At 33.2% G+C, this 69480-nt stretch overlaps 9 protein-coding genes across 12 annotated transcripts; 5 read left to right on the top strand and 4 right to left on the bottom strand.

The window, feature by feature from the left end:
- Window positions 1–6253: 6253 nt before the first annotated feature.
- On the top strand, window positions 6254–8289 carry LOC25490320 (HMG1/2-like protein). Its single transcript, XM_013606842.3, has 8 exons — window positions 6254–6402; window positions 6490–6544; window positions 6739–6858; window positions 7321–7378; window positions 7460–7504; window positions 7597–7677; window positions 7758–7856; window positions 7951–8289. The coding sequence occupies exons 2-8, from the start codon at window positions 6498–6500 to the stop codon at window positions 7966–7968; spliced, it is 468 nt and encodes a 155-aa protein (XP_013462296.1). The 5' UTR covers window positions 6254–6402; window positions 6490–6497; the 3' UTR covers window positions 7969–8289.
- Window positions 8290–11860: 3571 nt separating this feature from the next.
- LOC25490321 (putative 12-oxophytodienoate reductase 11) lies at window positions 11861–15483 on the bottom strand. The gene is made up of 5 exons (XM_013606843.3): window positions 15259–15483; window positions 15036–15176; window positions 14163–14293; window positions 13115–13279; window positions 11861–12599 (listed from the first exon to the last, which is right to left on the bottom strand). The coding sequence occupies exons 1-5, from the start codon at window positions 15327–15329 to the stop codon at window positions 12007–12009; spliced, it is 1101 nt and encodes a 366-aa protein (XP_013462297.1). The 5' UTR covers window positions 15330–15483; the 3' UTR covers window positions 11861–12006.
- A 7837-nt stretch (window positions 15484–23320) lies between these two features.
- On the top strand, window positions 23321–25878 carry LOC25490322 (WUSCHEL-related homeobox 8). Its single transcript, XM_013606844.3, has 3 exons — window positions 23321–23609; window positions 24744–25160; window positions 25540–25878. The coding sequence occupies exons 1-3, from the start codon at window positions 23441–23443 to the stop codon at window positions 25599–25601; spliced, it is 648 nt and encodes a 215-aa protein (XP_013462298.1). The 5' UTR covers window positions 23321–23440; the 3' UTR covers window positions 25602–25878.
- A 2819-nt stretch (window positions 25879–28697) lies between these two features.
- On the bottom strand, window positions 28698–29352 carry LOC25490323 (uncharacterized). Its single transcript, XM_024778299.2, has 2 exons — window positions 29229–29352; window positions 28698–29016 (listed from the first exon to the last, which is right to left on the bottom strand). Exons 1-2 carry the CDS (start codon window positions 29268–29270, stop codon window positions 28702–28704), a joined length of 357 nt encoding a protein of 118 aa, XP_024634067.1. The 5' UTR covers window positions 29271–29352; the 3' UTR covers window positions 28698–28701.
- Window positions 29353–32645: 3293 nt separating this feature from the next.
- On the top strand, window positions 32646–44037 carry LOC25490324 (epidermal growth factor receptor substrate 15). The gene is made up of 13 exons (XM_013606846.3): window positions 32646–33049; window positions 33261–34698; window positions 37267–37485; window positions 37570–37772; window positions 38573–38647; window positions 39447–39518; window positions 39597–39695; window positions 41019–41090; window positions 41176–41290; window positions 42087–42155; window positions 42238–42550; window positions 42698–42773; window positions 43106–44037. Exons 1-13 carry the CDS (start codon window positions 32912–32914, stop codon window positions 43757–43759), a joined length of 3543 nt encoding a protein of 1180 aa, XP_013462300.1. The 5' UTR covers window positions 32646–32911; the 3' UTR covers window positions 43760–44037.
- Window positions 44038–44579: 542 nt separating this feature from the next.
- On the bottom strand, window positions 44580–47515 carry LOC25490325 (coiled-coil domain-containing protein 115). The gene is made up of 7 exons (XM_013606847.3): window positions 47301–47515; window positions 46977–47097; window positions 46782–46898; window positions 46669–46700; window positions 46145–46232; window positions 45909–46023; window positions 44580–44802 (listed from the first exon to the last, which is right to left on the bottom strand). Exons 1-6 carry the CDS (start codon window positions 47445–47447, stop codon window positions 45929–45931), a joined length of 600 nt encoding a protein of 199 aa, XP_013462301.1. The 5' UTR covers window positions 47448–47515; the 3' UTR covers window positions 44580–44802; window positions 45909–45928.
- A 1184-nt stretch (window positions 47516–48699) lies between these two features.
- Window positions 48700–49415, top strand: LOC25490326 (ankyrin repeat domain-containing protein 2A). The gene is made up of 2 exons (XM_039832509.1): window positions 48700–48880; window positions 48996–49415. Exons 1-2 carry the CDS (start codon window positions 48741–48743, stop codon window positions 49180–49182), a joined length of 327 nt encoding a protein of 108 aa, XP_039688443.1. The 5' UTR covers window positions 48700–48740; the 3' UTR covers window positions 49183–49415.
- Window positions 49416–53639: 4224 nt separating this feature from the next.
- On the top strand, window positions 53640–58233 carry LOC25490327 (U-box domain-containing protein 44). 2 transcript variants are annotated; one of them, XM_013606853.3, is made up of 4 exons: window positions 53640–53868; window positions 54447–55016; window positions 55122–55431; window positions 56462–58233. In XM_013606853.3, exons 2-4 carry the CDS (start codon window positions 54459–54461, stop codon window positions 58036–58038), a joined length of 2445 nt encoding a protein of 814 aa, XP_013462307.1. In that variant the 5' UTR covers window positions 53640–53868; window positions 54447–54458; the 3' UTR covers window positions 58039–58233. The 2 variants fall into 2 exon arrangements, with proteins under 2 accessions (XP_013462307.1, XP_024634128.1); XM_024778360.2 differs by lacking the exon at window positions 53640–53868 and having other exon boundaries at window positions 54873–55026.
- A 5779-nt stretch (window positions 58234–64012) lies between these two features.
- Window positions 64013–67046, bottom strand: LOC11419282 (F-box/kelch-repeat protein At5g42350). Of its 3 annotated transcripts, none has more exons than XM_003603798.4 (2): window positions 66845–67046; window positions 64013–66212 (listed from the first exon to the last, which is right to left on the bottom strand). In XM_003603798.4, the coding sequence occupies exon 2, from the start codon at window positions 66123–66125 to the stop codon at window positions 64374–64376; it is 1752 nt and encodes a 583-aa protein (XP_003603846.1). In that variant the 5' UTR covers window positions 66126–66212; window positions 66845–67046; the 3' UTR covers window positions 64013–64373. The 3 variants fall into 3 exon arrangements, with proteins under 3 accessions (XP_003603846.1, XP_024635248.1, XP_039688130.1); XM_024779480.2 differs by having other exon boundaries at window positions 64013–66215; XM_039832196.1 differs by lacking the exon at window positions 66845–67046 and adding an exon at window positions 66703–66812 and having other exon boundaries at window positions 64013–66215.
- Between the last annotated feature and the right edge of the window lie 2434 nt (window positions 67047–69480).

The raw sequence follows: 69480 nt of genomic DNA on the forward strand, positions 1-69480 counted from the left end.
CGGTAGGCAACTCCTAAACTCATCGTAAAGCATATAGAAGATTTTGAGCTTCACCTTCATCTACGGTTATTATTATTGGTGAACCCTTTTACCTACAAATAACTCTCTTCAAATGTAATATTCACGTCCTTCCAAAATACACGGTGTAACGCCCTAATCGTTGTGTTATTTATTTTTTATTTATGTGGAGTCTAATTTATGATTTTTGGTGATTTATGCGGTGTGTTTATTTTATTATATAGTTTATTTTAATAATAATTAGAATAAGTGTGAAATAATAATTATTTTGGTGTTTGGGGAGTTAATAAAATTTAATAGAATTTATGGGGAGTTAAGTATAATAAAGGGGAGTTGAGAAGGAAGTTAAGAAAGAAAGAAAAGAGTCAGAAACACTTTTACGTGAAACTGACAGTTTTGGGAGAAAAGGGAGAGAAGAGCAAGTTAGGCCAAGAACTGATTTTGGTGTGCATTTTCTGCAATTCTAAGGTAAGGGTGAGGTTTACTTCAGTAGTATAGATTTTAATTTCTGATTTTGAGTTTAACAGGTTTTGGAGTGAATTGGGAAATTATGGGTTTGTGATGAAATGATGTTTTTGAGGTAGATATTGCTGTTCTGGTGTTAGAATTAGGTTCTGGTTGCATAGAACACTTCATTATGTATCTGTAAACTAATTTGGGGAGTGATTTGAAGAAAATTGGGATTTTGGGGAAAAACCTGTTTTCTGCCCGTACAGAAGTTCATCGCTCGCCTCGCGAGTAGCCTTGCTCGCCATGGCGAGTGAGCAACTTCATAGCTCGCCTCGCGAGCAGACCAACTCGCCGTGGCGAGTAACCCAGATCAAAACTGGATTTTTAAATTGTGGTTATAAGATGTTTTGAGGATAGTTTAATGTACCTAAATGATTTTAATGATGACTGGAGCAAGTTTTAAGTTAAAAAGATGAATAGGGAGCTTAGAATTGAGGTTTGAGTGATAAAAATGTCAAAACTCCCGAGAGTACCTTATTTTCACTCGCCTCGAGTTCGCCTTGAACTCGCCATGGCGAGTAGCCTGTTTTGTGAGCTCGCCATAGCGAGCAGATGTGCTCGCGAGGCGAGTTCCTAATTTGCTACATGCTGATTGTTGTTGTGTGCATGGTGATGAATTGTTGTTGTTGTTTTGAGCATAGTTATATTTAATTGTGCATTATTCTGGATTGTTGGATCTCTAATTGATGTTGTTGCTGATGACTGTAATGTATGCTAAAATTATTGAATCATACATGTTGTATAAGTGGAGTCATATGGAGTATGTATGCATGGTCAAGTTGTATGTAGATATACACAAGTAGGTCCATTGCATATGCATAAACAGCGGAGAGGACTCATGTCCTGGAGCACTAGTTGTTCACAGCGGTGAGGGCTTCGGTCCTGTTTGGTACCACATGCATAATTGCATATTTGAGGAGTCTTAGTGGTGTCGTCATGTCATGCATGAGTCTTTATTGTTGGCTGTGGTTGTTATATTGATGATGATAATGATGTTGTTTGATGAGTATACATTTATACATATTATGATGGATTGATTTGATGGTGGTATAGTTGTTGCTTGTAAATTATGTAATTACAATTGCAAGATGATTTGATGTTTTAGGGTGTTAGATTCAATTGAAGATTTTAATATCTATATTTTATTGTTGTGAATCTCACCCCTTCTGCTTGAAAATGTTGCCCTTCCTATGAGTAACTTGCAGGTGATCATGAGTAGTCGGTGGTGGCTCAAGTGTCGTGTTTAGGACTCTGATACGTGGGATGAGATTTATTATTATGAATTGTTTTCTTTCCCATTTATCAATTTTGGAACTTGATGTTATGGCCCTATGATGGTTGAATTTGTTGTTAGGTTTTATGCCAAGATATTATTTGGAGGTTTTAAACAATTGTTGATGGTTGATAATAATCCGCTGCAAGTTTAACGATGTTTGAAAGTTGTTTAATCAAATAGTTTCATATGCTATTTAAGAAATTTTGAAATGTAGTGTAGCATGCCAGTTTGGTGAATTACTCTGATGAATATTTTATATTTAAATACTTTTAGGTAACGGGGTGTTACACACGGCGCAACCGCACTACCCGTGCTAGAGGTATCTCAACTAGTTATTATTATTGGTGAAATCCATTTTGTTTTAGCTAACATAATGTTACCGCGATCATCACATTGTTAAACCAAACTCTATTTCTAGCTGCTGAAAATGAAAACGAGGCATCATTAAGATTGAGTGAATACCCAAATTCGTCCCTGAATTTTCACGAATCGGACAAAAACATTCCCCAATTCATCGAAATGCACGCTTTGTCCCTGAATTTAACAAACGTCCATCAAAATAGTCCTTCCGTCCAAATGCTCTGTTAGAGCTGCCGAGCTCTCATCCAGCATGTCCTGTTGTCTTGTACACGTGTCAACAAGGAAAGCCACGTGTACAATGATCAATTTGATCAAAACGCTAAAAATTTCATTTTTACTTTTTAAATTCAATTTTTCATGTTTTTCTAAATTTACCCCTCTATTACCCATACATTTCCATCCTCACATTTCAGTCACAACATAAAAAACGTCCATGACCTTTCTCCTTCCCGCTAAAACCTTCATCATTTTCACCTCTCCAAAATCATCATCATCTCCGGCGAGGAACTTTCCAAAAGATTATGTTTTGACAAAAGATTTTGTCGTTTCTTAAGGTAACGTCATTCCTGTTCGTTTACCATTAAGTCCTGTTTGTTTTCTCCCTTTTTCCTGTTGGATGTGTTGGTGCAGAAACTGCTGAAAAAGTCAACGTTGGAAATGTTGTTGTTGGAAATGTTGCAATTCAGAGACAAAATGATCTCAATGTTGTTGCAAATGAAGTAGTGCCTGAACAGGTATGACTGTTAAATCTTAAGGATCGATCTGATAGTTAGTGATATAATTTAGGGACTTATTTGATTGAATGTTTTATGATTTAGGGACTGATATGATTGAAAATGTTATTGCAGGGTGTTCCTGCAAGGAGGTATGACATTAGACGGCAAATTATTTCAAATGAGAGGCCTAAGCAAACATCAGTGAGGGGTCCTGCACCAACACATCCAACTGCTCCTAGCGTTATTAGAATTCCATATCCAAATTATGGTTCATCCGGTTCAACTCAATCTAAGTTCATGGAGTTTATCCCAACCCCCAGATTTCCAAAGAAGTGATACTTGATGCATGTTTAGATTATGCTTTTGGAATATTTTGACTTGTTTAAATTATGCCCCCTAGTTGGGTTTCTTTTTGGTTATGTAATATTTAACTTGTTAATGCTCCATAGTTGGGTTGCTTTTGCCTATGTGATATTTTAAACTTAAGACATATTACTGATTTAATGTTATTTTAAAGGATGATGTTGTGTGTTTTGTCATTTTTACTTTGTTATGCAAATATATGCTTCAAGAATCAAATTGAATATATGTTTATATAATTCAATGACTTATTTGACGGTTTTTTAATATAATTTAAGGATCGATTTGATAGTATGTAAAAATTAACAGGGACTTTATTGCATAATATTTTCTGAAATTAATCAATCTCGTCCTTTGAAATTTTTGTCACTATCGATCGATTTAGTCTATGCTTATGTGGCATCTGACATGGCAACTCATGTGAGAGGTTAACGGCCACATTATCACTGTCAATACCCCAAATGGACGTAGGGACTAATTTGATTGAGATATGACAAATTCAGGGACAAAGCGTGCATTTCGATAAATTGAAAGATGTTTTTGTCTGATTTGTGCAAATTCAAGGATGAATTTGAGTATTCACTCCATCAAGATTGTAATAATTTGCATCCAGTTTTTTCCAACTTGTGCTTACCCATCGTTGATTGTCCACATTAGGTCCTTTACGGTTATTTTGTGCATTTTGCCAACTAGACAATAAATTTACACCTCTATCGTAGACAAGTTTGCGCAAAGCATGATCACTTCTTCAAATAATATCACTTGTTTGCTTCTATATGGTCTAGAGCATGCAAGCAAAGGTTGGTCGTTGTTTTTTATTTAAAACTGCAGAATGTTAAAGATATTGGCAGTAATCCCATTGCCAACATTCAAAACTTGAGATATTCGTGTCCAATCGAAAAATACGTGCATGCTATAATGCAATCAAATTCGAGTGAGTAAGCAATTCTTACAAAATTATCCATGATGAATTCCTTACTCTTGGAGGAGTGTGTACTTTCCATAACAATCGACAATTCTCTTTTACTCGTTCATTGTTACTCAATGTTTGATCTTGAAGCGTGTTCTGATACCCACTTTTAACTTAGTACAAACTACTGGTATTTTTACCATACTTCCAAATCCTTTTATCACGTGGGACCGATTCTAAAACATGTGTCTCTAACACTTGTATGATTAGAATTCAAGAGGCTATGTAATAAACCGAAATTCGAAACTTTATAATTATGAATAATCACATTAGAAACCGTAATCTTTTCTGAATTTGTTTAAAACATTCGGCCCACTTAGTTATACCTCCTGGCCAATTTTAGGTGATGTACCATCCCCGAGCCAATTTTTTCTCCCACGGTGGATACTATTACTAGAACCAATACTTAACTTATAACCACTTTGCACGATAGTCTTTGAATTCCATATACTTATCCACGCATACTAGCTTGGATTATGATCAAGGTTTGGATCAAGAAAGTCACTTTGCGGAAAGTAGCCTTGAACAATTTAGTGATTAAATTATATGGATTGGTCGTCAGTTTTTAAGTTTGTTTTCCAAGGTAAGGTTGAACACACAAAGATTCTTGAAGCGTAAATATCCATCGTTTTAATGAACACTTAATCTTTCTCAAGATATTTCAATGATACATCTGGATCATTGTCTCTTGTGACCTCACAAAAAATAATTTAACATTATTTAATATCATCAATAATATACATTAGGTAAAAGGAAAATACTCGTAATATATGAAGGCGTAGCCTCAAGCACAAATTTGAGTAGCACATTCCTCCCTCCTTCCGACATACATTTGCTACTCCAAAAATTTATCTTCTTCTATACTATATCTTTGATGAATTCGAAACTTTTTGCGTTTATGCCAATCATATAAGGTAAGGCAAGATACATCCCAGTACTTAGAAATTGTTTGATTTCTAGTGTATTAGGAAATTGTTTTATTTCTAGTGTATTATGAATAGATTTCCCAAAAGCTACGATGACATTCTGACGCATAAAACTTTTTAGTATAAGTAGTTCCACTTCTTGTTGCTTATTCTTTGGCTAATCGGATGGGATTTTCATATGGTTCGAACAATTCTTTTGATTTATGAGTCAAATAATAAGGTACCTATATTGCATCTCGCATAAAACACACTCAAAATATCTTAGCATAATTGCACAGAAGAAAGAAAAAAAAAGCGATAATTAAATATTTTGGTATTTTTTATTATAAGATAAAATAAAATGGAAGTACACAGACACACAAACGTGGACTTAACTATTAATGAAGTTCAATGCAAAACATAAGATACCAAATTTATGAAAAACCAATTGACTAAATCAAATTAAGTGATCAAGAGGATCCCTTAAAACATATTTTATGCAAAAGTGAAACATTAACAAATAAAGGATAACGACATAAAGTTGATTAAGTTGGATGGCTAAGATGATGTACTATAAGAACACTTTTAATGCTATTGAATATTTGATGACTTCAAAACTCAATTGAGTTTATTTCAAATTAATCAAAAATTAGGTTTTTATCAACAACAATTTTTCAAAACATAAATGAAAGAGTTAAAGGATAGATAATTTAACAATGATATTTATAGTGATTCGCCGACACACTATTTGTTAGTGGGTTTCCTCCACTTCCAACGATAAACATCAATGACGTTTTGTTGCATTACTGATCACCAATTTTTTGTAATGTTTAAACGATTTTTCAACAATTTTTAATTTAACCCTTGAACCTCGACACCAAAGATCAGAACCTTAACTCTCTGAGATAACCACACTTGATCAACCAATACAACGAGCCGATAATCGAAGACCCTCCTCACTAAAAAATGTAAAAAAAGAAAGGCATGAAGAAAGCACAAAATAGAAGCGCTTAGGAATAACGCAGCCAACAGAAAGAAAAGGCACGGATCAATGACATGGCAATAAATTTAAATTCCCGCCTAAATCCCTACCATTGGATTGATTTTCATTTCATTCGCAATTGAATTTCAATTTCCCTTTACGGGCTTAATATCTACCCGCATTTGATCCTTACCCTAGTGTCTCTCGTATACAACTAGCGCATTCCACAACTCTCTCTCTCTCTCTCTCATATCTCTCTCCCCCCCCCCCCCAAACCCTAGTTTCCAACCCCATTCCACCTTTCGGTACGTTTCTTCTATCAATTTCGCTCAATTTTCTTCGATTTTCTATCACTTTTCGCTGTAAAAACTAACGCGATTCTTTAACTGCAGTTTTCATCATGAAAGGAGCCAAGTCCAAGGGTGAATCGAAGAAAGCCGATGCTAAGTAAGTTCAATTCGTTTTTTCATAATTTCATCTTAAATCGTTTAAATCGCTTTCGATTTCATAAAAAAACGAGTAAATTAGGGTTTCGTGTTTTCCAGATCTGAGATCTGATAATCGAAAAAAACTAGCATAATTTCTCTTTCGGTAAACGATTTTTGTGTTATGCTTATTGATATTGTTGATTTTGATGATAGGCTTGCCGTTAATAAGAAGGGCGCCGCCGCTACTAAGGGCGGAAGGAAACCAGCCAAGGGAAAGGAACCAAAGGACCCTAACAAGCCTAAGAGACCTCCAAGTGCTTTCTTCGTTTTCATGTAATTATATATTTCTTTGACTTTCGATTCATTTGATTTTTGATGCGTTATTTTATGATAATTAATGTGTTGATTTTTTTTGATATAGCTTTTGCTTTTGACTGTCCAATTATTATAATTGAATATGTAGAATGATATATATATTTTTTTTATTAGATAGACGAAATGGCAAAGCCATTATAAACTCACACACACAAGTGGAGGACCGGGGTTCCAACCCCGGTCATGGCATCCGGCCTAACAATTTCGGCATTTTGCCATTTGAGCTAGGACTTCTGGATTATGTAGAATGATATTATTATTATATGAACACGAAAAATTATGGAGTATTTGAAATATGTTTGACCTGTTTTCTACCGTGTGAAAACAGTTATGACTTATGAGTTATGATGACCGCGTGACTTTGACATTTTTATTAGACGAAGTTTTGACCGTTATTCTGGAATTTGTATGGTTTTATAGGGAGGATTTTAGGAAGCAGTTCAAGAAGGATAACCCTGACAACAAAGCTGTGTCCGCTGTAAGTATCCATTGTTGTTTTGTTGGCCTGTATATCGCATGTAATAAGCAACATCTGCTCAGCTGTATATGAATTTTGTAGGTGGGCAAAGCTGCTGGAGCAAAATGGAAGTCATTGTCTGAAGCTGTATGTACTGTTATATATTTATTGGTTGTAATTTGTTTTTACAATAACCATTTTATGCTGTGATTGAACGTTTGGTCTCTGAATTTTATTAGGAGAAAGCACCATATGCAGCAAAAGCAGAGAAAAGGAAGGCAGAATATGAGAAAACCATGAAGGCATATAACAAGAAACAGGTGGGTGAAACTTCTGCTGCTGTAAGTAAATGCAAATTGGGTAAGTAGGTTTTTGATGATTTATTTGTGATTGTTGTCAGGCTGAAGGTCCAGCTGCTGTTGAGGAAGAAGAATCTGGGAAATCAGAATCTGAAGTGCATGATGAGAATGAGGATGATGATGAGGATGGCAGTGAAGAGGTCAGCACACATACTTTTTCTTTTGTTGAATTTCACTTTGTAGGAAAGTCTTTGCATATTTTAGTTGTTAATTTGTTCCTTATGTTTCATGCAGGAGGAGGATGACGAGTAGAAACTTGGATGATGATAACATTTATGTAGGATGTGCTGATGATTTGATCATCTTGTGTAGATGATCTTTTCGTTTCTTGATAAACATGTCTTACTTCTAGGAATATTTTGCTGCTCCCTTGGTAAATGTTTTGTCTTTTCAAAACGTGAATAGCTAAAATATGAGGGAGCTAGCCTTTATCTGTACTTTTAAATCCAACTATTTTAGTTAAGAGGTGTTTATCTTTTGTAGAGCTTTTAGTTTCTCTTGTGGAATCTGATTATGTTTAACGTAATTTGCTGATTAGTTTTTCATTTCCATCCTACTGTATCATCGTTTGTATATATCTGATGTTTGTTTCCTTCTGTTTTGTTAGCTACTGTCAAGGTTTAGTTAATGTAAGACATTTAGGGTGTTTGGATGCAGGGGTTTAGGTGTAGAACTTACTTTTCTTATTTAATCAAACAGTACAAAGTGAGTTTTAAAATGAATTAAGTGTAATTGATGTATTACATTTAATTTATTATGTTGTAATTTCATTTTAAAAAAATATTAACTGTATTTCAAAATAGACCATCCTTCCCCTAATAGACTATCCCTTCCCTCCCAACCCCTCTCCCAAACATACCCTTAGACTGTTCATTTTGGTTCATTTTTACTCTTTTTAACATTGTGTGTCAACTTTTGTCAAAAGAAAAACAATGTCAGCTGTCAGAACTTTTTTTTTTTGAGGTGTTAATATTTTTGTTTGGTACGAGGCTTTTGCTGGTAGTTTAACCAGTAAAGGTTTACTTGGATGTCTAGATGATGTCCCTAGTAACTTGTTTCTCTTTACCCTTTCTGTTTGATATATTGAATTAAGTTTAGAGTAATGTTATTTGAACATCAATTTGGTTGACAATTACATTGACAATCATATTTTTACAAAGAAAAGTATATGTTGGCATAAAAATCAAAGCAATAGAGAGAGAAAGTAAAAATATAATATGAGCATAAGAGAGAAAGTTGTCACAAAAGTTGTTAGAAAATGGATGTACAAATATTATTTCTCTTAAGTTTAAGCCGTTATTTCGCTAGATAGATGTTTACTTTACTTGTTTTGAATACCCGGCGAAGTTGATGAATTGGAATTTTCAAGCTACGAGAATTTTTATATCTGGTTGTCTTTTATTTTTTTATTTTTATTTTTTTGTTTTAGCTCAATATTATATATTCCATTTAAGTTTGCCCAAATTTACTGTCAGTGTGTTAAAATAGTTAAGGAGTGAATACTGAATGCTAAACCTCCGTGGCTTCTCGCGGTTTGTCCCTTGTGCTAAGATGAATCGTTATTTTGATTGCTTACGATATTTTGGAATGAACATCTTCCTATTAATCTGGCTAAGTTTATTGTAATGAAAGAATTGTGTTAACTATTTTTTTGATATCTTTCTGTACGCAATTTTAATTTAATATTATATTCCACCTGCACATTCTCTATTAGTCTGGTTAAGTAAAGTTTGATTCATTTGAGTAGAACAGGATACAAAACCGCAAAACTCTATTCGACTATAAAATGTTTAAAATATGACTGAACTTACTGCCATCGGTTAAAGAAAAGTTTCACCCTCATTTATGTCTAATATGTTGGTTTGAACCCACACCCTTCCAACCTTCAGTACTAGGGTTGAACCTGCGTTGAGAAAGCATACGTGATATCCTTGATTTGAATTTGGAATTGGATCCTACCCTTCCTACCCCTTTGTTTGCCACACATTTATCATGTCTAAATCTTGTGAAGTTTTATGTAAGTTTAATTTTTGTAGCTTTTGTACAAATGTCTGTTTTCTTGTCTCTTGAAAGTGTTCACAAATGTACGCCACAAAGACATGACTGTTAGGAACACTCTTCATTGTGAAGACACATCCTTAAGTGTATCCTTGTTACTAATTGATGGAAAAGATGTGTCACTTATACTCGACATCATTATTTTCATGAGATTCGTGAGATTTAAAATTCTTGTAAAATAGTCGGCCACCTTCCCTTAGTTCTCTTCACCCTCATTTATGTCTAACATGTTGGTTTGAACCCACACCCTTCCAACCTTCTAGTACTATGGTTGAACATGCGTTGAGAAAGCATACATGATATCCTTGGTTTGAATTTGGAATTGGATCCTACCCCTTTGTTTGCCACACATTTATCGTGTCTAAATATTGTGAAGTTATGTAAGTTTAATTTCTGTAGCTTTTGTACAAATGTGCTTTTTCTTGCCTCTTGAAAGTGTTCCCAAATGTACGCCACAAAGACATGACTGTTAGGAACACTCTTCATTGTGAAGACACATCCTTAAGGGTAGCCTTGATACTAATTGATGGAAAAGATGCGTCACTGTTATACTCGACATCATTGTTTTCATGAGATTCGTGAGATTTAAAATTCTTGTAAAATAGCCGGCCACCATCCCTTAATTCTCTTCACCCTCATTTATGTCTAACATGTTGGTTTGAACCCACACCCTTCCAACCTTCTAGTACTAGGGTTGAACATGCGTTGAGAAAGCATACGTGATATCCTTGGTTTGAATTTGGAATTGGATCCTACCCCTTTGTTTGCCACACATTTGTCGTGTCTAAATCTTGTGAAGTTTTATGTCAGTTTAATTTCTGTAGCTTTTGTACAAATGTGCGTTTTCTTGCCTCTTGAAAGTGTTCCCAAATGTACGTCACAAAGACATGACCGTTAGGAACACTCTTCATTGTGAAGACACATCCTTAAGGGTAGCCTTGATACTAATTGATGGAAAAGACGCGTCACTATTATACTCGACATCATTGTTTTCATCAGATTCGTGAGATTTAAAATTCTTGTAAAATAGTCGACCACCTTCCCTTAATTCTCCATATGTAAAAACTCATATTCTATTGACATTGTTTACTATTGAACCTTCTTGTGTTTGACACCTCTAACATCGCAATCCTTAATTCTCCATCTATAACAACTCATATTGTATTTGACATTGTTTGCAATTGAACCTTATTGTATTTGACACCTCTAACATCGCAATTCTCCAAGATATCCCACGCTTTGCAGCTGCTGCGATCTTCTCGAAAGAAACTGGTTTCATCAACACATTGACCAAGATAGAATAGAGAGTTTTACAACCTTTCTTCTTGTTTCTTCTTGTTCCTGTGATAGGTTGTTCCACGAGCATCAGTGGAGTTTCCTCCAAGCTCTTGAAACCCGTTCTTTTTACCACTTTCAACACTTCTTGGAAGCAAATATCACATTCATCTAAATTCGCCACTTTTGAAAGTTTTTCCCTTCTAGTTTTGGCAGGAATCAGGATGTCATAAAAATTGTCAATAGAGCTCCCCATTAAAGAAGGAAGAAAGGAAAGGTTGCGAAAGAAAGAAAAAAAAGGAGCAATGACTTTGATATCAGTTTATTGGAGATTGATTCACTCTATTTTGTGGTAAACTTAAAAATTGATTATTGAATTACAAATAGCAACAATACCATTTATACACATCAATTTTGCATTCACAATATTTTGGCTTGTTCGATTTTTTTTTTTTTTTGCATTCACAATCTAACCAACTAAACTTAATTTGTAACACACTTTGGATTACTAACAAACTAACTTCACAATACTTATCGCTGCTTAAGCAAACGAGTCGTCATTGAGTAAGGAGATTGCTCAATACCCTTTGATATGAGTTTTGTTGTTATACAACATACACTGACAATGTAAACTTTTTCAACCCAGGCATTCAATTAGTTCATATGATGTCACATTCTTATGTTAGTTTGTGAAATATCTCTATAAGATCATCTACATGCGATTTTTTATTGAATATATATGAATAATAAAGTTTTTAAACTTTGATACCGATAATGTATATGAATTAAATCATCCATTTACATAATTTTATCAAAGAAAAAAAATTGACTTTTATTTATTCAGAAGAACATTTTTCTGGAACAATTAATTCTTTTTTTGGTGTTGAAAAAAAACATTTTATTTGATACATGAAAGTATTATGTTCTAAAACACTTACTTAATAGTTTATGCGATCTCTAGCTAGCATTTTCAAGAAATGGATAATCAGTATATCCAACAACAGGATCATTGGTGTAAAAAGTGCTCTTATCAGCCTTGTTCAATTGGGTATCCAATTCAAATCTTCTAGGCAGATCAGGATTTGCCAAAAAGAGCCTTCCATAAGCTACCAAATCCGCACCATTGCTGGCCAACACATTGTTTCCTTCAGTCCTATTGTATCCACCAGCAACAATAAATGTTCCATTGAAGATCTTTCTCATGGGCATTAAGGACTCATTGGTGTCATATTTTTCAAACATGGTGCACATCCCAGGTTCAATGACATGACAATAGAGAATGCCTAATTGACTTAATGACTTAGCCATGTAGATGCCTAAAGCATGAGGGTTAGAGTCTCCACAACCACAATAATCAGCATAAGGTGAAAGTCTAACACCAACTTTGTCAGCTCCAATCTCATCAACAACTGCTTTCACAACCTCTAGAGGGAAGCGACAACGATTTTCTAAGCTCCCTCCATACTCGTCATCTCTATCGTTCACTTTGTCCTTTAGGAATTGATCAAGCAAGTATCCATTAGCTCCATGTATCTCCACTCCATCAAAACCTGTATTTATTTTTGACCAAGACTATTGAGAGGAAGTTTTACGGAATGAAAAGCAAACAAACAACGAGTTGCGCCACTGATTCATTTTGGGTGACAATACCAATTATGAGACACAACATTGCTATCTACGACCTTTTAAATCTGTAGTTAAAATTTACTGCATGTGTTTGGTATAGAGTTTACAACACCAAAAGCACGGCTGACGTGGTTATCAAAGCAAAACTGCCGTGACTTTATTAAGCTACCATTTGGAGCTTTTGCGCCAACGTGATACATTGCCGTTGTTTTCTATAAAACGTGGTTTGACAAACGCAATGGCAAACATGCTATTCAATGTTATTCTTTTTTTTGTCACTCTAGTGTAATCTAATTAGAGGATCTTTAACACCCTACATGATATTACAATTTTATATTTTGTTTTATTAAATAAATTTCATACTTTTTTTTACTGAATAGTAAAAACACGATCTAGAGTGGTTTCAAAATAATAAATTGAAATTACACTAATAAATTACCTGCATCTATGGCATTTTTGGCTGCCAGTCTGAAGTCGTTGACAATTTTTGGGATTTCATCGGTTGTGAGACGTCGAGGAGGTGGGTACTTAGTGCTGCCGCTACCTTCCTTTTGTAGTGCCTTATTTGTGCTTGAGATTGGAGGCTGTCCATCTGGTTGGTAACCTGTTCAAAAACGTTCTATCATGAATTGACATACAACTTTTGCTAAATACTCCATCCGTCCCAAATTGTATGACGTTTTGAACATTTCACATATATTAAGAAATGTAATTAATATTGTGTGGAAAAGAGATATTATGAGTTGTTTTATAAAATTGTCCTATGAAAAAGATAAATAAAAGACTTGAAAGAAGAGAGAGTAATAAATAGTTAAGGTTATAATAGGAAAAGTAACATTAATGTTTCATTGGTATTGTAAAGTGACATACAATTTGGGACGGAGGGAGTAGTGTTCTAAGTCTAAGAATTATTTTATCTAAGAATTAAATCATGAGTTCTTAGTTTATTAAAGTAAATTGTTTAGTTATATGTATGATGTTTTGAAACAAATAATTATTCATTTAATGTAATAAAACACATTTTTTCATAAAAACATATTTCTTTTAAACTTGTTACACAATACTGTTAGAACACTAAAAAAAAATACTTTTCATCTCCCATTACTTTTTAATTTTTAATTTTTTTTTGGATCTTATGAGTAAATTAATTTATTAAAAGACGAATTGTTTAGAAGAATTTTGGTTCCTTTCTTGCGTTAAACAATTCTTGGTCAGATTTTACTTATCTTGTGGCCGAACTCCATCAAATAATCTAAAGTTCGGCCATATGATAAATGAAATTTGACAAAAAACTGATGACACAAGCAAGGAACCAAAATTCTCCCAAAAAAATTCATCTTTTAATAAATTAATTTATTCATGAAGACCCAAAGATTTTTTAAAAACTAATGGGAGTTGAAAAACATTTTTTTGAGCCCGTATTGTTTCTAATACAGGGGAAATTATAACATAAACTATTTATTTTATGTGTTGCTAAAACCAGTTACCATAGTTTGAGACTCTTCCGGCGTGCCAAAGTTGACAAAAGAATATGCCTCCTTTCTCATGAACAGCTCCAACAATGGGTTTCCATGCTTCCACTTGTTCTCTTGTCCAAATACCAGGTGTATTTGGGTACCTTCAATTACCAAGGATTCAAAAACATTGAGACAATTATTTTGTATTGAAAGATCTGATTTGAAAAACTTTGTAAATTCTAAAAATAATGCAGTATTGTACTAAGTTAGTGTAGTGATATATATGCACAAATTTGATAGTTAACATTGGATCCATAAGTTCCATTACATCTCATTTGATTTATTGATCTAATAATGAAAATAAATGTATGCATGGTGTAAGATTTATTTCATTTGTAAATCATATAACCAGTCGTTACCCACATATACAATCTATTGTAAAAATGTTTTTCTTTTTTTTTTTAGGAATGTTCGTTTAACATTTTCATTTTTTAATATTAATATTCACATTTCACAGCCAAATAATGTTCTTGTTTTACTTGTACCGGAAATAATAATCATCCCAACAAAAAAAGAGAGATGTTATTTCGACACAAAAAAAAGATTTGTAGACAAAAAAATGTCACACATGTTAAAAATTGTTTCAAGTCTCACTTAATGTTAAAAATTATTTGTCCGACTCCGTAAGAGGTCAGATATGAGATATAAGAATGAGTGCAAAAAAAATCTCTTTAAAAATAGTGATGTTCATTAAATTTATTTTATACCCCTCCGTCCTTATATATAAACACAATTTTAAGGGTGCTTACATACATGGACGGAGGGAGTATGAACCCCTAAGAATGCACACATTCAAGGGAAGAAGAATAAAGCTTGACACCAAAAATAGGGTAGTTGGATTACCCTTGTGCAGTGTCTGAGACCCCTGAGGCTTCCCCAATCAAGAAGCCACCCTTTGTTGTTCGTTGAGAATAATAAAGAGCAGCATGTGGTTGAGCCACGAAATTGAATGACCTTGTTCTTGTTAATGGTGCCAGGACTATCCTAATAAGACACACACAAAAATGAATTAATCAAGAAATTAGAACAAAGTTCAATGTGATGAAGCACTAAATAAATTATTTACCTGTGGGACAGATTGAATTTTCCCATGTTGTATGGGATGAGGAGGGGTATCACTTCTTTTCCTTCTTCCATAATCGATTTGGTCACTCTACTCTTCCCACTCTGTTGTATATAATTGATTAATAAGTCTCTTCATTCTTATAGTATCTCAAAAGGATTTGATAGTCAATTTCAAACTGAAATTGGCAAATTCATTATGTTCCCAGATTTTATTTTAATAGTTTTCTTATATTGTTAGCTTTTTGGTCAACTCTTATCCTATTATTTTTAGTAAAAATCCTAAAGAAATATTTTAAACTTTTTTGAACAAAGAAATATTTTAGATATGGCCTTTCTATTTTAACTTTTGATTGCTTGAGGAGTTTGGTTTTTGCCTCTCCGGTCTCTTTGTAATTTTTTTTTCCCACTATTAATATAGGAATAGGTTGCTGCAAGAGACCACTCCTCTACATCTCATCTTTAGCCTAAACAAAACTTACATTTAAAATTATTCCAAATATTTTTATTTTAACATTTTTTTTCTAATTCAAAATATAATGTACAAATCAAAGAGATTACTCCCTCCATTCCTTTTTAAGTGTCACTTTTGAAGAAAAATTTTGTTCCTATTTAACTGTCACTTTCAAAGTTCAATGCAACATTAAATGTTGTTTTACCAATATTATCCTTAGTTATTTATTGCATAGAGAGAAATATATGAAATGAGATATTAAATGAATAAGGTCATTATAGTAAAAGTATAGTTTATTGCATCAAAAGTAATATCAATTGTTGATTGTCTTGGTTTATGTAAAATGTCAAAATGTAACAATTAAAAAGGAACGGAGGTAGTAATTTTTATGCGCCGAATGTGTACCCACTAATCAAAGACATTAAATGGACACACTAATATTAAGAAAACAAACATTTCAAAGACGAGCCAAAAAAAAATTAATGCAGAAGTTAACATGACCCTTATAGCATAATAAGCATCCTTTTTCTTATACTCAAGACCAAAAAAATTTGTATTTTTTCTTCTTATAAACTGACTTGAGGTAGGAAATACTAGTATGAGAACATCTCAGATGGTAGGTATTCTTTTAAGGAACCTCTTTTGAGTTTCATAGACCACTGATAAGCGCCTTATTCTACGAAACAATTGACTTTTTAAGTATAACAATGAGGGAGTATACATTTGTTGTTGTGTCGATATTTCACTAAGTCTTGGCGGTACTTGTTTTGGTGTTGATATTTGATTGGTTTGTTATGTTTGTCAAGTAGGAATGACACTAAGCAATCATATCCCATTATTTCGGTTACACTTTTCCACCACTCACTTTCATCAATGATTGTTAATGCATGAATAAATGAGTTCATTGGTGTTGATATTTGTTTTGGTGTACTCCATTTATCGTAAATCATGTGTCGTTCAAGAAAATAATGAAAGTAAAGCTGGAGAAAATATCAATCGATTCATTGAAGAATTGAAAATTACACTTAATTTGAATTAAATATTTTATTGTTAAAATGGCACCAATTTTAAAACAAAATACTAATTATTAGCAAAAATACGTAAGAAACTTGTAGGTCCTGTTGCCACTTTCTCATTTCTTCTCTTTCGTTTACTAATTATTGTCTACATGAATGTTATCTTTAACAAATTAGTTCTTCCATTTACATATTATATATTCCCTCCGTCCCTGATTATAAGATCTTTTTGAGAATTTTTTTTGTCCCTTTTTATAAGACCCCTTTATTATTTTCAACTACATTAATTATTTCTTTACATATATGCCCCTATTTATTATACATCTTTTTCTTCAATCAACAATAAATAACATGTTGAAAACATAAACTAACCTTCTTTCTTAAAGGATAAAATTGTAAAAACAATAGTGATTACAAACAACTTTAATACAAATATCCACTATCTTAATTCCCGTGATTTTGGCAAAAGGGTCTTATATATAGGGACAGAGGTAGTAATATATATATGTTATCTGGCTAAATTGCATTTTTGGTCCCTTAACTATTTAGGTAGTATCGCTTTGGTCCCTTAATTAAAATTCGATTTATTTTGGTCCTTTAACTTCTCTCCGTTACACATTTTGGTCATTTCCGTTAGTTTTAATTCAAAAACATTAGGTTTTCTTCATTTTCTTCTGAAATTTTTCTGGGATTCTTGTTGATGAAGATGGTATGAAGATGAAAAAGAGGAGAAGAAGATGAAGAAAAGGCTTTATTACCTTTTTGGTCATCTAACTATTTAATTGGTATCGGATTGGTCCTCTAACTAAAAATTGATTTATTTCGGTCCTCTAAGTTTCTCACCGTTACTACATTTAGTCATTTCTGTTAGTTTTATTCAAATAAACGTTAGAGTTTGTGTTATGTGGGTACCTGAGCTCCTGTTTCACACATACCTATGAACCATAACAGTTACCAATAATATCAGTCACTATTTAATCATAATACCTTAACAAGACATATGACCAAAATGATACTAATAAATAAAGTTAGAGGACCCACATAACACAAACCCTAACGTTTATTTGAATAAAACTAACAGAAATGACTAAATGTAATAACACTGAGAAACTTAGAGGACCGAAATAAATCAATTTTTAGTTAGAGGACCAATCCGATACCAATTAAATAGTTAGAGGACCAAAAAGGTAATTTAGCCATGAAGAAAACCTAATGTTTTTGAATTAAAACTAACGGAAATAACCAAAATGTATAACAGAGAAAAGTTAAGGGACCAAAATAAATCGAATTTTAATTAAGGGACCAAAGCGATACTAGCTAAATAATTAAGGGACCAAAAATGCAATTTAGCCTTAATTTTTTAAAGACACACATCAAACACATAATAAATTAACCCAATGGTCCCTCAACTAATTCTCAGTTTTCGTTTTGGTCCCATAAGTCTTAAAATTATCATTTTGATCCCTTATCTTTACTAACGAATTACAAAAGCGTCCTTTCCGTCAAATAATTTTTTTTTTTTGGTAAGTTTCTGTCAAATAGCTAACGGTGCTGTTACTTTTTCCATTTTTTCATTTAAAAAAAAATAAAATAAATAAACTCTTCTTCTCTCTCACCACCACCACCTACTTCCAGCCACCACCAACATTCATCAACATCATCATCATCACTTTTTTCAGAAAAATCCAAAAACAACCATAGAAAAAAAGATCTAATAACTTATCCCATCTCTTCTCCTTCAATCCACAAATTCATCAACAACAACAATCCTTCAATCCTCCATCATGACAGCTTCTGCATTCATAGTAATTCCTCAAATTGAAACTCTAAAAAAAAGGAAGTGGTATTAGGGTTCTGAAATTTCATGTTAGGATCCAGAGGAAGCTGCTGTTGAGACCAAACCTTGTTATTATATTCACCACCACCGTCGCCGCAATTCTAGGTCATTATCAGAGGAGGAAGCCGCATTTGATTTTGAGTCCCTTATTTTCCAGAATCGCGTTTTCCTTTTGAAAGTGACAATTTGATTTTTTCTTTCTTCTTTAACGATGTCATTGCTTTAGAATGGAAGGTTTAGATTTGTTTGTTGATGTGTTGATTATTGTTTGTTGTTGATGAATTTATGGATTTAAAGAATTGAAGGTGTAGTTGTTGATGATGATTTTGTTGTTGATTGTTGTTGTTTGTAGTTCTTGATTGTTGTTGAAGGTGTAGTTGTTGGTGATGATGATGAATTTATAGATTTGGAATTGTTGATGATGATTTTGTTGTTGATTGTGAGGAAGATGAATTTCTGGAAAATAAGGACTTTATTCCTGGATTGATTGTTGTTGTTGGGCTTAATACATGCTTTGGTCCCTTAACTTATTTTTGAATTTCATTTTAGTCCCTTAACTTTAAATCGTCTCAATTTGGTCCTATAACTTTACCTGCGTTTACCTAAGTGGTCCCTTCTGTTAGTTTTTTTAACAAAAGAGACCACTTAGGTAAACGGAGGTAAAGTTATGAGACCAAATTGAGACAATTTAAAGTTAAGGGACCAAAATGAAATTCAAAAATAAATGTTAATAAATGTTGTAATTTTGAACTTATTTCTGGTTTTCTTTTTACTGTGATAATTAATTAGCTTTGAAATTTTAATATACTTATTTTAAGAATAAGTAACTAGAGATAAAGAAAATAAAAAAGAGATAAGTCATGGAATTATAATATAATCTATGAAACACTAACATAGACACAAAATATTGATGCGGACACATATCAACACGATTAATAACTCGAGAAAAAAATTAATTTATTGAATAGAAACATATGTTTTGATTTGTTGGAAACTGAACAACCTTTCAATCTGAAGTGTTATATGTTACATAGTATATAACAAATCATTTGCTTCTTAATACATGCTTGTTGTTGTTGATGAAGATGATGAAGAAGAGTGAGGATGAAGATGAAGAAAGAGAGAATTAATTAGTTGTTGTTGACTCACCATAAGATAAAATAGACCTACAAAATCCAATGGTCATCGTTTTAAAAAAAAATCAAACGATTTAAATTAAAAAATTAATAGGATCTATGGTGGTCCAACATTGTTTGTGTTCCACTTTAGACATTTAAAGTTAAAGTTAACAGTCAAGAACCTTTTTGAATAACAGAGCAAAAGATGAGGGACTAAAATGATGATTTTAAGACTTATGAGACCAAAGCGAAAATTGAGAATTAATTGAGGGACCATTTGATTAATATAGCCTAAGAAAAGACATTGTCATGTTCGATTTCTATCATATCCTAACCAAACCACGAAATAGGCCTACGAGGTTTAAAATTTGTTATTAAAGAAGTCAAAGGACGAAAAACAAATGGTCACGCATGAAACAATTTTTATAACGTTTTGTTTTTAATCATAATCTTCGATTCACGTTTTTTTTTTAATTACTAGCATATAGACAAACACTCCGTGTCAACATATCTGCTCTTTTTATTGTACTAATGCGTATAAATTACGAATATTAATTTTATAAAAAAATCTATTTTGATTAAAGTTATATATATATATATTGAACCGTCATAATATTCCTAAAGGCTTAATAGCCTTTCAGAAAGGCTCTAAGACCTTTAGAATGGCTCAGGCGCCCACCTTAGGGTGCCGTCGTCCTTGGCTTCTAGAAGCTTCTAAAGGTTGCCTAAACCGCTTAAAGTAAAGCAAAAAGACCAAAAGCCCAGCTTTTTTGGGGCTAAAGTTTCACTAAAATAAGCCCACAAGGAACCTATAAATAGAACCCTTGAGATCATTCTTAACCCTAGTATACGATTCTTAACCCTAGAATCCCTTATTGTACTTTTTGCAAGTATATATATATATATATATATATATATATATATATATATATATATATATATATATTACACTTTTATACCGGACAAACTAACATCAACAATATAGCAAATATAATATACATTCTTTAAGAATAACACTAACAATATAGTATTCTTATTATAGGTGTTACACTCATTGAGTTTGTTAACCACTTGATTTTGCTTTTAAAAATATATTTTTTAAAGCAAGAGATTTAAAGTTTAAAAAAAAATTACCGATGATATCTAAACACCCCTCTCCCCAACCCACACAATAACGTCCACTAACAAAATATGGATAATCTGAGTTGAACGAGCCTCATAGAAAACCAAATCAAAACTCAAATAATATCATATGATTGTTAGAGTATTTGTTTAACGATAAACATCTTTAAATAATGTTTATTTAATTGCATGTTTGATCCCTTATATGTATTTTACATTTTATGTTGATCCTTTATGTTTTAAAAGTTTTAAGTTGTTCATTTATGTTTTAAAAGTTTCAAGTGACCCTTATGTCATTTGGCTATTTAGAAATCTGAGATGAGAATAAAGATGTTGGAGTTTAACTTATTTACAAAATCAATTTTAATTGTGTTGGAGGAAGAGACTAGCTTATTAATTATTTCAATACGAGTAACGTTTTAGACCAACTTAAATTTTTTAAAACATTAGAATAAACATGAGAGTCAAAACATCAAATTAAGCCCAAAAAAGTTTGAATATACTGTTTTGCATAAGAGATTAATTAGAATAGGCTCTCAGACTATATATATTTTACAACGTCAACCAATTCAAATCAATGTTTTTAACACATCATCACAAATGAATTAAAATGGAAAAATCCAAATCAAATCTCTAATAACCGCTTTAGTTCTTTATTTTCGGTATTGATTAATAGCTTCTCCCTCATGATTTTGTTCTTCGCCAGCATCTATCTTACCTTCAATGAAAATATGTTAATTTTGTTCTTTGCCATCAAATTATATTTTTGGAGAAATTTCTTCAATTAGTGAAAAAATTCTGCATCATTGTTATTCAATATGCAAGTTAATTAAGAAATTATTAATCTTGCTAACACTTTCATGTGTGCACGTGGATAAAGTTATGGGGGGATGAAGTTATTCAAACACAGAACAAAATAATGGGAGATGAAGTTGTCCAAACTGCAAATAACAAAATCAAGGACGACAATAGTTATTATCAATCAATACCAAAAACAAAGGAAGGTGTGACAAAATGGTTATTAAAGATTTGATTTGGATTTTTCTATTTTAATTAACTTGTACTGATGTGTCAAAAATATTGATTTTAATTGGTTGACATTGTAAAATAGATATACTCTATTCTAATTAATCTCTTTGAATAGAGATTAATTAGATACTATTTGGCCCATATTTTTTTTTCTTCAGATTCTCTACATTTTTAAGGAGAAGTTAGGCGAAACACAATATCAATAAAGTACTTTTGGAAAAAAGTATTTTTTCTAGAATGCATAAAATTGAATAAAATGAGCTTTAACCAAAAGTTGTTGAATGCTACTTCAAAAAACTATTTCTCTGCAATTTATTTCACAAACACATCACTTCAACTCAACCTGACAACATTTTCTTTTATTTTTTAATATTTTTTCTTTTATTTTTTAATATTATATTTCAATTTGTTTTTATTTTATTTTATATTTTGAACCGGTCCATATAATTTTTTTTGAAGGAGGGTCCATTTAATTTTATTATCTATTTTTGAACAAATTTTATTATCTTTCGATCACTTATATATTTAATTTCAATATTGTTCGATTATCACAACCTCGCAAATATTTTTATTCATGTTGACATTGAATGACAACAAATATTTTTATTCCCTTTCTTCAACCTCACACACCCACACACACATTAGCATTTAGGGTAATACTTTATGTCCGTATGTTTGTTTTTTTGTTATGCTAATGCATATAATTTTTTTCGTGTTGTGTAATGCGTATAATTATTTTTATAAAATTTTGATTTTAATTAATAGTACAAGTATAGATGCCTAAAAAAATTATACTTATATATATTTTACAAATTTATATTGTAACAAACTATGCATATCTTTTTCTTATTTAAAAAACTAAACATATCTTTTTCAATGACACCAACAATGTAACAAATATAATATCATATAATATAAATTCTTATCTTTTCAAATGACATAAAAAATATGGTATTCTTATAACAAAATTTGTTATACAGAATAATTGAAAAAGAAGAAACAAACTATTCATAATATTTTAAACATTTTATTTATTTATTATGCTAATTCATAATAAATTCAAAGTTTTGTCATCGTGAGCTTAGCTCAGTTGATATAGACAATGCATAAATGTATGCAAGGTCCCGGGTTCGAACCCCTGACACCACAAAAAAAATAATAAATTTAAAGTTTTGTACAATATTTTGTCAAACAACTTTTAACTTAAAAATAACTTTATAACTAAAAAAAAATAAACAAACCAAACAACTTTAGCTTAGCTTTTTTCTTAAAGGACTTTATTTTAACTTTGTTTTAAAGTAGTTTTTAGACCGAAAAAAAGTCTGGTCAAACGGTACCTTAGAATAGACTCTGAGACTATATATACTTTACAACGTCAACCAATTAAAATCAATGTTTTTAATACATCATCACAAATGAATTAAAATGGAAAAAAAAATAAAAAAAATTGTACTACCTTGTGTTTTGTTGTTGACTTTTGCTTTATTTGATATAAAGAAAAGAAAAAGAGAGGAAGAATGGCGGGATTAGCGGAGAGAGGGTAATGAAATTGCGCAAGTAAGAGACAAACAAAAAGATAGGAAGTGTGGCTTGTTGAGTTGCAAAGAGAAATGGAGGCAGAGCATGAGAACAGTGGAGGAGGAGGAGGACTTTATGTGAAAGTTATTATGACCGATGAACAAATGGAACTTTTAAGACAACAAATATCTGTCTACACCACCATTTCTGACCAACTTGTTGAGATGCATAAATCCATTACCACTCAACATGACCTCGCTGGTAAACTACTACTATTTTCTTTCTTTCTTTGCAATCTCTCTCTGTTTTTTTTTTAGTAAGTTTAGTTAGAATTGCATGTTGTAGTTTGTTATAGATTAGATAGTTGCAAGTTGGTTACGATTAATTGCAAGTTTGTTAATATTAGTAAATTTAGTTAAAATTGATTGATATGTATAGAAAACTTATTGCAGCTTATATCATATGTCTATGAATTAGTTATCTATGTTATTATAATATAAAGAGAATACATTATTTTAGTTTGACTCACGTTTTCTCTTTCACTTACACCCTTATGCAAATTTGCCTATATGAATGTTATATTAGTGTGTTATTAAAAAAATAAGAATTTATATTATATTTGTTATATAGTTGATGTCATTGAAAAAGATAATAATAGTTTGCGTGCAAAATTTCTAATCAAAATTTCATTTTTGTTAAGAGGAAAAAACAAGATTTTATAAAAATTATTGTTCGTAATTTATATGCATTAGCGCAATAAAAAGAGCAGTAACACAAGTTAAACTATTTTCATATAATTTATAAGTTGTTTCATCAGCTCTCCTAGAGAGCTTATGGAAATAAGAAGAAAACAACTTATGATTTTCAAATAAGTTGTTTCATTAGTACTTCAAAAAAGTGTCACAAGTGTTTATGTGAGTTGATAAGTTCAAATGAGTTTATCCAAACATGTCCAAAATATATCCTGCACTCACTAGAACCAATTTTTGTCCTCTCGATTCCAAAAAATCAATTTTTCTGTTCGACGAGTTCTACAATGTTTCTGAGCAGTAGATTTGCATTGTTTGTATTGAATACCGAAAAATCATCGTACATTATTGTTAGTTGCTTTACTTAATTATCTTACCAATTAAACCTTTAGTGTTTTTTTTTATAGATTTGCATTATTTGTCTTGAATACTGAAAGATTATAATACATTATTGTTTATCTCACCTTAAAAAAATAGAGAAAATTAAACCTTGAGTGTTTTTTTTTATAGGCGAATATTAGTGGTTATGTTCATTTTCATTGTTCAAACCTAGTACCTTCAGTGTCCCTTGGCTCATCAACCGAGGTACTTATTTAGGACTAGACCTTGATTGATTTAGCGCTTGTCAATGTTATTGAATGTTCAGGACTGAGACTTGGTAATTTGTACTGTGATCCACTGATGATGGCTTGCTCTGGACACAAGATAACTTCGAGGCAGCGTTGGACTCCAATGCCTATCCAGCTTCAAATACTCGAGCGTATTTTCGATGAAGGCAATGGCACTCCCACCAAACAGAAGATCAAAGACATAACCATTGAACTAGGGCAACACGGTCAAATATCCGAGACTAATGTTTATAATTGGTTCCAGAACAGAAGAGCACGTTCAAAGCGCAAGCAATCATCAGTTCCTGCAGGAAATCATGCAGAGCCAGAGGCAGACACAGAAGTTGAGTCTCCAAAAGAGAACAAAACATGTGAAGAAAGCGATCAAGTTCAGTTCTTTGAGAGTTTATCACCTCATCGGGTCAAGGATATGTACCTTCAGAGTCCTGACATAGGTATTAATCTTAACTTCTATGAATACTCACTAACTAGGTAATTCCCTTTTGTATTAAACTAGTTTTTGAGAACATGTACATTGCACATGAAGAAATCTGTGTAAGGAATCCATGTTCGATACGATTGACAATTCTCTGTGTTCAGTTAGGGGAAGTTAATAAATGATATAATTATCTTAAGTGCTCATGTCTCATTATGTTCGATATGATTCAAGTTCAATCTATCATTATGTTTCTTCCATTTGTTGTTTACAATTGAATGATTGGCTCATGTGGGCTTATATATGTGTACAATTAGCTATAAAACCTGGTTAAATAAACAGCCATACTTCGTTTTAGGCATTAAATTTATATGACATTAAGTTGTTTGTTTATGCAGGATTTGAGCACTTGTTGGGAAAAATTGAAGTTGCAGGCTGCTATAATTCTTACTTTCTTTGATAATTGACTGGTTGATGACAGAATTCTAGGAGTGATCTATTAGGAGTATCCATCCAAAAATGTTGATGAACCACTAATGAAGTGGCATATATATATATATATATATTGTTGTCTTAATGAGATGCTTTACAAATCTTACTTTTGATCAGCTATCACTGTGATTTGATCAGACTTCAATGTTATAATACTATCTTATCAGGCTTGTCATCCATGTTACCATAGAATGTAATATCTTATCAGGCTTCAATCTTCATCAAAATGTTGTGGCTTTGTCTCATTTGTTTATGTTTAGACTAAGTATACATTTGGTATGGGTATGGCGTTGCGTTTAGCAAAATTGCGGCAAAATGTGAAAGCTGTGCATATGGAAGGCAAGAAATCAAGGTATCGTATGAGGTAACCAGAAAAATTATTTTCTGGTTATAAAGTTTGATTATATGACTTCACTACCACCATAGAGTATCCAGAAAAATCCTACAAATTTTGGCTTCAATCATTGTGAATGACGACATACAACCCCAACCATTTTGCTAATACATACCAATCATGATATCATTATTGTTAGGCAAGTGTATAACATGGTAGGATCACTTCATTGTACTCTATTTCAGAAAAACAGAACCACCCTATTGAAAATTCAAACAACTAAGCCTATACAAAATGTAAGTTGAAGAATGGTATTGAAAGCAATAACAAATTGTAGCTATGAATGACTTGTTTGTGATGTGACTAACTACAGATCCATTAACTTTTTTCTTTCATTTCAAACTAGTAGTAATAATTTTATCTTGTATTCATGTATTTTTAATAATTTATATAATACTTTTTCCTTGATAGCTTATTTTAATTGTATGTAAAAATTTATAGTGTTAATTTGAAGGGCTGATGATGTATCTGTTGAGTCGAGGATTGTAAGCATGTGTTGAAATCCAAGCATTTAATCAACCATAGTTCTTCGTCCTCCTCTTCTGCAGATTTTGAAATTTCAATAGGGAGTTTGGAGGAAGATTTCGAAGATGCAAACGGGAACAAAGAAGCAAGGATGACTAGTGACAGAGTCTGTTTGTCTTAGTTGAGCAACTTCAGACTAATCAACATAGTTTCAACCTCCGTAAATTAATAGGGTATAAATACCACAAAACATGTATTAAATTAATATCTATTAGAGATAAATACCACAAAAATATTCCTGCAAAAGTAGAGAATGTTTATCGTAACTTACAAAGTGCAACGTCATAGATAACAAAATAAATTATAAAATTGACCAACTTTTTGAGTTAAGTCCCATGAACATTTGGTATTGGAGATTAAAAATATCTTTTCTACTTCTGATATATCTGCAATTGATAATATATGATAAGTCGATAACTAAAGGGGAAGTTTAAATAAATAAATAAAAAAAAAGAAAAGAAGGGATTCTTGCAAATAAAACTTATCAGGAGGTCCATTTTTTTTAAAACCGTATAACCAAGTACGTGTACAAATGAGAGCTTGCACAATTTCGATGAGTAAGCAATTCCTATACTTGTGCAAGATACTACGACCAAAAACCACCGTTGTGATTGGAATGCTTAAAATGGAAATCAAACACTATTTAACTTCCAGTATTGAAGAATATCTACATCATCATCATCATCTATAAGACACTCTTCATCAAAGTATATTTTAAGTTCAGACTTACAATCATTTGAAATCTTTTGTATCTTTTCTTCACGGTATTCCTATTGAGACGTGCGGAAACTATTCAAATTAGGCATCAAGCAAACTAGCCAAACGGTGGGAAATGTTTCTTACTAGCTAATCAAACTTAATGAGCAATTCAGTACCTAATAGATTAATTATAAGTATACAAGGCGGTGCTGTAAATTAATGAATAAGTCTCGTGCTTCTCAACTGATCTTCTAGCTAGTGATATCTTGATTTAATTTCTAATTATAGCAACCGAAACATATAACTCAAACTGATCAATAAGCACTATATCATTAATCTTTTTGAAAACTATTATAGCATTAATCTTATAACAAGAGTTTGAGAAGATACATACTAATTGCAATTTGCAAGCAAAAGAAGAAAAAAGTTATCAATGAGACATATCGTATAACACCAGTGGGGAATAAGTCAATCAAATAAAGTTATATTTCTTATGTATATATAAGACAAATCATGATACTAATTTATACACAATGTGATAAAATATGATAATGAACAGTTAGCAATTGGCTAATGGACACTTTCTCTATCATTGAGTTATCAATTCCAACCAATACTTGAAATTCTAGGCAAATCTGGATTGCTTCTGTATTGCTGACATGTTTTTCTGATACCACATTTCCAGCATCATCGCCTTAATTGCCCTTTTCTTTCACATTATGTCTCCATCATTTGATGCCGTTACAATGTTAGTTTAAGTAACTTGATTCTACAGAATTATAAAGGTATGAAATGTTAATAAAAAAAAAAAACAATTATTCTTTATATGATTATTTGTGTATATTTTATTGATAATTTACTACTATTTGTATTCTCCTTAAACAAGTTGTTGGATTCAAGCAAATCGAAAAATCATGTAACATGAGTAGGCTCACATCAAATTTTTGGTTGTTGGAAGTGGAAGGCTCTTAAGGATGTTACTTTTTTACCAAAGCTAAAAGGTAATATATGAGCTGATCAAAAAGTTGTGCTGAAAAGAGTACAACAATGTAACTGAAATACCAGCTAACTAAGAGCAATTTCAAAATGTGTGTCGATTTGTAGCACATTGTGGGCTGAAAATAGTTCAGCAAAGTAACTGTCACAAATTACTTATAGTTTCCTTTCTCTATACTTAATTATTATTCTCACAAAGAACAATTGATCAGATACTTAATTTCTGAGGCCTGCTCCTGGTTAGAAATGGACTCAAGCTAGCATACCTTTTACCATCTTTACTCTTATGTCTCAACATAATTAAATCAGTTTACTATTTTTGCTAATTCTAATCATCAATTTAAAAATAAATACCAAACGAAATCCATTACATAATAATTTTACTTTCTAAAACATAGGAAAAATAACATTTAAATCTAAAGTTGATAATTTTACTTGAGTACTATTATAAGGTTTAAATAAGTTTCCGAGTCGAATTCACATCACACCTCCTAATGTGTTGAGCTGATCTTGCCAACCATTGAAAAGAGGCCACATTGATCGACTCTTCCACTGGTAGATTCAGATCCGGAAGAGCTATTGGACCATTATTGTTGATATTTTGGCCCCATGCAGTAGAAGAGAATCCCACATAAAATGACGTTGTTTGATGAACAACACCCTTGCCTTTATGCATTTGGGAAGACCCATAATTCCGATTCTGATGATGACTCTGAAACTTTTGTTGTTGTTTCTTATTCATTGCATTTTCAGCCTTACTCTGACGTAGCTGCAAATAAATGACAATTTTTATTAGGAAATTGTTTGTTAGATATTTCAAAGGTTTGTACTCCTTGAGAGTGATAGAAATAAGAGAAAGTGATTGAGGTGTCCAAATATCATTGTTGTTTTCATAAACCAATAGACAAAAACAAAGTTCTTTCTCCTAATACAAAGGAAAATTATAATGAGAAGAAAAGGAGATTAATTAGTGATACCTACCTCTTGCTTCTTTGCATTCAACCACAAATTGTCATACTGCATCCTTTCAAAGTCTTGCTTCACCTTTCCTATATCCTGTTTGGTTTTACAAAGATTAATTAAAATTGTTTGGAAAAATAATATCAAGAAGAATATGAGATAAAAAGAAAGAAAGAAAGAAAAAAAAAAAAAAAAAAAGCAGCAAAACCAAATTCAAGCGGCGAAAAAAATACATGAAAAAAGTCAAAAATAAAGAAGCAAACCAAAATTAAGCTTACTTGAATGATTGCATTTTTGTTATTTGTCAACTCATGTATAGTATTAAGAGTTGATTCTCCTTGCTTTTGAAAAAAAAAAAAAAAACCCTAAAAATCAAATAAGACATACCTAAAAAGAGAAAATTAAATGGTAAACTTGATAAAGAAACGTGATGAGTAAGAAAGGTAAACAAGAATACCAATTTCACCGAAGGTTTTCGTTTTGAAAGTTTTGGTGTTTCAAAATTCGAAATCTCAGCTTTAACTGCGACAGCATTAATATCATGACTTTTGGGAGCATATTTCCCTTTCGAACTTTTTACAGCAGCCGGAGATAAAGGAGGGGTTTCTGGAGCCTCAACTTTGACAGCAGCGGCCCCTTTAACAGCACGGCCACCACAGCCCTTTCCCAAAGCAGGAGTGCTCGAAACAGACAAAGCGGCTGTGCTGGCATAAACAACGCGAAGGGAATGCTTTTTTGGAGGAGGTTTCTCAGCGGTACCATTAACATTACGACATGGGCGCTTTTTTGGAGAAGTTTGTGATGTTAATGGTGTTTCTTTTTTCTTTTGACACAAGAAACAAACCCTAAAGATCAGAAATCACACATAACAGAAAACTGCTTAAGAAAATTGAGCAACAAAGGAAAATATTTTCATACTTTTTTGAGAGAAGGTTTCTTGTTTGAACTTCGTTTGAGTTTAGCGTCTGATTCAGTTGCAGAACTGCAAGCCTCAACTTTGACAACCGTGTCGGAACCAGCATTAACAGCACGGTAGTTTTGAGTTGCTGGAGAAGGAGAAGCTGTTCTTTTTCTCTTGCAACCCCAACTGAATGGTATACTACTTAACAAACCGACATGACAGTGAAAATCAAGAATGATTTCAGCGACTTCCATCTCGCTCTTTGACCACTCTAAAGAAGAAGAAGTTTCTGTTTTCATTGTGCTTTATCTCTCTGTCTTTTCATCTTTCTGTTTAATGAATGAGTGAATCAATGGAGTGTTGTTAATATATGAAAAAGTTTAAGCTATGAATTTGTTGAAAGTGTGTGTGACTCAGAGAGTGTGAATGTGAATATTTATAGACGATAGAGAAAAACAAAATTTGTGTGTCTGTCGCTCCTTCAAATCAACTGAAGGAATTTCTAAATCAACATTGTTGTCTCTTGAGGTAGGGTTTATTTATAAGGACATTGCATAATATATGCAGAACGGGAGTTTGAACCCCGAACACTCTATTTATACACTTTAAAAAAATGTATTTCTAACCTCTATATTACGACAAAAAAAATACCTCTTGACAAAAAAAAAAAACCAAGCAATATATACCATGAAAAATAACCAAACAATTGGACCGAAGTAATTAATGAGTCTCCAAAGATGAATTGTTCGGAAGAATCTAAATTTGATTTTTAACTGTAACAAATTTTCGTAAAGAAATAGTTTTTGTTTTTTTACGAATGGTTAATATATATATATATATATATATATATATATATATATATATATATATGTATATTATTCTAAAAATATAAATATAGCACAATACTCGTACCAAAAAATAATGTAGAATAATACCAAACTTTTGTTTTAAACATGCTTTTCATCGTGTTTTAGATGCAATAATGCTGAATTGGTCAGGTATTTTAATTGTTCTTTCAAACTAACTTCTAAATAATTTGGATAGCATGTTTAGGCTGTATGGAAAACTCTAAATGATCATGTCTAAGGTAGGAAGGATATAATTTCCTTTGTTCTTATTGAGCATATTTAACTTTTCGTGCAATGGTGGTTAAAATTATCATAGGGTTTCTTTTCGACTTCAGTAGTCACTGGTGCACCAATCTATTGAGTTGTTAGTCACTCAAATATTTGGGTATCTTGAAGTTTATAAAGCTCATGGGTTCATGATATTTGGTTGTTTTTTAGATTTTCACAAGATTTTTATCGTGATATTGTTTTGACCTTTTTGCGAATATCTTGTGTCTGTTTAACTATTTTCTTTGGCCTTTTTAGAAAGAAAAAAAAAAAAAATCATATTATTTAGAAAAATGATCATGATTAAAGGTGTTTGCGGTGCAGTTTGATTCGATTTTGAGGTTAAAAGTCATCCGAACCGTAAGATAAAAAAGTATGCGGTTTGGTTTGGTTCGGTTGACTTTTAAAATAAAATCCGAACCAAACCAAACCAAAACAATGATGTTTGAATTGGATCTGCTGTTGTGATTTTTTTTAGACAATACTCCCTCTGTCCTGAATTAGCTGAGCCATTTTTTCATTTCACACATATTAAGACAAATGTATAAATGAAGGAGAGAGAAAAATAGTTTTAAATGTTTTTGTTAAGTATTGGTGCATTCTCCACTATCATAAATGCAAAGTGAAATATATTGAATTGGAAGTTGTGAAAGTAGTATTGATTAGAGTTATAAAAGGAAAAAAGTAATTAATTTATATTGAAAAGTGAAATGACTAAGTTATTTTGGGACACTTTTTTTTTAAAATGACTTAGTTATCGTGGGACGGAGGGAGTAATTTTTTTGTTTTCAACATTAAAATCAAATTAAAAAGTTAAACCATAACATATTTTTAATAATGTTTTAAATTTCATCAAATATTACAAAATTTTATTTTCATCCAACAATGTTCTCAACTACGTATACCAAATTAAAACTTGGACAAAAAGTAATCCAACCCAGTAAGAAATACAAAAGACTAAATTTTTTATCATTCTCTAAGAGTTCAAGTAGCACATAAATACATTTTTAAAAGAAAAAGCAAATAAGAAACTTAACCAGAGAAAAAATATGTCATATTATTAAAGTTTCCATTGAGTTTCTATGAATATTATTCTAGGTACATGTATTTAATTAGCGTTTTTCTTATATTGCGGTTTGGTTTGGTTAGTAAAATCAAAACCACAAACCGAATCAAACCCTGTTGAATAAAAAAATGATATGAATATATCCGAATCAAATGTGGTTTCCATTTAGATTGATTCGATTTACGGTTTTTTTATTGGATTGGTTCGATTTTGAACACCTTTTCACAAAATTGATTATGATTAGTATAGCATTTTTCTTACAAAATTATATGTAAAATTGTATTATTGCTATATTTTACTTGATTACTTTTTAGGGGTATAAACGGGGATTTATTATTCTTTTACTTACTTTATGATATAGGTAGATGCATGAAATAAAATGATGATGAGGATGAAGTTGGTCCGTTGAGGCACAGCCTGTGTGTTTACTGTCGTTGGAATATCATCAGAAAAAAAAAAAGGCACATCTCGCCGGAAAATTCCAAAACCATAAATCACTATTTCAAATCCCTTAAATTCAACAATTTTCATTTATAAATTTCGTTTCCCTCTCTTCTTCTTCCACAATCCAAATCCCTAACCGCTTCGACTTGGTTCCGTTGCACGCGATCTAGGTGCAAAAATGGCAGCACCACCGAACATGGATCAGTTCGAAGCGTTTTTCAGAAGAGCAGATTTAGATGGAGATGGTAGAATCAGTGGTCCTGAGGCTGTCAATTTCTTTCAAGGATCCAACTTGCCTCAAAACGTTCTTGCTCAGGTACCTTTCTTTCTCTTCCATAATTTCAAATAAAATCAACTTTACTATAATTGATGTGATTATTTTGAGTTTTAGGTGTAGGATTTTCATAATGGATTATTGTGATTATGTGCTTGTTTGCTTAGAAACTATGATTTAGGTTTTCTTGTTGTTGATTAGGGATTTTAACTCGATCTAGTGTAATGCTTATTGATCTTGGTATGGATTACAGGTATGGATGCATGCTGATCAGGCCAAAACTGGTTTCCTTGGGAGGAATGATTTTTATAATGCTTTGAAATTAGTAACTGTTGCACAGAGTAAGCGAGATTTAACTCCGGATATTGTGAAGGCAGCGTTATTCGGTCCTGCTGCTTCTAAAATCCCTGCACCGCAGATAAACCTTGCTGCTATACCTCCACAGCGTCCGAATCCAGTGGCTTCCTCGTCGGTTGGGCAGATTGGTGTGACTTCTGGACCAACATCGAGTCAAGGTTATGCTTATAGAGGACAGGGGTTAGCAGGTTCTGTTGGGAACCAGCAATATCTTCCTTCTCAGCAGGGTGCTAACATGAGACCGCCTCAATCACAGGGGTTCGCAGGTTCTGTTGCGAACCAGCAATATCTACCTTCGCAGCAGAATGTTAACATGAGACCACCTCAATCACAGGGGTTATCAGGTCCTATTTCAAACCAGCAATTTCTACCTTTGCAGCAGAATATTAACACGAGACCGCCTCAATCACAGGGGTTAGCAGGTCCTGTTGGGAACCAGCAGTTTCTACCTTCGCAGCAGAGTCCTACTATGAGACCACCTCAATCACAGGGATTTTCAGGTTTTGTTGCAAATCCACAATATCTTCCTTCCCAGCAGAATCCAAACATGAGACCAACTCAATCCATGCCAACTGTCAGTGCTCCTGGTCCACAACAATTCATGCCTGCTGGTAACACTCCTCGTCCACCTCAGTTGATGCCCTCCGGTACAGCCCCTCGTCCGCAACAGGGTTTTGCAGGTCCCAATCTCTCAAATGCTAACATCTCAAATGATTGGAATGGTGGAAGGACTGGTATGGCTCCAGCTCAGCCTGCAGGAATCACTCAATCACCTGCCTTATCAACACCAACATCGCCGTCTCTGGTCTCGCCGGTCTCCCAGCCAACACCTGTTACCACTAAAGCATTGACTGTGTCTGGAAATGGGTACCCTTCCCGTCCAGTTTTGGGCGACGATTTTTTCTCTACTGCTGCATCCACACCAAAACAAGACCCTACTCGACAGAATTATTCTGTTAGCAGTGCACCTGCCTCATCATCCATTGTTCCAGTTTCCAGTAGTGCCAACCCTGCAAGTAGGCAAAGTTCACTTGATTCATTGCAGAGTGCATTCTCAATGCCACTTACAAATAGCCAGATTCCGCGGACACAGTCTTTACCAAACACAAACCAGCAAATTTCACCACCAGCTTCTTCTCCGCTTACCACATCTGGGAGATCGGTTGGACTTGGAAATACTAGTTCCGACAATTCACAGCCTCCGTGGCCAAAAATGAAACCTTTTGATGTGCAGAAGTATAGGAAGGTTTTTATGGAAGTTGACACCGACAGGGATGGGAAAATCACTGGGGAGGAGGCACGCACTCTTTTTATAAGTTGGAGATTACCAATAGGTAAATTTTTTGCATTCCAACTAACCACTGTTTGATGCAGTCTTTAAGCATTTTGGTATGCTGATGTGATAACTAGTCCATGAAGCATAGAAAATAACTACTAATAAAATCAATAATCAGCTGAAGTTTATCGGTTTTAGCTTCGTAAACTCGTTATTTTTCTACTCTTATTCTTTTGTTGACATCCAAAAACTGGCTACTGTAACCTGATTCTGAAAATGTTATTGTTTCTGGCAAAATTAATACAAATTTTTTGAATGTAAATTTTTGTAGTCAGATCCTTTTTTATTTTAAAAATTTACAAGCTCTCGTTTATTTGGAAAGAAGCATATTAGATTCACGTGATTGTCAATAAATAGAAGTAAAATGGAGCATGTGCATGTTCGGCAAGACATACTTGAGTGAAAATTGAAGATCATATACCACAACAAGTCAAATGGTTTAGGTGTATGTTCTGTATATTAATGAAGGGACATGTAAGAAAAGAGAAGATGGAGAATGGACAAAGGCTCGCCTCGAATGATTTAGCCATGTGAGGAGAAGATCAATAGAAGCCCTAGAGAGAAGACTTGATGACATACATGATATCCTGATAAATAGATATAGAGGAAAACGTGTAAACAAAGAGAAGGTCAAGAATGATTCTATTATAGAAAAAGTATGACTAGCACCTATCAAGGAAAAGTGGACAAAATTTTGCCCGAGATGATTTAGTCATGTGAGGAGAAGAAAATAGGAGACCTAGAAAGAAGAACTGATAAGATTGAGGATAGCCCAACAAATAGAGATAGAGGAAGACCAAGTAACACTTGAAGCATGCATAAAAAAAGACCTATACTTAAAACTTGGATTTTTATAAAACAAAGTGGTGATGTTTGATCTATGTAGTTCACTCCACTTATTGTTTTTGTTGTTATAGCTATCATTTGATGATTTTCGTTTATTAGCTCCTTTATACAGGAAAGTCAAGTTTTCACTATCACCTAAATAGAATATGGACAAAACTTAGGTGCATTTCCTGAGGCATTGTTTGTGAGTTTGGAGGGGAAGGGAGGGGAGGGTTTTGGAGTAAAGGAAGGAACAGTAGAAAAAATAGAGAACATTGGGAAGGGAGGGCTTTCTGGGGTTCATTTTTCTCCATGATACAAAACTCCCCTCACTTGGGGGAACTCAAATTGTATTAGAGGAGGGTTTACATGAATTCTTCAAATTTAATCGATGTTGTTATAATATTGTTAAAATAAAAAATATATTATTCATAATCATTAATTTATCATTCTTTAAAAAAACATTCTTTCAAATTTTTTGAAAGATTTCTCCATGTTCCCCTATATTTCCCACCCCCCAAAGCTCTCCCTTCCCCTCCCCTTCAATCTCCCAAACAAAGCCTTGGTGCATTTCCTTAGGTGCTTTTCATGTGGTTCTTCACATAAAATTGAACTTCTGTGCTAATAACAAACTTTAAGAAAATTGTGGATTTGAGAAATCATTGGTAGTTATTAGTATTTTATGTGAAGAACCACACGAAAAACACCTAAGGAAATGCACCTAAGTTTTGTCCATATATAAATTACTCCCACATAATCAACAAGTACTTCATTGAGAGATTCTTTATTCTTTTTTTGACCAGGGAGAGATTCTTTATTTGGATAGAAGAACAATTTTACTAAAGGAATAAATACAAAGGAAGGAGGATAAGTAATCCTCCCTAAACAAACCTACTGAAAAAACCAGGAACCTCTAGAAACACAGAAAACACTGCTAACATGAGCTACAGCATTAATGTGAAAGAGCTCTAAATCCCATGTGTCTTTTGTTTTGTTTTCTTTCTTTTGGATTCTAGAGGAAGCTGTTATTTGAAAGATGGAGGAGTAAGCACCAATGAGAGGACATAAACACAATGCTATATTATTTTAAGGGTAAAGAGACCTCCTTAAATATATGAGCGTTCCTTACCAACCATAGTGGAGAATTGTAGCAACCTCACATTGCTTAAAAACCAGGTCTCCTTTTTCCGGCCAAAATCTTTAAAGATTACATTAAGAAACATCATGAACTTGAAAGGAGAAAGCTGTTATTATCAAAGATCTCCAAAGGTTCTTCCATTATAAGTTAGTCACCTTCGGATGCAAAATTAAGTAGGATTCTGTTTATGAACTAGTCCTGGAGATGATAACACTGATATATGGAGAAAGAGCTGGGTGCAGCCTATAAATCTGCAACTTCTACTGCCACACAGTTTATGGTGTTCCACAATTTCAATGTCGAACATCATGTTGGCTGCAATTGTGTCATTGCTGATGCCTAATGAAGCTTCTATTGCCAGGCAGTTAGGCTAGCATAAATTAAAACTGCTTAGTGAAATGTGCTACACTGAATAGAAAGCATCAGTAGACATGTTTCTTTGCTGTTTTTATTTATTTATTTGCTTTTAAGACTCTATTTCTTCTAGTTCTGTCTAACTGTGTACTCCACTATTTTGGAAATTTTCGTGGATAGGTCTTGGGATGGCCTTTTATAATTTCTTGATAGTGCATTCTGAATAAGGTCTTTGTGCACTTTCTGCAGATGTCTTAAAGAAGGTGTGGGACTTATCTGATCAAGATAATGATAGCATGCTTTCATTGAGGGAGTTTTGCTATGCTGTTTATTTGATGGAGCGGTATAGGGAAGGTCGTCCTCCTCCACAGTCTCTTCCAAGTAGTGTTATATTTGACGAAACATTGATGTCTATGACTGGGCATCCGAATATTGCTTATGGAAATGCAGCATGGAATGTAGGCCCAGGTATATTCACAAATTTATACTATCTCTTTTTTTCTCTCTTGTTGGATATTTCTTCACTAATTTTTTACTCCTCCCTGTCACAAGGTTTTCAGCAGCAACCAGGGAGGCCAGGTGCTCCGCCAGTGGCGCCAGCAGCTGGTCTGAGGCCACCAGTGCAAGGAACGCCTGCTCAGGTTGACAGCACTGTGCCGCCCGATCAGAAAAAGTTTGGAACATCTGCGTTGGACGATTCCTTTTTGAACGACACAGATAATAGTGAGCAAAATATTGAGACTGCAGGGAAAAAGGTATATGCTTTGCCTTGTAGTTTTTGTTCATATGTAACTCAATTTTGAACGACATAATTTTTGTCCAACATGAGAATCAAGTAAGCTTAGCAGAGATGAGGATGTTGCGTTTGATGAGTGGTAAAACTAGACGCGATAGGATTATGAATGACACCATTAGAGAGAGTGTTGGGGTAGCACCTATAGTAGAAAAGATGGTAGAAAATAGGCTTAGGTGGTTTGGGCATGTAGAGAAAAGACCTGTAGATGATGCAGTACGTAGAGTAGATCAGATGGAGGTTAGTCAGATCGAAAGAGGTAGAGGAAGACCTAGAAAAACTATTAAGAGAAACTATAAGGAAAGATTTAGAGGTCAATGAGTTGGACCCAAATATGGTTTATGATAGAACATTATGGCATAATTTGATCCATGTAGGCGACCCCACTTAGTGGGATAAGGCTTGGTTGTTGTTGTTATTGTAACTCAATTTGGTATAGTAAATGTTCCATTTCAATGATAATTTTTTTCCGTTTTTACTTTGATACTTGTTTTTTTCGTTTTCATGTCAAGGAGGATTTGTTGTAACCAAATATCAACTTGTCTATTGCCTTTCTTGGCACGGACTCCAATTACTGTAGGTTAGATAGATAGTAAATAACCAATTCAATTGAGAGACTAACCGCACTTTCCAAGACACTTGATATTGGTAAGAAGATAAATCAAGCTGCAATACACGTGCTAATCTGTGAAAAGCTCTGTTATAAAACAAGCTACTTTTCCATTGAGACCTAAAGAAAAATGGTTCTCTTTGATGTTGTAGGCTGAAGAAACACAGAATATGATATTGGATTCAAAAGAGAAGATTGAGTTGTACCGCAACAAAATGCAGGAATTGGTGAGTAATTCATATATTCTTTCCTATTTCATTTTGATCTTGTACTGATGTTGCATGCTTAGAATTTAAAAATAAATTTATTATGACCTTTGACCTGTTGCTGCTATATGGAAGAATTACCACATGTTCGCTTTGGCTTAATTTTTACACAGTAAATGTTATGAGCTAAATACCTCTCGAGTATCCGATTATAAACATAGAATAAGCCAACACAAATATTTTAGTGTACCAGAACTGTGTAATTTGGCATGAAGAACTGGTTCACTATGTGACAAATACTGTGGAATGGGTCAATACTGCTATTAGTTGCATTTTATATATGTTTTGTTACAGAGGACCACATTTTTGTTGTCTCGTGACTGTCTATGAATTCAATTTACCTTGTTCAGATGATAACTGACATAGATGGATTCATAAATCATCCTACAGTGACTTGATGGTAGGGTTATGGTTCTAGTTAGGCTTTAGTTTAATCCCTGGGAATTGACTTCTGCTTAGGAAGACTTGATATTTTGCAGAAGGGAAATTCTTTCCCTCAAGAAATTAACTGGAATCGTGCAATCAGTGAAAAGATTGAGGATTTAAGTTGGTAATGTTAAGGAGTTTGTGGGGTAAAACCATGTAAGATTTATAATCTTTTTATATCCTTTTTAAACGAGAAAGATAAGTGTTTATATATAATGAATCTGAATAAAGGAAAATGGATCTTATCTGCTTTAACATTTGGCCAGTGATAATTTATGTTAGGTTGTGCACTCACTCTCTTTTCTGCCCCTCCCTTATGGTTTTCGTATTTCAGGTCCTGTATAAAAGCAGATGTGATAACCGCTTAAATGAGATTACAGAAAGGGCATCTGCAGATAAGCGTGAGGTATTCTTATTTTTCTGAATATGTTTTGTAAGTTTAAGATGTTAAGAGAATTCACTCGTGTTTGGTGGTGTGCTACAGGCAGAATCATTGAGCAAGAAATATGAAGAGAAATACAAACAAGTTTCAGAAATAGCATCTAAATTGACTGTAGAAGAAGCTAAATTTCGTGATATACAGGTAGTTGGACATACTGTATTATATGTTGATAGACATGCTTTTTGTTAGAGTTGAAAATATTTTGCATCCTGATATCCTCATATTTGCATCGTTACTAGTGTTGTTGTCAAGGACCAACTTTTCAAAAAGCTTTAGCTTTTAGGTCAAAAATCATTAATAATTTTATAACTAAAACACTCCTCGATGCTACATCCCTTGAGTCCTGAAGCATACACAACGTACAGACACAGCTTACTTTTTGGTGAAGTTTGACTTATTTTAGAATGGGGATGGCAAGAATCAAACTTGTGTGGCTGAACCACCTTAAGTCACGAGTCTGTATATCTTCTTAAAATCTTTGTTTGTGCTACCTATTACAACAACTTGCTTGTTCGAACATAAAAAATGGTGATAAAGTTCTTTTGAATGCTTTTCCTAACAAAATGAAAATACACTTTAATATGCTTTATATTCTAATGAAACAGTAGGTTAAGAGGAAATATGCACGGCAGCAAATTATCTGATATATTGCACTTAATCTCCTTTTGGAACTTTTGGCAAACCTAATGTCACATCAATTATATAATTGATATAATCTTTCTGGTTGTAGCTACTGTGGCCCAATGTTTCCCAATACTAGACTTCACTACTACATTTTTCTTCTTGCTTTACCATGAAACTACTAGGTTTCACTTTCACCCCTACAAAGACATGATACATTCTGACTAATAAACATAAGTATGTGTTTAGAGCTGCATAGCCCGACGATTGTTGCAGAACCTTTCTCTTGAATCTTCTTTAAATACTTAATTGTTCAAGTTAGAGTGCTCTAGTGGATGTTAGTTAGTGAAGAAATGGAGTGCCTTACAATTGGCAAAGCAATGTCCCGCCTGTCAGACCACTAATCTTTTGTATCTATTTCTGTGGGTGACCTTTTTCTCTGGAACCTTCTTCAAGTACATAATTATGCTAGTTAAGAGCTTTCAAGTGAGTAGTGGATAGTGAAGACATACAGTGACCTACATTTGGCAAAAAGCAGTGACATATTTTCTCTAAGACCAGAAAATATATTTTATTGAATGCCTCATGACTTTGCTATCATGTATCAAGTATATTATTTAGATACCCAAATCCTTAGTGTGATATCTGGTTTGGATGAAGTCTATTAGAGCATGTCACTGGCTGTTTTGAATTGATTCTGGTGTTGGTAACTAGTCATTTATTCCTCTCCGCTTTTCATTCTTTCTTTAAACCAATGAATTCATATCGTTATAGTTAGGAAGATATATGTCTCTATCTTGAAACATTTCAGTGCATCTTTTAACCATTATTTGACATATTTAGGAAAGGAAGGTGGAGTTGCAGCAAGCCATTGTCAAAATGGAACAAGGAGGCAGTGCAGATGGTATTCTTCAGGTGAACTTATTTTCTTGAATTAATACTAGGATTTCTGTGCGAACCTGCCTATTACTCTGTTACTGATTTTCAGTTAATTCCATAGGTTCGTGCTGATCGCATACAATCAGATCTTGAGCAGTTATTTAGGGCTTTTGATGAACGGTGCAAGAAACATGGAATGGATGTGAAGTCGGTTGCAATGGTTCCGCTTCCTGAAGGTAATTTTAATCTGATGTTTCCTTGATACAACATCTTTCTCTACACTTACTTCTGTTCTTTGTTGGTCCTTAAAGAATCGCCTTACAAGTTTGTATTTATTTTGACTTAATTTCTCTTGCTATATGCGATTCTTGATTTTTATTCCCTTGTGGTATCCTCTTACACAGTTACACTCTTTAAGGATCATTCATTGAAACAAAGGAATTACCTACCAAGTGATGATGAAATGCTTATATTTGTCATAGAATACTGTTGGGAAAAACCCTAGTGGTCTAGTTTCACATTGAAAAGAAATAAAGCCTGAAAAGAGTTTATGAAGAATGACACTCCTCACATTAAAAGTTAATTTTGTAAGGATGAATTAGGCCCAACATAAAAACCTAAGATGATATCAGAGCCTCACGATTCAGGCCACTCACCATACTATCCACATACCTAGCCCAATAATGTTAGGCATGAGGGGTGTATTGGGGAAAAACCCCAAGTCCCACATTGAAAATAGATAAAGTCTGAAAAGATTTTATGAAGAGCGGCACTCCTTACCTTAAAAGTCAATTTTGTATAGATGAGTTAGATCTAAATGTAAGAGATACTTTTTAACACTCATCATTAAATTACTTCTTTAATATAATATGCATGCCTTTCTCGTGGAAGGTTGATAAGGCCAATCTAAATGGCTAATTCATAGATAGGTCAACTTATTACTGCAGCAAACTTCTACAAGTGAACGCACTTTCCTGTATTAGTGTATTTCCAATTTTAATCTGGTTGTGTATTAACCTAATGAATTACAAGGTTGGCAACCCGGTAATCCAGAGGGGGCAGCTGTTTGGGATGAAGATTGGGATAAATTTGAAGATGAAGGTATGCCATATGCACTTTTCTGAATGCCATAATTTGCTTGATTGATATAACTTGTTTTATTAATTGCTTTTTTTACTTCCAGGATTTGCCAATGATCTCACTTTTGATACGAAAAATGCATCTTCAGAGCCAAAACCTTCATTCATTCCCGGAGAACAAAATTCTTTTGATGATAATTCTGTTCATGGTTCACCTGTGAATGCAAATGGTAGGCAAGAAATTTTTACTAATGGTGATTATACAGCCGAGGAGGAATCTTATGTACAAAGTGAAGATGACTTGGCACGAAGCCCCCGTGATAGCCCATTTGGAAGGAATGCAGTGGAGAGTCCTTCTAAGGATTTTTCAACCGCTCACTTTGATAAAGCTTCCGAAGCAGATGCAGAAACACATAGGTAATCTGTTCTCTGTTTTTCTGGTCATGATGGTGTTGGTTTATGTCTCGTCATCCTTTTTTTTCCTTTTTTCCTTCTGTTTCTGCAATCCGTGGCTTTGAATGTGGTGCATTTAGTAATTGTGATGTTGTTAATCTATGGTAACAGAAGTTTTGATGAATCAACCTGGGGTGCCTTTGACAATAATGATGATGTGGACTCGGTGTGGGGTTTTAACACCAAGGTAAGACATGTTATGCTCAGCTTTTACTTTTGTTGTTTTTCTCTTAATCTTGTTATCAACCTAGTTTGTTCTAGTTATTGAGGAAGAAGTTTTATGGAAATTAGTTTTAGATTTTTTTACACTGGAATTGATGTAAGACACAATGGGGAACTGTTTCTTTTCCATATTATTTTTGCAATGGGTTTCTTAGCGCAACTACTGAAGAGAGTGTGTGCTAATTTCAAAGATCAAGTTAGTTTAATTTCTTGGCACATAAGCCTGCCACATGATTATGCTTTTGTGAAAAAATAATTGAAGTAAAGCTACTAAATTCTTTATGTTTGGTTCTGTAGGACTCTGACTTGGATAAGCAGGGAGATTTCTTTAAATCGGGTGATTTTGGTTTAAATCCAGTTAGAACAGGATCTACTGTTACAGATGGTGCATTCCATACAAAAAGCCCTTTTGCTTTTGATGATTCAGTGCCTGGAACTCCATTTTCCAAGTTTGGAAACTCTCCAAGGTACAGTGAGGCAGGGGATCACTTCTTTGAAACGTCAAGGTTCGATTCCTCCTTCAGCATGCATGAAAGTGGAAATTCTCCGCAAGCAGAGAGATTTACGAGATTTGATTCCATTAGTAGCAGCAGAGATTTTGGCAACAATCAAGAGAAATTTTCAAGGTTTGATTCCATTAGTAGCAGCAAGGATTTTGGCTACAGTCACGAAAAGTTTTCAAGGTTTGATTCCATAAGCAGCAGCAAAGATTTCGGTTACAATCCTCCTGATACGCTGACAAGGTTTGATTCCATGAGTAGCAGCAAAGATTTTGGCTTCGGTGGTCAAGGACATGCAAGGTTTGATTCAATTAGTAGCAGCAAGGACTTGGGCTACAGTGCTCCATTCTCTTTTGATGACTCTGATCCATTCGGTTCCTCTGGCCCATTTAAGGTCACTTCAGATAATCAATCTCCAAAGAAAGGCTCTGATAAGTGGAGTGCGTTCTAGCCTGCAATCCAAGTTTTCCTGGTTTTTTTCTTTGTTGTTTCCTTTTCCTTGATTGTTCATGATTAGCCTATTTTTTGTGTATAGCTAGAAAAAAAAAAATGTTAGACGGTAATATTGTATGGCGTATGTATTATTTTTCAAGAGAGCTTTCCCTATATTTTTTGGGAAGGGATGAGTGTGTGTGTGTGGGGGGGGATAAGAGATAGGATTAAATGACATGGTGTGAATGTAATACTAAGTTGATTGACAAACACATGCACAGGTTTTGTTTTTTTGTTTTTTTTTTCCTTTTTATTTCATTACATGCATTCATGAAGGTATTCTTGGTTGCCAGCTTGCCGGAGCATGAAATCTTCATTCACTGAAAATTGATAAATTGAACTATAATGGCAGGGACGGAATTTTCAGAGCTTTTAGTGTATATCTCAATAAAGAAAAAAAATGAGAAAACACATGATCGTTTAAATTATGGATGTGCTATTTTCATGAAAAATAAATAAATGCTCAAGTGTTGCCAAGTAGTTTGGCTGGAAGAACTATGCTATGCCATTCTGTGTATCCCACCCGTTTTTGCCAAAACCTGAGCGTGAGAATGCTATTGAAGATATTGAACCACAAGAAAAAATAAAACAAAACACCAAAAGTAATAAACTGAAAGAGAAATGATATTTGTACAACCATTTTTTTACAACTTTTAATAACTTTCTCTCTCATATTCACATTATCTTTTTATTATTCTCTCTCTATTGTTTTTGACCAATCAAATGAGAGAAAAACTAGATTGTCATGAAAGTTTTTCAAAGAGATGTACAAATATAACTACTCGTAAAGAAAAAGTATCTCCAACTTGTTTCAACTTGATATTATTTGCTGCAAAAAAACTGTTCATAGCAAATGTATGTTCCTCATAAAAACTTCAACAGTACAAAATGAAATAAACACCGAGAAACTTTTCATTTGGTCTTCTGATAAATAAATTGAACACCAAAATCTTGCAATGCTCGGTCGCATTTGATCTCCATTTGTGATGCTGATCTGGCAGCCTGAATAAAAGAATAAGAAATTATTACCAATGTCTTAAAACAAATACTCATTTCATTTGCGAGTTCTTCACTTTATCACACCCAATAACTCATCTTTTTAAATCACTTTGTTTTTACGTCTGTCTCTCCTCTCAGCTTTAGGAGCAAGCAAAAGATCAAAGGTTTTGGCCCCAATTACAGGAATTTAATTCAAGGTCTGTTTAGACTGGGGGTTTAGGAACGAAATTAAAGATAGAAAAGCCATATTGTGGTCGGGACTCTTGTAAAATGAGAAGCGAATGGGGGATTTGATAAGAATACAATTCACTCAACCCTTATGAATGTTATCCCGTCAAAAAATATTGTAAATGTGTTTTGGAAAATCATTCAAATTTAATTAGTCATCAGTTTATTTTAACTTCTCAATCAATTTGTGAATCCAAATATCAAACAAGGGTAAACATTCACTTAGCATTTAGGGGGTTGGGTAGCTTTAATGATTTGAGCTAAGAGAAAAGGAATTGGAGGTCCTGGGTTCAAACCCAAAGGAAGGAGTTAAAAAAATTAATCTAACTACTAACATTTGCCATTAAAAAAAATACATGGGCTTGGCAAAATAATACCGTCCCTCATAACATTACTCATCGTTTGCCATCCACTGTGGTTTATCATTTGACACCAACACCCTCATGGTGTTTGAAACTGGAGAGTGGAGATACTAACCTGTTTTGGAGAATAACTTTATACAACACTTTGGTTGAGGTTTTAAAATCATTTAGATTTCATCTTTTATATTTAAAAGCTAAACACCTTATGTTATACGATGGCATGCCTAGTTCCTATGTAAAAACTAATTATGTTTGATTTTAAGCAAAAAGGTCTCCATATTAAAGAAAAGGGACTGAGATTCAAAATTAAAATATCTTATACCACAGCGAGACAAGTATCTCACACACTCTGACATTTTATATTTATTTGTTTTCATCTTCGTTCATAATATATGTTGCTTAAATACTACTATACACTGCAATAAATAGATAAAACACCATAGTCTTGATATGAACTTATATGCAGCCAAAATAAGAGTAGAAGAGAGATAAAATAAGGAGAAATGAGGTTATCTATACCTGAAGGAATTGCTACTTCTTCATTCTTTGGTATCTTCCACCTCTTGATTAAGTTGGCTAAAAGAGTGTAACAATGATGATCGCAAATTTGCTATTTCAATGAGTGTTTCTAGTGCTGCAAAGAATTTGAATAGACAGAATGTGTTATCCTGGATGTCAAGTATAAAATATAAATAAATGACTAAAACCGCATACACAAAGTAAGGAAATTTAAGGTTTAGAACTCTGTTAACTACCTTTCTCAAATGACAGTTGGGTCGCACGAAGCTTTGGGGAAATCAAAACTCCAAAAACTGACAAGGACTTGTGTCGCTCCTTTTGAACCTATGAAAACCACCAAGATTTTAACAGTAATTTAACTGATAGTTCAGATGCTCATGTTAATGACTTAAATATCCAAATCTATAATTTATTCACCCTGTGAATCCATGAGAGCAAAGATATTAGAAAGCCAATCCAACTCTACTTTATGAGAAGCTGTATTTGAAATTTTATTATAAAAAAATAAAAAAATTAAAAAAATTAAAAAAAAAATTGAACCAAAAGGATGAAATACTTAAAATGACATTTTACTAGAAACTATTCAAACCAATTTCTCATTTGAAGCTTCCTTTAAAAAATCATTTGTTAAAAAAATTATAGCAAGAAGATACACCTATAAAAACATTTTTCAAAAGAGCTATATAATAAAAGGGTCCATTATCTTTTTAAAAGAATCTAAAATAACAAAAGAAAGTGATACAAAATTTCAAATACTTACTTCATCATTATCTGCAAGTCCCATTAAGTTCTCTGTAATGGTTGCAAAACAAAGTAAGAAAATGAGAAACAACAGACATAGTAGTATTTGGTATTGAGAGAAGAAAACTGTACCAGATGATTTGATACTATTACTATCCTGTGGCTGCTCATTCTTGTATTCTAATTTAGTACTTTCAAGTTCGTGTTCAGAGGATACCCATTTCTGCAACGTAAAGTGTGGTTGTGTACCTATTGAATCATATAAAGTAGTACATGTTATGTTACAAAAAGGCATCATAAAAAAGCAAGTGAAAACACAGAATTTACCATCTTCATTTTCGGTTATCTTCAATATTGTAGCAGCTGAATGGAATTTGAGGTCCAATAAAGAACTATTAACGCGCGAAGTACCCATAGAATATCTAGCACTTGCTAACTCCAGCCACCCCTGTGAATATCAGGAGCATTGCATCATATCTGAACTTATAAACTGAAATTATTAAATTGTTTGAGAAAGCTTCAATAAGTAGAAATAGCATATGCCTCGTCAATAAGTTGTTATCAGCTTATTTCCATAAGCTCACCAGAATAGCTTATGATTCATATTAATCAGTGGTAATTAAATTGAATTTGATTAGGTTATGTATGTACCTGTCGAAGTGTGGACGAGAGAGAATCGGAAAGGGATAGATAGTTATGAAGTGAATCCATAAATTGCAAAGCGACTTTGTCTTCATCTTTAATAACAACTTCTTCTTCTTCACCGTTCAAACAAACCTCTCTTCTCTCTTCTTCCATTCGCTAAGATTTTTGGGATCACGAATTTTTTCTTTCCGCTAGATTTCCACACTTTACACTGTTATAATGTTTTGTCGTACTCGTACATAGTTTTACTTGGTCATAGTAATATTTTACACGGTTTTTTTTTTTTTTAAAGAAGTAGTATTTTACACTGTTCAATATAATTATTTAATATCATATCAATCATAATTACTGTAACCAAAAAAAATATCAATCATAATTACTTTAATAACAACGTATTAGTCTCTTTGTAATCTAAGAGCGTTTAGATAAGATGACACATATCTCTCCTATCTTAATCAAAATCATGCGTTCAAATCCAATCTTAAATAAATTTGTTCAAACATCAATAATTATTTTTATTAATAAAGTGTATAATCAACAATCATTTGCTATGTTTTCCTTAAAAAAAATCATTTGCTATGTTTGGTAAAAAATTACATATATCTCGTAAGTTAGTTTATAATAGATAACTTATAAAATATTTTATAGCTAATAACGGATAAATTAGCTCATAAAATTTGTAATGTTTAGTAAAATGAATCATTGAAGTAATTTATAAATATGAAATCACATAACAAAAATATGTATTTCAATCAAGATTGCAGAGATAAAATTGAGATAAAAATAATAATAATCTACAAGCTTTAATCTATAAACTACTATTTGAATTAGTTTATCAAAAACCATCATCTTATACTACACATAAAAGAAATACATGGTTTTGAGCCTTATTTACAATTTTTTCTCTTCTATGATTTTGTAGATGATCAACAGAGAAAAAAAACTTCAAAGAAGAATTGCAAAAGAAAAAAGAAAAAGTCCAAAAATAAATCATCCACCACAGCAACTCGTGGACGTGGGACTGGTTTTCCAATCAACCCTTTTAATTTCTCATCTCTTCTCTATGTAAGCTATTCTCTCTCTTCTTGTGTTATTTGCATTATATGTGATGACTTTTGAACTCTGAATTACTAATGTATATGATATTAGTATTTCATCATGGAGACTTAAAATCTCAATATGTCGTAGGATCTAAATATCAAGAAATTGGCTGAACAAGCAGAAAAATATCCATCATTCAATCAGATGGCTGGACAGGATGGTCTCCCTAAATCTCATGATCGGAAGTATCTTTCAGCCATGACACGAATCATAGATAATGTTGATTTATGGACCTTGGCTGATCGCCTGAGTCATGCATTGATGCAGCTATCTTAAAATTTCTTCGTTATGTTTGTAACTCATCTGCTGGTTGTTTGATTAGAATGTCTATCACAGGACCCATCAATGTCTTCCATGCTTGAAATTTATGCCAATCCATCATTAAGAAGGAAGCGTAAACAGGAAACGGCACACTTCAACCAAGATCCATGTTTGAAACTTATTTTAGATGAGACAGAGAATGGTGGTCCTGCTGTAATGATGAGGTTTAAATACTAATTTTAAAATCATATTTTATTGTTTTGGCGTTTCCATATTTTCACCATAAATTGTTCTGGTGTAAATTGGTAAATAATTTCTGAAGTGATTCTTTCCATGCAGATACTGGAATGATGAGAAGGTTTTGAAAATGTTTGGACTGGTCATGGGCATTCCTCTAGTTGCTTCTGAAAATTCTCGGCTATGTGAGACAGAAAATATGGGAAATGAAGATGAATCAATCGTTCATCATACTGCTATTATTGGCGACATCAAGGTATGGCATGATGGCTATTCACTTTATCGTTGAATCCATTCAAATGAAACAGTAAAAGATAAAATTTGTAGTTGTCCACAAGCGTGAAACTTTTTGGGATAGATGGTGCAGATGTAGAACACATTAAGTTAAGGTTAAGTTCACGCTGAATTTTAAGAAATTAAAATAGGCTTCGAGTGTAATGAATTGTCTTGCTATTGGAATTGAAACTCCGGCTTTCTGAATAATTTGTATAAGGAATGTCAAAATGAATCGCAGTCAAGTAAACTAGTTATTAGCGTTCCGGTTGATCCTTTTGAATATCTGCCACTTTAGCTAGCTTCTAGAGTACGTGTTTCCTCAAATGTCAAATTGATTAGATATCTCCTCCTGAGATAAATAAAATCCTTATTAGTTAGTTTGATTTGGCCTCTTCTATTCCCCAACAATGCCCAAGTTTACTAAGGTCCGGTTTGAAATTGCCAATATAAATAGCATTCTTCTTTTGACTTTTGCAATGCCATTCCTGTCATTATCTGTAATGATAATATGATCTGCATAAACCTCAATGCAAGTATTATAGTAATCTAGTATAGGTCCACTGGGTTGGTTTGGTTCCTTGAAATAAAATACCTGCTGCAGTTTACCCTAAAATTTGAACACAATGTTACTGAAATTTTGAAGCAAGTTCTAGAAGATTTGAAACCATTAACAAACCTCAATTCTATCATGGACTTTCACTCATATATTCTATCACCGACCTCATCCCCATATTGTGTTGCATTTGTTTTCTCCCCCCTCCCGCCCCTCATTCTTCACCGCGTTGTGGTTGAATCTTCTTTTTTAATGTACACGACCTCTTTCTCTGCCATTCTTGCTTTGCTCGAGTTAGATGGGTGGAAGTATTTGAATCTCCTCGAATTTTAGCTTATGCCAGTTTGGGGTTTAAGGTTTCATAACTTTTAAATTGGGGACAAGGCTGTGAGAGGTTATGAGAAATTAAGTGTGCTGTGATGGAGTTAAACCCTAGACACTAATTTTCTGTCCTTTATTGTTAAGTTGGGTTTTAATTTTCCAATAATTTTGTGAGTTTGTGCATGCTCCTTTTGTTTTCAAAGGCTGAGAATGAATCATCCCTCTTGTGGTTGATTTCTCTTGTAAACTGCAACCTCATTCGTTTATAATTATTTAAATGAGGAGTACTATGGACACTCTCTTTCTAACACTTTCTCTAACATTCACTCTCTTATTGGAAATGGATCCCACATAAAGTGGTGAGACTCGCATGAATTTCACCTAATAAGAGAGTGAGTGTTAGAGAGGAGGAATGCTAGCAACACTCTCTTTTGAGCACTTTCTCTAGCACTCACTCATTTATTGGATGAAATCAATGTAGAACCTACACTTTGAAAATGGAACCCACGTAAAGTGGTGGGACATACATTGATTTCACCCAATAAATGAGTGAGTGCTAGAGAGAGTGCTCAAAAGAAAGTGTTGTTAACATTTCTCGTTAGAGATAATATTCCTAGCATTTCTCTTATTCAAATTCCTGTGTGATTTGGGATCTAGATACAATGTGGTGGCTTTGTGTCGACTGTTAGACACTAGAGCACTAGAATGTAGCTGTTAGACATTAGTACTTCATCTTTGTTAATTCCATTTCTTTGCCGAGCAGATAATACCTTGCAGATTTTCTTTTTCGTTTGGAGGATGCAATGATCTTTCCTCTGAGTTGACCGTGTATTTGAGAGATTTTAGTTGATTCTCCAACATCAATAAGCAACGTGTTATTGTTGTTATTGCTACTAGGGTTAAATAAGTTTTTCTTCCATAAAAATATAGCGAATTTTGATTGTAGTTCTTAAAAAATAAAATTGAATGTTTTCATCCTCACAAAAAATTTCATTTTGTTTTTGGTCCCTAATGGCCATTTATGTTGATATGAATATCAAGATTATGATTATTTTATATTTAAGATGTGTCTTATGTTCATATTATGTTAAAAAAAATGTCAACAACATTTAAAAATTACATCTATTAGGGACCAAAAACAAAACAAAAAATTTTGTGAGGATGAAAACATCTCATTTTATTTTTAAAGACTAAAATGAAAATTTGTTATATTCATGGGGACAAAAAACTTTTTTAACCCGTACTACTACTACTAGTATTATTGTTGTTGTTGTTGTTGTTATTTTGATCAACATCGTCAATTAAATTGTATAAGAGTTTTATTCTTTCATGCTAGTTGTGCTGTCGGAATTTGAAGGAACTAGCCAGCAACCGAGTGTCTCCCCAATGGTTATCGAAGTACAAATGCAATCAAATAGGTAACTCAAATCATCTCTTTTTAATTTCAACCAATTGTATGTATGTTTTTATTCTAGATTGTAATTGTTTAAGATTAGGCAACTTAAAGTGAAAGTAAGTTTGCTCAATGTTGTCCATGTTGAACTATTAATATACCGTATTTTCTGTAGTTGGTTGAATTAATTTGGGTTAACATGCACTCCATCCATCTTTCTTTATCATGTTGAACTATCGATTCGTACAAGAATTTGTTCTAGTTCTCTTTCTGTATCATTGCCTTTGCACTATGCCTTCTGACCAGTTTGATAAAGAAGACCTTGCAAGTTTTGTTTCTCGATGCATATTTGAATTCTTTAATATCAACAGGTTAAAAAGGCAGTGAAATTCTTTGCTAGGGAAAAAGAATACTGGGATAGGATCGACAAATTGGAAAGAGAATGTTTAGAGGCTGAGTGAGATCAAGGATGTCAAAATGGTCAATTGATGGGTCTTTTTGCCATTGGTCTTTACACTTGAGCCCCCACCTTGAACCTCCGTCAATACATTTTTAAAAATTTGGAGTAAACTTTTAATGGGTTGTTTGAAGCATATGCAGATCAATGGAATCCACGAAGAACCAACAAATAGATATCACATTTGAAGTGTTCACATCGGAGCCCCATCTTAAAACCCCGCCAATGTATTTTTGAAAACTTATATAGATAAGAGCTTTGAAAATTATTAATAAACATGTATTTAGGGACCATTTGCTGACTATTATTATTATTATTTAAAAATACATTAAAAAAAACTTAATTTAATTAATTTATTGTCATTGAGATAGTTGTTACTAAATATTACAAAATCGTAGGTTAAAAATATGTCAAAATATTACAAAATGAAAAATATGATGTTAACGTGTTCAATTGTTTTTAGACTATGTCATTCGATTCGATCTAATGTGATCTTCTACATTTTTTATTTTTTTTATTGAACATGAGTTGCATGAATGAGTCATTTCGTTTAGGGCCCGTTTGTTACAGATTAAAATAAAAGTGATTTTGACATAAAATAATTTAGAGATTTTATGAAAAATTAGAATCTATTCTGCGTCGTAATAAAAATATAATTTTTTTAAACAAAAAATCTAGTTAGTTTGGATACGACTATATAAAATGGATTTTTTGTTACAAAATTAGTTCAATTTTTTAAACAATATTTTCTCTCTCCTCTAAACAAAATATATTTTTTGAGAGGCTGCGCTTAACAGCTTCTCATTTGAAGTTGTTTTTAGATATTTTTTGTTTAGATTCTGATTTTTTTTAAAAACCGTAACAAACGGATACAAAACTCTTAAAAGTGATTATTTTTTTAAAATAAGTGGTCTTTTCTTAAAAAAAAAAGCTGTAGTAAACGGGCTCTAATCGATGACCTAATTGTCCAACTAGTGACCTAGTACTTTGATCGAGTTGATAACTAATCTTAATTTTAAAATATGGGGTTGAATAATATTCAACAAACATGACCTCGAAATATATTTTTTGTTGAGAAATAACCAATGATAAAATATATTAATATTAATAATAAAAAAAAAAAATCAAACTCCATCGATGTTGGTGGATCATCCAAGATGTCTTTTCTGATTCTGCTACTTTCCGTGCCATAATTAAAAAAAAAGGATTGAAATAAATTTTTAAATTTTCAAAATATATATTTTATTGTTAAATTAAGACTGCAGAGATTATTTTTTTAATGATAAATATTAATGTGTTAATTATTATGTTAGTATGAGTATATGGAATATCTTAAATATATTTTTTTAAGTTAAAATTAAGAAAAATCAGTTTCATTTCTTACATGAAGTTGAGCCAACCTGGTTTATTTATGGTTGAGTGGTGTATGATCAATATGATGATTATTAAATTAAGAGAAATGCTAAATAGTGTTTTTGATATTGATTAAGGGAACAAAAATAGAAATATCTTATTGAAAAGTGATGAAAAATGGTAAATTCAACTTTTTAAAAGTTAATTTTTTTTATTTCCAATGTAAAACTACTATTTTTGGTTTCTTTAACTAAGACACTCGTTAGCAAAAATCCTTAAATTATTAATTAATTATTGATTGATTGTTCTTCATGTCTCTCTTTACATTGTCTGACCTGACGACTACCTCTGCATCGAGTCAACCTTCTCTCTCTTGCTGGAATTTCTTCTATTTTATTTTTACAATTTTTGCATTGTTTTGTTTTGTTGTTGGTGTTTCTCTCTCTCTCTCTCTTCTCTTCTTTCTCTCTCCTTCAACTCAAGTAATATCTTTCTTCCTTCCTTTCAGCTCCAACTCTACCATGTCACCACCACAACAATTTCATCGCCCAATCAACTTTCCTTCAACCCTCTTTCTTTGATTCCCAAACCAAAACTATACTATATTTTTTCCTTTACACAGGTATTTCTTTTTCTCGATTTGTTTTGTAATTAATACTCTTTATTCATTTTGTTTGTCTATTTTCCTTAATCATCACCTAACTACTTTCTATTTTTGATCTAGTTTCTATTTTTACTTAAAACACCCCCTTCCAATATTAGTAATATACTCATGTAGTATTTTTTATGAAAAAATATGCTCAAGTAATTTCGCAGGTCCCTGATTCTAAATTAAGATAATATATGCAATTCTGGTTAATCTTTATGCTATCATTCTCAATTATTGATGCTTAGTCATTAACTGCATTTATTGTTTACCATTTTGTTTATCAATGTTTTTAATCTTGCAAGAGCAAGACACTTGGTAGTATAAGTATCAATTATGAGTATAATTGGATGAAGAAAAATGTCTAGTAGTTTGAAACAGACTTTTGTTTAAAGTCAATTTTTGGTTTCTTTTGAAAAGATTAGTATAATTGGACTACTTCTTGTAGTTTCGAATCATTCTTGTGATCGATGCCTGAAACAATTTATTTATGTTTTTAATTTGAGCGACTAATAACTTAATCTCATTGTTATTTCTTTGTCGCTGTCGGTTAGATAACTGGAGATATGATGTCTTCTAGCTGGGATGGAAGTAATGACCCTGGCAGTCAGTCAGATGATAGTTTTCTGTTCGAGAGGATGCATATTGAGCCTATTTATGATGCTTTTGTATGTCCTTTGACGAAGCAAGTTATGCGTGATCCCGTTACTTTAGAAAACGGACAGACTTATGAACGTGAAGCAATTGAAAAATGGTTCAAGGAGTGCAGGGAGAGTGGACGGAAATTGGTTTGCCCATTGACTCTTCGAGAATTAAAAAGCACCGAAATGAATCCTAGTATGGCTTTGCGGAACACCATTGAAGAGTGGACTACCAGGAATGAAGCTGCACAGCTGGATATGGCTCGCCGGTCATTGAATACGGGCAGTCCTGAGAAGGAAACCCTTCAGGCCTTGAGGTATGTCCAGCACATCTGTCAAAGAAGCCGGTCGAATAAACATGTTGTCCGCAGTGCAGGGCTTATACCAATGATTGTTGATATGCTGAAGAGTAGCAGCCGTAAAGTTCGATGTAGAGCTCTTGAAACCCTTAGAATTGTGGTCGAGGGAGACGATGAGAATAAGGTTGTTGCAGGTTTGCTAGTTATCATTTCATTTCCTTTACGTTTTTTTGCTATCATCAGTGTGCCTGCCTTTGGAGAGTCATATTAACATCTCTTTGCTCAACAGGAACTGTTGGCTGAAGGAGACACTGTGCGTACGGTAGTAAAGTTCCTCTCTCATGAGCTTTCTAAAGAAAGAGAGGAAGCTGTCTCTTTGCTTTATGAACTCTCAAAATCTGAAACCCTTTGTGAGAAGATTGGTTCAATCAACGGATCCATTCTCATATTAGTTGGAATGACAAGCAGCAAATCAGAAGACCTTTCCACCGTTGAGAAGGCTGATAAAACATTAGAGAATCTGGAGAAATACGAGAATAATGTGCGTCAGATGGCTGAAAATGGTAGATTGCAACCTCTTCTAACCCATCTTCTTGAAGGTACTAGCACTTCTCTATAACTTATATCACATCATATCAATGTTGCGTGGTTAGTTTGATCACTGTTTTATGTTAATTCTCAAGAGAACATAAACTGTTTGACTAGCATTGCAGCCATGTTACACGTATATTATTGTAAAATGATGTGCATATGTTCCTCTTTTTGGAATTATGTAGAAGATTAAGACAAAAATTATATTTGTTGTATGAATATTTCAAGGATTGGGTGAAATGAATAACACTTACGTGGAAGATGTTTTAAAGAAGCTTCCAACTTAATATTGATACCATTTCTATGCATTAGGCAATATAATCTGGGTGGCAAAATAGCTTCTTTACTAGGAGTTTAGTAGAATTCATAATTTTTAGGAGTTGGTAGAAATTATTCTTTTAAACAACAAGCACAGAAAACAGATCAACACCTTTCCCTGTTGCAACCAATATACAAGTGTTATTTGGAAAATATCTTCGTCCCCAAACAATTACAAAGAAATATTAGAGAATGTAACACTAGAAACTTGAATTTGATGGAAATTAAGTGCATACAACTTAGTTTTGATTAATTTTGTTTACTTTAACATACCTGAACATGGTTATTGGTATCTGACTGAACATTGTGAGTCCCATCTTGATTCGACACAAAACCAAACTCAATCAATGTGAACCCCTATGTGTATAACAAATTCATTCTTATAAACCACAGCATGAACTAAGTATAGTCTGCTACTTTAGTCTTGCCAGCTTTGAATAGTAAGCCACTTTTCTTTTGTCATTTGATTTAGGACTTGTATATGATATATTAGCTTATATTTTTGCTGTCACTTGTTTTACATGAAAATGACATGTTTTTTTATTGATCGTGTATCTTATAATTCATAATAATAGGTCTTCTGATTTATAATCCATAATATTTTTATTAATTGTGTATCTTCTAAATATTTGGAATCAAGACGTGTCATTTGCTTGAAGAACTCTTTATTCCATTGTAGATATTAATCCATTGTCTTGTTTTTCGTTGAAACTTTTGCAGGGCCACCAGAAACCAAACTGTCCATGGCTGGAATCCTTGGTGAGCTGGTTTTGGACAATGACGTTAAAGTCCTTGTTGCCAGAACTGTGGGCTCATCCTTGATCGATATCATGAAAAGTGGGAATATGCAGTCAAGAGAAGCTGCACTAAAGGCACTAAACCAGATATCATCGTGTGAGCCAAGCGCAAAGGTTTTAATAGAGGCTGGAATACTTTCCCCGCTTGTCAACGACCTTTTTGCGGTGGGCCCTCATCTGCTTCCCACACGACTAAAAGAGGTCTCTGCTACAATTCTTGCCAGTGTTGTGAATTCGGGAGAAGACTTTGATTCAATTCCACTTGGACCTGATCACCAAACTCTGGTGTCAGAGGATATAGTTCATAAGCTACTCCATCTTATAAGCAACACTGGTCCAGCAATTGAGTGCAAACTTCTACAAGTTCTTGTTGGACTTGCTAGTTCTCCAACTACAGTGCTGAGTCTAGTTTCTGCTATCAAAAGCTCTGGTGCCACTATCAGTCTAGTTCAATTCATTGAGGCACCACAGAAAGATCTTCGTTTGGCTTCCATAAAACTTCTTCAAAATCTGTCTCCTCACATGGGCCCGGAATTAGCCGATGCACTTCGTGGTTCTGTGGGACAGCTTAGTAGTCTAGTTAAAGTCATATCAGAAAATATCGGAATCACTGAAGAGCAGGCAGCTGCTGTTGGCCTCTTAGCTGATCTACCGGAGAGAGATTTAGGCCTCACGAGACAGCTACTGGATGAAGGCGCTTTTTTTATGGCGATATCAAAAGTGATTGCCATCAGGCAAGGAGAGATTAGAGGCACTCGGTTCGTGACACCATTTCTTGAAGGGCTTATGAAGATTGTTGCAAGGATTACATATGTCTTGGCTGATGAGCCTGATGCTGTCGCGCTTTGCCGTGATCAAAATCTTGCTGCACTCTTCATTGAACTGCTTCAGACCAATGGACTTGATAATGTACAGATGGTTTCTGCTATAGCTTTAGAGAATTTATCTCTAGAATCAAAGAATTTAACCAAATTGCCTGAGATGCCAGAACCGGCTTTTTGTGCTTCATTCTTTTCGTGTTTCAGCAAACCGCCGGTGATTACCGGATTATGTAGGATCCACCGAGGGAAGTGTTCTTTAAAAGAAACATTTTGTCTCTACGAAGGACAGGCAGTCCTTAAACTAGTAGCTCTACTGGACCACACAAATGTGAATGTGGTTGAGGCAGCACTTGCAGCCTTATGTACTGTAATAGATGATGGAGTAGATATTGAGCAAGGTGTAATGGTTTTGTGCGAGGCAGAAGGAGTGAAGCCTATACTTGATGTGTTGCTCGAGAAACGGACAGACAATTTGAGAAGGAGGGCAGTTTGGGCAGTGGAGAGACTGTTGCGAACAGATGATATAGCCTACGAAGTTTCTGGAGATCAAAATGTGAGTACTGCACTTGTGGACGCTTTCCAACACGGTGATTATCGAACTAGGCAGATTGCTGAGCGTGCCCTCAAGCATGTTGATAAGATACCAAACTTCTCAGGAATCTTTCCAAACATGGGATGAGTGTAGGTTTGTTGTAAATGCTTCACTGTGATGTTTATGATAAAAAAAATCTGTATGTAATTTTTATGCGTTTAAAAATCAGTTTTGGATTGTATCTATATTGTATGCTATTGTCTTGTATGCATTTATTTATCCAACTGTAGCCCCTGGGATTATTGTATACAAAATTACCCATTCTTTTAGGAGGTCTTCATTTGCTTTTATTGCTTTTTTAATTCTATTAAATGATCAGAATTTTGTTTCCTATAATCCAGCTATTTGACCTCTTAAAAATAATAAAAATAGTTGGCCCTAGTTTTCTAGTGAGAGATTCAATTTCTCTCTAAACTTTCTTTCTCCTTCGTCAATCGAGGAGGGGTGGTTTTAGGTCATTTTTTGACCTACAATCACCCCTCTACATCTTTTTTCCTCTTTTCTTTCAATCTAAATAAGTGGTTTTCACATCTATCAAGTTTTTTCTTTTGTATTTTTTTTGTGATTTCGTCGTCTAAGTGCGGCATTGTGTTGTTCGTCGTCTAAGTGCGGCATTTGATTTCGCGTATTGTCGCGGTGTTTGTTTAGTTCCTATTGAAAGATCTACATCAATCATTACAAATTTCACCAATGATTTGGGCGTCAACGTTGCAGATCCGGAAGCATGGCTATTTCGGTGACTTGGATTTTATCATATTATTTGTAGGCATTATGTCGTTGTATGCTATTAACCTGGGTGATGTGAGTTAGTTCGCAGGTTCACCCTTTACGTTTTTAGCGATGTTTGTATCTGATGTACTCTATCGATTTGAATGAATGAATATCGTTTAATTTTTGTTAAAAAAAAAAAAAAAAAAAACTTTGACCTCTTGTTTGTAACTTTAGTTTCTTATTTGACCTCTCACAGGGACGGAAACTTTTTCTATTCAGAGAAACATTTTATACTGAAAAATAAAATGTAATAAATTTGTAACAAATGTAAAAATAACATATTTTTCTATCATTTTGAAACAAAAGTCAATGACTTTCCACCAATAAAGTCATTCGATCTAGATCATTTTTCGTAGTACTTTTCTCTTACCCATTCCTTAGATTGATAGACAACAGTGTGATTAAAAATAAAAAAAGGAAAAGAAAGAGGGAGAGAATAAGTTTTAGCTTTAATTTTAGCGTGAAAGAATATCGTTGATGTGATCTCATTTTTATTTTGGTGATTCACAAGTATAAATAAGGAGCAGAAATTATTGTGATTGAATACTGTCTCAAGTACTATAAAAAAGACCAAACAACAATGAAAAATCATCAAGTCAAAGTTTGCAATGTTGTTTGTCTTCTCTTCTACTAGTACATTATTTATCACACCTTCCCCAACCCTTTTATTTTCTTACAGAATTCTTGTATTTGTGTGCATTGGATTTATGCATATGCTCTAGCTCTACCAATCGTTACATTATTGATGATTCATGCCTTGGTTGTATACTTCGTTAAAGCTTTTTAGAATAAATCATTTTATTTTTATGTTTTTTTAGGATCATATAAAAAAATGAGGTCGATAAACATTTACATTTGACACTTTTCCATTACAGGAAGATGGAAGAAGGCAAAAGGAGCCGTACGAGTTTCCAGAAAGAATGGCCATTGCTTAAGAAAGGTGTGAACAAATTCATAGACCTAATAGAAGGAGGTGTTGAGATTGACAACTCAAGTTTCACCGTTCAAGATTATATGTCCATTTATAGTATCCTTCATTGCAACGATTTTCGATAGTCAATGATCTTATACATTCACACCATCATCACATAATGTTCTTTAGATCGAGATTAGATATAGTCTTATATTAGTGCAAATTTTGATTATTTTTATGTATCAACTGTCTGGACTGTTTGAACTCGATTCAATGGTCACCAATATCCATACGATTTTATTATGTATCTAGATATGTTTATAAGTTGAGGGCAGATGTGGATGACATAAATTCTGAGCTACTATGTGACAATTATAAGAAGGTCTTTGCTAAATACATTAATTCCAAGGTACGTCTAATTAATTTCCTAGACAAATGTAAGTATAATAAAATCTTAGTAGTTGTTAATTTAATCACATGCGTAAAATTAACTAAAACATTTTCTCGTCATGAATTAGGTTTTGCCATCTCTGCGAGCAAAGGAAAATGAAATTTTGTTGAGAGAACTACTCAAAACATGGTCAAATTACAAAATTATCACCGTGTGCCTCTCAAGACTCTTTAGATCTCTTGAAACATATGACATGAGAAAATCAATGGAGCATTCTCTTGAAGAAATTGGCTTCTTATCCTTTTATGACTTGGTTGGTCATGAGAATATTCCTTTGAAAACTTACACTGCTTTTTCAAAATTTCCTCTGATAATGGTAATCATCTTTTGTGTATTATAGTCAGTATGATCTTATATATGTGTTCTAGCTAGGTATATTTGGAAGTGAATACTCAAGTAATGAATGATATATTAGCTATGGTAAGATATTCTCTAATTTTCTTCTACTATTCATCTGTGATTTTATCATTCCACTCTTGTTTATGATTTTTATTTTCTACTTTCAGATTGCTGAGGATCATGCTGGAAAGCAAATTGATCGAAAATTGATTAACAACATTTTGGCATTCTACTTGGAGATTGGGGATAAGACTGGAAAAATTGATCCAAAATACGTTGATTGAAAGAGAATGTAACATTATACTCTAATGAAGAGGCTTCAAAGTGGATGGCGAGTCTTTCCCTCACAGATAACACTCCAAAGGTAAATTTCAAACAAAAATGATTGCTGCTATATTTTATTGAACTGATTCATTTTGGATTGATATTCACTCTGTGAGTATTGAAATCTTGAATCATTGCTTCTTCTCCTCGAACCACCATGAAAAACAGAAAGATACTCCTTAACATATAAGGAATGAGCTGAATGTTAAAGTGACTTAGCGTGTTGCAAACCAAAGGGCAAGCACTTCGATAGTTATTATAAAATAAGTCTTATATATTTATTAGTATCATTATATATATTAAAGCATAATATGTAATGAATAAAATTGCCTTCATGGGTTTGTTTGGTTCGGCTGAATAAGATTATATTGAAATGAAAAATTTGGTGAATATATATTAATGATTTTTTGTTTTGATATTGTGTTTTAATTTTAATGTATTTTGATTTTCTTTTCTTTTCTTTTCTTTTCTTTTTTTTTTTTTTTTTTTTGGTCTTAGATGAAGTGGTAATCCACTGAAAATAAACTCATACACAACTGTGAGGTCCCGGGTTCGAACCCGGGTCATGACGTCCGGCCTTGCAATTTCGGCATTTGCCAGTTGAGCTAGGACTTCTAGACGATTTGATTTTCATTGCATAATAATGAAGAAGACAAAAAAACCACATATTAACAATTGTTCAGTGAATATGGAGCTGAACTAATATTGTTTGTTACAGTCAAATGTTTTTTATTTTATTATTATAAGGTAAAAATCGAACACTTTCTACAACTTTCTCTTCTTCCTCTAATACTTCTAAGGTATTGTCATATGATTCCCTTCGTTTATCACTTTAGTAATCTTAGCATGTCCTCAATTTCCTTTGGTAGGGGTGGTTGGTTTCTGAAAAATTGAACTCAAAACAATAACAATATATAGTAACACTTGTATTATTCAATATAATCCTTTTTTTCAATCTCAGCGTTGTGTTTTTCCATCATCACAATATCAAAATTTGATTCAGAATTCTCAGTTAACTACTAGACAAGAAACTCCTGCATTTCCTGCGGATATAATGACCAGATTAATTATCTGTGGATTCTATGTCTGCAGGAAAATCCTAAGGTAAGAATTTCAGTATTTGTTTTTACATTTCCTGCGAATTTTAGTAAAGTTTTTTTTACAACGTCGTCCCATATCGTTGACCTATCAAATAATTAGGTTTTGACATTCCTTTGTTTATTCTTAATATTATATTATTAGGTTTTAGGTTCCCTTTCACTCGAATTTTTTAATCCAAACAAGCCATGAAGAAATTACCCTATGACAATGCACATATGTTATACTATTTCATTCATCAAAATATGAGAAATACAAGATTGACATATGATCAAAGATGCGATGACTAACATATAATTTTGACGCCTCAAATTAAATTCTCCCCAAAGTTTGGATAATTGGAATGTAGCATATTAGAGTCGTTTACAATTATGTCAAACTCGGTTTGGTTGATGGATTTATGCATTATGCCATCATCGATCATTAGTCAAGCAAGCTAAAAGAATAGCTTCCGCTACCATAGGAGTTGCTACACTGCTGCCATACCATGTTGTCCAAGCTTTAATAAAATGACCTCCAAAATCATGAATGCACATGCTTATCCCAAAGCGATGATTTTCTTTAAACAAAGGGCTGCATCAATGACACTTTACCTCTCTTTCTCTAGGTGGCTACCAACGATCATGATTTATTATGCTATATTCTCCGTTGATAAATAAATTACGACTCATTTGGTTGAAATTCAAATGTACTTGATATTAGTAAAATATTGGTTTCATCAATTTCTTTTTGGTACTTTTCATTATTAAAATTGTGTCGTTGATTGATTTAATGTTTTTCTATGTATTTTGTTGCATTGGTGCCATGTTTTATTGTCTCCGGTCTCTATAAAATGAATCATGATTTATTAAATTATTTTTGTAATTCCTAATTTTTATTTATTTTTAAACTAACACCATATGTATTATATTTACAGTTTGGACACAAAGATCGTCTTGAAAATGAATGAAGCTAATGAAATACCACGAAGACTAGGATGTTTCTACGATTATTGTAATATTTGGTGTTCTCGAATTGTAGTGAAAGTTTTTGCCTATAAATATTCCATCATAAATTGTAATAAACTCATCCAATCAAACAAATCGTAATAGACTCGTTCAATCAAACACGTCTATTTCCCCTTCTTTTTATCTGTCTACCTTTATCGTATCTTTTTATGCATTTTGTAGTCTAATAGCAAATAACCCAAACATTTTTATCTTTTTAATTTGCCGAAATAGAAAATAGAGTCCAAAAACAAAACTTAACAATCAATACACATTTTAACACAAGCAGAGCTTAATTTTGGATTGAGAGAGAAGGCTGGGGTTCACAAATAAGAATGGGGATTTAGGGATTGAGATGATGGCAAGTAAGCTCAGGCAAAAGAGTATGGACGTAAACTTCTTCCCCTTCCTTTTGATTATGAATGGTTCAAAAGAGGGGAGGCAATGACAGAAGAGGAGAAGAAAGAAGAGAGGTTTATGCTAAATTGTGCCCTTATGGCATACCCTTAATATTAAATGTCACATTCAATAAAGCATATTAAAGTCTATCTATTTAAAAAATTTAAAGGAAATACTAACCATTGCCCTTGGGGCATTGGTTAAAGTACTAAAATAAGTAAGTTTGCATCGAAAAGTGGTTTAATCATTGATAAGAAAAAAGTAAAGACTTGTATTTCCATGACAAAGTTTTTATTAATGGAATCTTTAACCACTGCCCTTAGGGCACTGGTTAGCAAGACCCAAAATTTAAATACATCTTCAAATCCCTCCCATTATTGTTAAGGAAATCTAAAATTAATTTACAAAAAACAATTTTCTCTCTTCCCCTTTTCTTCCCTTCAAAATATTCCAAATTACTCCAGGTTTCTAGTTTAGTGTGACATTGACTTTTTACAGTTTGACTAAGGCAAATATCTAATACAGGAATGCCCAGTTACAATCATTTCAAATTCAATGCTGAAACACAGGAGGAATATGAAGTATGAATTGTATAAGCTCTTTCCCTTTTTACAAAATTTATTAGTTGGAAAGGATGCCTGCGAATATCATCTTATCTGCACTTTGAAAGGACTACTGTAATTGATAGATTAGTCAGTGACTATGTCTCATTTCAATGCGTAGAACCAACAAATAAAATTGGATTGCATATAGCCATAGTCAAATTCATTCGGCGGTTGATGACTGCAATTAGCAATATTTATAGAATTTTGACAAATAACAGATGAGAATAATTCATTTACATACAATAACATAATTCCAAAAACTCAGAAGGCTAACTAGCTAGCATGAAAAATACAAGTGCACAGTCAGATGAAATTGAACTTTATGATCGGTGTAAAATGAATTAAATCAAAAGGTACATTAAATAAAAAAACACAGAAACTGAGAAATAAAAACGAGTTCAGACGACTAGCTGTTGTACAATTATATGCAGCAAATACAAAGCAGGACTTACCGCCGGTCATCGGTCATTTTGCATCTCAAAACAACGTACATGGAATATTTGAGATTGTGCTGTTCAGCATAGGACTGTAGGAGTTCAAAGGTGCATTACTGCTACAGATTTGGTCACACACGATGAACCATCCAGCTCATGAGTGACATGGTTCCTTGAAATATGGTTCCAGTTTGACATATCAGTCACATCACATACAGTGAAAAAATCCAACACCTGGCCAAATATTTTGAACATCTCAACTCCAAAAATCAAGTTTTTGTCGGCCACAAATACAGCATTCCAGTCCATTGGGGCATCAGGATGTACAGAGACTTCAGTCCAGGTAAGATACATGAGATCTAACTCCCATAATTTTCTAACAGCCTTGTTTCGGCGCCCAATTTGACCATCACCTTCGCACCATGACACGGAAAGCATGAACAGACGACCTTTTGAAGATACAAGTTTGGGGTAGTACTCATGTACACGAGGTGGGATCGGAGTGGCTTGAATTGCAATCCAGAAACCTCGTTCTATGTCATATGCTGCAAGCTTGTCTGTTTCAGAGTAAACATAAAACATCTTGCCACATACAACTCCAGAACAAGCAATCCCAAAATCAAAAGGCAGTCTTGGGATTTCAGTCCATTTATTGGAGATAGAATCATATATTTCTCCCGAGTCCAGAGGCTCATCCCAAGATCCAAGACCTCCAACAGCTATCAACAAAAACCTTCTACTACTCTTTGAGCTTGAAAGATCGCTTATTTGTCTCATGAATTTATGCGCCTTTCTACTAGACAATGATGAAGCTTCCGTCTCATTAAAGGTTGATCTGCAATGACGTCTCATTGAAAGCTTATGAGGATCCTCATAGACGTCTGATACCCCACCAATCTTCGATCTTGGAAAACGTCTGTCCTGCCGACTCTGATGGCTTTGAGAACTTGGAAAATCCAAACTGACTTCAAAGACTCCCAGTATAGGAATTGATCTAGCATACTTCATAGCTGATATTTTACGCCAAGATTTTGTCAAGGGGCTAAATGAAAGCACCCCTCTGTGCGTCTTGAATGAGCTCCGATCCACTTTCCCAAAGTTAGTCAAGCTAGAACATCCTCCAACAATGAAGATATCATCTTGTACACTAGCAACAGAGAACAAGAACCTTCCTCTGAGAAAACCAGCCTCGATCCTGTGCCATTGATTCTGAGACACATCCAACGCATGTATCTCACCAGAGCAAAAGCCGTCTTTAACGGCACCAAACAGAAATAACCATGGATTTTGATACAAGCCCTCCCTTCTCAGCTGGAGGAATCTAGGTGTGGTGGTCAAGGACCTCCATTTTTTGCAAACAAGTCGGGCATTCATCAAACTTGTCAACGGAAGCCTCACCAAACACATTTCCAGAATATCATCTGGAAGAAAGACATGCATTTTATTGTTTGTTGTTAACAATTCATCAAGTTCAGAATTCTTTCTGTGGTGTCTCCTCCAAAACCTATCTCTCACCCCATATGAGAAGCAGTCTACAACAGCAGTATCTTGGGGACCACAAACCGGTCTATATCCCTTTCCTTCTTCACTGGAACTAGATCTCCTTCTTGTGCTCGAATCTCCTAATTCTTCACTAGTGTCAGCACCTACCTTGCAACCTCCACCCCGACCATACAGACTTAGACATTTAAAATTGACTCCATTTACATCATCATCTTCTTCCCCTAAACTTCTGTTATTATTCTTCTTCCTCAACTTCTGGCTGACACTTCTAACAAGACGCTTGGACACACTAAAACCGTGGAAATCTTCTTGACAACGAGATTCTTCTGCCCCCGATCTTTCAGAAAACATTATTATGCTCACCAACTTTTCACAACAAAATATACAAAACCCATCTCTTATCTTGCAATATGCACCTAGAATAGAACACAAGCTCGCCTTCTATGAATCATTCATCCAAACAAAAAGGAAACACAGGAAATCAGATTTGAGTATTTTCAAATAAAAGAAGAGAATAATTTTGATACACTCTCAATATATTTTTCTACACTAACAATCAATACGAAATCATCATTTGTATGAATGCTAAGTTAAAGTTAAATATGAATATGATTGAGTGATACACTGACAGTGTAAAAAATATTTACACCGTCTGTGCATGTGATTAAATCAATAAAATATCAATGTTTTGGTTATGATTTTCACATCTAAACCCCATAGAATATTAAAATAAAAAAATGTAAACAAGTGATGCTGGAAAAAAGGTATTATTTTATTGTGGCAAAAGCAATGAATGAATCCAGATCCTGAGGGGAAATTGATAGAAATGGTGAAATTGGAAATATTAAATGAAACGAGACATTATGTTCATAACAATAATAACAAAAAGGTAAATCAGTGTAAATGAATGAGTGTGAGTAATCCATACCTAGACAGAACAAAAAGGAAAATTGATAGAATTATTAATTTAATTAGAGGTTAATAAGAAAAAAAAGAGAGATTCGAAATGGAAAAGCAAAATAGTTTGCGGTTAAATAACGGAAATCTAAAGAATGAAAAGGAATACTTACAACAACGTCTGCAATAATGCAGTTGAGAGAGAAAGAAATGAACCACCAAAATCGGTGCTATGCTAGCTATCACTTTACTCTTTTTTTCGTTTCTCAGAATAGAGTAATTATTAGAGAAATAAAAACAAAAAGAAAAAAAGGAAATTGGACAATTTGATGCTTTGGTTGGTTTGGGAATTTAGTAAAGCGACCGCACCACTCTCCTCCTTTTCTTCTTTTTGGTGGTACCTTTCTTTCTTTAATTAATAATCATCAATTATTATTATTTTCCTATTCTCCACTCCACTCTACCTAACACTAACTACTGCTGTTAATCTTTTTAACTTACTTTTCTTTTTATTCTTTCTCTTTTTTAAACTTCTGACTAATACAATATGTTTATGTAATGTAATGTAATAATGATGGCACATTCAATACCGCATGTGAGTGATTTATGAAGCCACGTTCGAGTTATTGTCTTGTGGGGTCTGCTTATGCCATCTTCATGTGATGTGGGCTTCTATCAAATGTATAAATAATCTTCTTATCATGGGTTGCTTGTAGTATATGAGGGTGTTCCCATTTTTTTAGGGAAGCATATGCCATTTCTATATCTAACTTTTGTTGTTTTTTGTTTTTTATTAGAAAAAACCACTTTTCTTTAATTTAAAAAAACAACCTCAAATGATTTTTTTTTACTAACCATTTAACAAAAATATATTAAAATGAAACATTGTTACAAACTTAAAATATCTATTACATTTATTTTCTCCTAATTTTGTGTCTATGAGTACCACATCCACCATGTTTGATTTTTCGTTGAGGTCAACCGATCATATTCGGATAAGTTCTCCAACTGTTAATCATCGGTCGTTAATTTCCTTCGTAATTTATTTTATTATTATTATTATCATTTCGCTCGTCTATAGAAGTGGAATATGATGGAAATCAATGAAGTGTTGTTTCGATAAGGGAAATGGTGTATTTAAAATAGTAGAAATGGTCTAGAAGTCCTAGCTCAACTGGCAAATGCCGAAATTGCAAGGCCGGACGTCATGATCCGGGTTCGAACCCGGGACCTCACAGTTGTGTGTGAGTTTATTTTCAGTGGATTACCACTTCATCTAAGACCCAAAAAAAACCAAAAAATGTGTACAAAAAAGGACAAAAAAATTTAATGGCATACTCTCCATTTGAAAAGTATAACAAAAAAAAAAAAAAAAAAACTAAAAAATGGCTTGCTCGCCATTTCAAAGGAAGAACTTAATAAAAAACTTAAAATAAAACAATTGCTCGCCATTTGAGTTAAAAACAGACAGAATGTGCAGTAAAAAGCCTGCAAGCGCGCAGAGGGTGTTGAAAAAATGCTATATTCGCCAACCTAATTGAAGAACAAGGGCATTTTTAACAATAATTTTGAAATAGGGGCAGACATATCATTTATTTTGGTGATAGGGGTGATAGGGGCAGGAAAACAAAATTCTCTATTTTCTCTTGATGTATAAAAGAGGTGGCATTTAGCATACACAAGTCACTCTTTTGTGTACCATACATAAATGAACTTTTCACCATTGATATATTCATATTTTATTCAATGGCCAGGATTAAAGAAGGGTTACCTCCTTAATGAGTTTATGGGATACTGTGTGTTATTTGCATTGTCACCCCATATTATATGTAATTATTTTTATAGATTTTCTAAAATTCTTTAAAATTTGTGATGAATTGTTTACTGATGACAACTAGGGTACCCATGGAAGAATGGTGAGTAATTACCCCAACCAATACACATAAGCACATTTTTAAGTGGTATCTATGAACTATCTTGACTCCACCAATAAATTGCTCATTTTCATTGGTTGGTGGGTAAATTACCCACCATTCTTCAAAAGTAATCTAGAAAAAACCTTGTTTACTCATTTCATAAAAATTCTAATCCAAATAAAATGTGATATCTGCCATGCTTATTAAATTAATAAATGACCTGTATACACAACATAATCAAATAAACAAAATTTAATTAATTATTATTACAATATTTACTTTAATTTGTTTACTAAAAACTTTTAAAATTATTTTAATTGATAGGATGAACTATTAAATTTTTTGAACAACCTTTAATTAATTTTTTAATTTTTAAAAATAAATAACATGTTATTTATTGTTCATAATAACCCTGTAATTAGTTAATTAGAATAAAAAAATTATGACGGAAAATATTGTTTAATTTAAGGATGTAGCAATTAAATTTAACAAGGGTTATCCCTACAAACCACAATTCATTGACTCGCCCAGAAGCAAAAATCTGCGTGGTACACTTGTATTCTTCAACTACATAAGAGAGAGAATACAAAATTAAAACTATAGGAATCGTGAGGTGTGGCATATCTTTTTAGATCTATAATTTTTGTTTTAGCTTTCCTAAAAACACTCAATCCCGTATTGAGATTTGGTGGATTTCTTCTAGATCTGGATACTGATGAAACCTAAATAAGTTACCTTGAAATAATTGAATAAAAAATAAAGAACTCATCAATAAATTTTTAGCAAAGATCATAAGAAGAAAACAAAACAGACGAGGGAGGAGCAGAGAATGTTGTTGGCAAGTTTGAGATATGGATTTGCAGAGTCAATGTGTGAGATTATGTTATAAAGTC

Source organism: Medicago truncatula, chromosome 3 (genome assembly GCF_003473485.1).
Source record: "Medicago truncatula cultivar Jemalong A17 chromosome 3, MtrunA17r5.0-ANR, whole genome shotgun sequence".
Classification (NCBI taxonomy): Eukaryota; Viridiplantae; Streptophyta; class Magnoliopsida; order Fabales; family Fabaceae; genus Medicago; species Medicago truncatula.

Bases quoted from the DNA above. Each gene is read 5' to 3' on its own strand.
- LOC25490320 (XM_013606842.3), top strand. From the start codon at position 6,498: ATGAAAGGAGCCAAGTCCAAGGGTGAATCGAAGAAAGCCGATGCTAA. The intron at 6,545-6,738 runs GTAAGTTCAATT...TTTTGATGATAG, and splicing joins TCGAAGAAAGCCGATGCTAA to GCTTGCCGTTAATAAGAAGG. The intron at 7,678-7,757 runs GTGGGTGAAACT...GATTGTTGTCAG, and splicing joins AGGCATATAACAAGAAACAG to GCTGAAGGTCCAGCTGCTGT.
- LOC25490321 (XM_013606843.3), bottom strand. From the start codon at position 15,329: ATGGAAGAAGGAAAAGAAGTGATACCCCTCCTCATCCCATACAACATG. The intron at 15,177-15,258 runs GTAAATAATTTA...GTGTCTTATTAG, and splicing joins AAATTCAATCTGTCCCACAG to GATAGTCCTGGCACCATTAA. The intron at 13,280-14,162 runs GTAACTGGTTTT...GTTTTTGAACAG, and splicing joins CGGAAGAGTCTCAAACTATG to GTTACCAACCAGATGGACAG.
- LOC25490322 (XM_013606844.3), top strand. From the start codon at position 23,441: ATGGAGGCAGAGCATGAGAACAGTGGAGGAGGAGGAGGACTTTATGTG. The intron at 23,610-24,743 runs GTAAACTACTAC...TTGAATGTTCAG, and splicing joins CACTCAACATGACCTCGCTG to GACTGAGACTTGGTAATTTG. The intron at 25,161-25,539 runs GTATTAATCTTA...TTGTTTATGCAG, and splicing joins CCTTCAGAGTCCTGACATAG to GATTTGAGCACTTGTTGGGA.
- LOC25490323 (XM_024778299.2), bottom strand. From the start codon at position 29,270: ATGCAGTATGACAATTTGTGGTTGAATGCAAAGAAGCAAGAG. The intron at 29,017-29,228 runs GTAGGTATCACT...ATTTATTTGCAG, and splicing joins TGAATGCAAAGAAGCAAGAG to CTACGTCAGAGTAAGGCTGA.
- LOC25490324 (XM_013606846.3), top strand. From the start codon at position 32,912: ATGGCAGCACCACCGAACATGGATCAGTTCGAAGCGTTTTTCAGAAGA. The intron at 38,648-39,446 runs GTGAGTAATTCA...TTCGTATTTCAG, and splicing joins GCAACAAAATGCAGGAATTG to GTCCTGTATAAAAGCAGATG. The intron at 39,519-39,596 runs GTATTCTTATTT...GGTGTGCTACAG, and splicing joins CATCTGCAGATAAGCGTGAG to GCAGAATCATTGAGCAAGAA.
- LOC25490325 (XM_013606847.3), bottom strand. From the start codon at position 47,447: ATGGAAGAAGAGAGAAGAGAGGTTTGTTTGAACGGTGAAGAAGAAGAA. The intron at 47,098-47,300 runs GTACATACATAA...TGATATTCACAG, and splicing joins TCTCGTCCACACTTCGACAG to GGGTGGCTGGAGTTAGCAAG. The intron at 46,024-46,144 runs GTAGTTAACAGA...AATTCTTTGCAG, and splicing joins CCAACTGTCATTTGAGAAAG to CACTAGAAACACTCATTGAA.
- LOC25490326 (XM_039832509.1), top strand. From the start codon at position 48,741: ATGTCTTCCATGCTTGAAATTTATGCCAATCCATCATTAAGAAGGAAG. The intron at 48,881-48,995 runs GTTTAAATACTA...CTTTCCATGCAG, and splicing joins GGTCCTGCTGTAATGATGAG to ATACTGGAATGATGAGAAGG.
- LOC25490327 (XM_013606853.3), top strand. From the start codon at position 54,459: ATGATGTCTTCTAGCTGGGATGGAAGTAATGACCCTGGCAGTCAGTCA. The intron at 55,017-55,121 runs GTTGTTGCAGGT...TTTGCTCAACAG, and splicing joins AGGGAGACGATGAGAATAAG to GAACTGTTGGCTGAAGGAGA. The intron at 55,432-56,461 runs GTACTAGCACTT...AAACTTTTGCAG, and splicing joins TCTAACCCATCTTCTTGAAG to GGCCACCAGAAACCAAACTG.
- LOC11419282 (XM_003603798.4), bottom strand. From the start codon at position 66,125: ATGTTTTCTGAAAGATCGGGGGCAGAAGAATCTCGTTGTCAAGAAGAT.